Source organism: Amblyraja radiata, chromosome 5, assembly GCF_010909765.2.
Source record: "Amblyraja radiata isolate CabotCenter1 chromosome 5, sAmbRad1.1.pri, whole genome shotgun sequence".
In the NCBI taxonomy this organism is placed as follows: Eukaryota; Metazoa; Chordata; class Chondrichthyes; order Rajiformes; family Rajidae; genus Amblyraja; species Amblyraja radiata.
In genome coordinates, this window is record NC_045960.1 from 107,549,438 (window position 1) to 107,621,526 (window position 72,089).

General features: G+C 48.7%; 1 protein-coding gene across 1 annotated transcript; it reads left to right on the forward strand.

Annotated features, from left to right (window-relative positions):
- The first annotated feature begins 12,757 nt into the window (after window positions 1–12,757).
- On the forward strand, window positions 12,758–35,321 carry prdm1 (PR/SET domain 1). The gene is made up of 5 exons (XM_033021925.1): window positions 12,758–13,086; window positions 15,533–15,604; window positions 23,118–24,151; window positions 27,539–27,667; window positions 34,318–35,321. Exons 1-5 carry the CDS (start codon window positions 12,789–12,791, stop codon window positions 34,867–34,869), a joined length of 2,085 nt encoding a protein of 694 aa, XP_032877816.1. The 5' UTR covers window positions 12,758–12,788; the 3' UTR covers window positions 34,870–35,321.
- The last annotated feature ends 36,768 nt before the right edge of the window (window positions 35,322–72,089 follow it).

Sequence of the window (72,089 nt, forward strand, 5' to 3'; positions counted from 1 at the left end):
ATAGAGCTCTCGGGGCTAGTGGAATCAAGGGATATGGGGAGAAGGCAGGCACGGGTTATTGATTGGGGATGATCACAATGAATGGCGGTGCTGGCTCAAGGGGCCGAATGGCCTCCTCCTGCACCTATTTTCTATGGTTCTATTTTTCTATGAAACCGGAGCACCCGGAGGAGAGCCAAGCGAAAAAGAAAATTAAACGGCATGAAGTTTAGTTGAGTTTATTGCAGTACAGTACTATTAAAGTACAGTGAAAAGCATTTGTTGAGTGTTGTCCAGTCAGCGGAAAGACAATACATGATTACAATCGAGCCGTCCACAGTGTACAGATACATGATAAAGGGAATAAATTGTTAGTGCAAGATAAAGTCCAGTAAAGTCTGATCTGATACTCTCCATTAAGATAAATAATAGTTCAGGACCGCTCTCTGGTTGTGGTAGGATGGTTCAGTTGCCTGATAACAGCTGGGAAGAAACTGTCCCTGAATCTGGAGGTGTGCGTTTTCACACTTCTAAACCTCTTGCCTGATGGGAGAGGGAAGCAAAGGGAGTGACTGGTCCTTGATTTTGCTGCTGGCCTTGCCAAGGCAGAGCGAGGTGTTGATGGAATCAATGGAAGGGAGGTTGGTTTGTGTGATGGTCTGGGCTGCATTCACAAGTGGTACGGTGTGGAAACGTCCTTCGGCCCAACTTGCCCACACCGGGCAACATGTCCCAGCTACACTAGTCCCACCTGCCTGCGTTTGGTCCATATCCCTCCAAACCTGTCTTATCCATGTGCCTGTCTAACTGTAGAAAAGGTTGGGATAGTCCCTGCCTCAACTACCTTCTCCGGCAGCTCATTCCATACACCCACCACCCTTTGTGTGAAAAAGTTACCCCTTGGATTCCTATTAAATCTTTTCCCCTTCACCTTAAACCTATGTCCTCCGATCCTCGATTCCCCTACTCTGGGCAAGAGATTCTGTGCATCTACCCGATCTATTCCTCTCATGATTTTATACACCTCTATAAGATCACTTTTTTACTCAGAGGGTGGTGAATCTGTGGAATTCTTTGCCACAGAAGGCGGTGGAGGCCAAGTCAGTGGATATTTTTAAGGTAGAGTTATGGGCCTGCCCCACTTAGGCAATGTTTTGGGCAACTACAGGCGACTGGCATCAAATTTTCAAGATGTTGAAAATTATTCGGCAACAGTGGTGCCAATTTTTGCTGTCGTAGGTTGACGTAGGTGTTGTCGTAGGTTGTCGCCAAGTATCGTAGGTGAATTCCATTAAAACTAGTCCCTCGCAGTCGCCTAAAGAGTCGCCTAAGTGGGACAGGCTCAATAGATAGATTAGAAACATAGAAAATAGGTGCAGGAGTAGGCCATTCGACCCTTCGCGCCTGCACCTCCATTCAATATGATTATGGCTGATCATCCAACTCAGTATCCTGTACCTGCCTTCTCTCCATACCCCCTGATCCCTTTAGCCACAAGTGCCACATCTAACTCCCTCTTAAATATAGCCAATGAACTGGCCTCAACTACCTTCTGTGGCAGAGAATTTCCAGAGATTCACCACTCTCTGTGTGAAAAATGTTTTTCTCATCTCGGTCCTAAAGGATTTCCCCCTTATCCTTAAACTGTGACCCCTTGTTCTGGACTTCCCCAACATCGGGAACAATCTTCCTGCATCTAGCCTGTCCAACCCCTTAAGAATTTTGTAAGTTTCTGTAAGATCCCCCCTCAATCTTCTAAATTCTAGCGAGTACAAGCCGAGTCTATCCAGTCTTTCTTCATATGAAAGTCCTGACATCCCAGGACTCAGTCTGGTGAACCTTCTCTGTACTCCCTTCTTGATTAGTGCGGGTGTCAGGGGTTATGGGGGGGAAGGCAGGAGAATGGTGTTAGGGGGGAGAGATAGATCTGCCATGATTGAATGGCGGAGTGGACTTGATGGGCCGAATGGCCGAATTCTACTCCTACCCCTTATGAACCTACCTATGACTCCTCCTGATGTTATTTCTTACCTAGGTAGGATTTATAATTAGCGAATGGAATTGGGCTTTCGACTATGGGGATGCATTTTAGATTGTACGTTTTAACTAACGCACTTTTCTTTTCCTCCTTCATTTCCCCAGGTGATCGGAGTAACGAGCGCTGAATACATTCCCAAAGGGACGAGGTTTGGGCCACTGGTGGGCGAGGTCTTTACCGACGAAACCGTCCCCAAGAATGCAAACAGAAAGTACTTTTGGAGGGTGAGTTGTTAAAAAAATAGATACATTAGACAATAGACAATAGGTGCAGGAGTAGGCCATTCGGCCCTTCGAGCCAGCACCACCATTCAATGTGATCATGGCTGATCATCCCCAATCAGTACCCCGTTCCTGCCTTCTCCCCATATCCACTGACTCCGCTATTTTTAAGAGCCCTATCTAGCTCTCTCTTGAAAGCATCCAGAGAACCTGCCTCCACCGCCCTCTGAGGCAGAGAATTCCACGGACTCACCACTCTCTGTGAGAAAAAGTGTTTCCTCGTCTCCGTTCTAAATGGGTTGCCCCTTATTCTTAAACCAGTGGCCCCTAGTTCTGGACTCCCCCAACATCGGGGGTGGGGGAATCCAGAACTTTCTTGCTGATGCACTTGAACGTTTACCAAATAAACTGGGCGGCACAGTCACGGTGGCGCAGCGGTAGAGTTGCTGCCTTACAGCGAACGCAGCGCCGGAGACCCTGGTTCGATCCCGACTACGGGCGCTGCCTGCGCGGAGTTTGCACGTTCTCCACCGTGACCTGTGTGGCTTTTCTCCGAGATCTTCGGTTTCCTCCCACACTCCAAAGACCTACAGGTTTGTAGATTAATTGGCTTGGTGTAAATGTAAAAAATAGTTTGTTATAAAATTGTCCAACTTCCAGTATAGTCCCTGGTGGACACTTCGGAAGGGACAAGGGACAAGGGACAAAGGACAAGGCACAAGGTACAAGGTACGGTGGCATAACAGTAGAGTTGCTGCCTTAAAAAGCCCTGTCCCACGGTACGAGTTCATTCAAGAGCTCTCCCGAGTATAAAGAAAATCTAACTCGTGGTAAGCACGGAGAATGAACGTAGCGGATACGTCGGAGCTCGGGGACGTCTCTTAGCGCTTACGGCAGGTACTCGGGAAGACTCGCTAACGGCAGGTAAGCACGGGAAGACTCGTGAAGATTTTTCAACATGTTGAAAAATGTCCACGAGAGCCCCGAGTACCGACGAGCGGCCATTACCGTAAATCTCCGAGTTCGAATCAGGGCAAACTAGGGAGAGCTCTTGGAATGAACTCGCACCGTGGGACAGGGCTTTAACAGCACCAGAGACCCGGGTACAATCCTGATCACGACTACCGATACTGTCTGTACGTAGTCTGCACGTTCTCCCCCGTGACCTGCGTGGTTTTACTCCAAGTTCATCGGATCCCTCCCACACTCCAGAGGCGTACAGATTTGTAGGTTAATTGGCTTGGTGCAAATGTAAAAATTGTCCCCTAGTGCGTGGAGGATAGTGTTAATGTGCGGGGATCACTGGTCGGCGTGGACTAGATGGGCCGAAGGGCCTGTTTCCGCGCTGTATCTCTACAGTAAACACTAAACAGGCTGAAAGGGCTTGTCACTTCCTGTTTGTGATCTTGTGTGCGTGTCTGTACCAGATGGCTTCCTTTGAAGTCCCATGTATGTACAAAGTAGGGACTTACACAGAACATTAAGCTGAGTAATAAGTGTCTGGGTCTCAGGGGTTAGGAATGCCAAAGGTGACGTTTTGTTGAACATGATTTCACTTCTGCACAGGTTTTTTCGTTTAGTTTAGTTTAGTTTAGAGCTACAGCGGGGAAACAGACCCTTCGGCCCACCGAGTCCGTGCCGACCAGCGACCCCCGCACACTAGTACCATCCTACATACTAGGGACAATTTTACATTTATGCCAAGCTAATGAACCTACAAACCTGAACGTCTTTGGAGTGTGGGGAGCAAACCGGTGAAAACCCACGCAGGTCACGGGGAGAACGTGCAAACTCCGTACAGTCAGCACCCGTAGTCGGGATCGAACCCGGGTCTCTGGCGCTGTAAGGCAGCAACTCTGCCGCTGCGCCACCGTGCCATCCAGCAGTAAAGTGCCAGAGACCCGGGTTCGATCACCCACTACGGGTGCTGTCGGTACGGAGTTTCTCCCCGTGACCTGCGTGCGTTTTCTCCGGGATTTTCAGTTTCCTCTCGCACTTCAAAAGACGTGCAGGTTTGCAGGTTAATTGACTTGGTAGACATGTAAAATTGTCCCTAGTATGTGGGATAGAACCAGTGTGCGGGGATCGCTGGCCGGTGGGCCGAAGGGCCTGTTTCCGCCCAGTATTTCCAAACAAGAAAAACTAAATTCTAGCGAGAGGTTCTACTGCAGTTGTACAGGGTCTTGGTGAGACCACACCTGGAGTATTGCGTACAGTTTTGGTCTCCAAATCTGAGGAAGGACATTATTGCCATAGAGGGAGTGCAGAGAAGGTTCACCAGACTGATTCCTGGGATGTCAGGACTGTCTTATGAAGAAAGACTGGATAGACTTGGTTTATACTCTCTAGAATTTAGGAGATTGAGAGGGGATCTTATAGAAACTTACAAAATTCTTAAGGGGTTGGACAGGCTAGATGCAGGAAGATTGCTCCCGATGTTGGGGAAGTCCAGGACAAGGGGTCACAGCTTAAGGATAAGGGGGAAATCCTTTAAAACCGAGATGAGAAGAACTTTTTTCACACAGAGAGTGGTGAATCTCTGGAACTCTCTGCCACAGAGGGTAGTCGAGGCCAGTTCATTGGCTATATTTAAGAGGGAGTTAGATGTGGCCCTTGTGGCTAAGGGGATCAGAGGGTATGGAGAGAAGGCAGGTACGGGATACTGAGTTGGATGATCAACCATGATCATATTGAATGGTGGTGCAGGCTCGAAGGGCCGAATGGCCTACTCCTGCACCTATTTTCTATGTTTCTATGTTTCTATGTAAACTAAACTGATTCCACTATTGTTGGCGTCAGAACTGAAGGAAGACATTGCCTGGAAAAGGAAATGACTGAGTTCTTGTTTGCCGTGGCATGTCAGATGTGCAACCATTAATCAGAACCAGTTTGTGCAAATATCCTGGCTTACACTCTCCTTGCCTTCCCTTCCCTCCCGACTCACAACGATGATGGCTGACTCACCAATAGCTGAATGATACAGCATGGTCCTTACTCTAGACTACTTGGGAGATACAAAGCAGAAACGCAGGCCCACCGAGCCCGCGCCGACCAGCGATCACCAGTTGACACGAGTTCCACGTTATCCCATGTTTGCATCCACTCCCATTCGCGCCAGGCCCCAATTTGCAGAGGCCAATTTACCTAGAAACCCGCACGCCTTTGGGATGTGGAAGGAAACCGGAGCACCCGGAGAAAACCCACGCGGTCCTAGTGGAAAATATCTATTTTGCAAACAATTCCCCTTTCCTAATTTCTTCGTAATTCCCATAAAGGGAAAAGTCTTAAGTGGGAAAGCTAGATTAGTGTGAGTTTCTAGGACTGACCAATCAGTTTTCAACGTAAGGCCGTCATGACGTTTTAACGGTAGACAAAAATGCTGGAGAAACTCAGCGGGTGAGGCAGCATCTATGGAGCGAAGGAAATAGGCGACGTTTCCTATTTCCTTCCCTCCATAGATGCTGCCTCACCCGCTGAGTTCCTCCAGCATTTTTGTCTACCTTCGATTTTCCAGCATCTGCAGTTCCTTCTTAAACATCACGTTTTAAAGGCTAGTCTGAAACCACCCCATCACCCCATAAGTCAATGGATATTTTAAAGTCAGAGATTGATAGATTCTTGAATTTGAATTACCTTTATTGTCATTCAGACCTTTCAGTCTGAACGAAATGTCATTACCTGCAGCCATACATACATACATACAATAATAAACAACAGAACAGACAATAAACACAAATTAACATCCACCACAGTGAGTCCACCAAGCACCTCCTCACTGTGATGGAGGCAAAAGTCTTAGGGCTGCAGTCTCTTCCCTCCTCTTCTCCCTCTGCGCTGAGGCGATTCCCCACCGGGCGATGGTAAAATCAATCCCGCGGCTCACCGAACCCCGCAAACGGGCCGGCTCAAACACCGCGGCCCAGGGTGGTCGAAGCTGCCGCCCTCCAGTCCAGCGGATGCAGCTGTTGACGACGTTGTCCACTGGCCCGCGGCCAAACCCCGGACTCAGGCCGCCGCCGCCAGAACGCCGTCTCAGCCGCCGGAGCGCCGTTCCAGCCCCGAGCCGGGTCGCCATCACGGGAGCGTCTCAGCCCCTCACGGGAGCACCGTTCCAGCCCCGAGCTGGGCCGCCCTCACGGGAGCGAGCCCAAGGCGAGTCCTGTCAGCTGCCTCCGGAGCCTCGAGGTCGCCAGCTCCGCCATTAGGCCTCAGCACAGACGGAGGCAGAGAAGGGGGATACGACAAAAAAGTGGCATTCCCCCGAAGGGAGAGACAGCAAACCCTGTTTCAACCCCCCCCCCACCCACATAAACACAACCTAACAAACCAAAAACTTGATAAGTACGGTTGTCAGGGGTTATAGGGAGAAGGCAGGAGAATGGGGTTAGATAGATCAGCCATGATTGAATGGACCTGATGGGCCGAATGGCCTAATTCTGCTCCTATCACCTATGAACTTATGAATATATAAAAATAGATTGTGTGCTGACTAAGAGCTAAGTGTCATTCAGGCTGTTTACACCTTAGGTTCCATGAGTTTTAATATTCAGTCATTTGTGACTTGAGGTTTGGCCTTAATTCAAAAATAGTCCACATCCACGATTGCAAAACACATTACAGATTACCAGAAAAAAGTTCATTTCGAAGAAGTCAATGGGATTTTAACAGTTTTTTTTGCTCTCACCCTCTCGCTCCTTCCTGTCCCACCCCACGTTGTGGAAATTAGACTTGAAAAGCAGCCGGCCGCTGTCTCAAGCTGCTTTTCTGAAACCCCGTCAGAGCGAAGCAGTAACAATGGAAAGTTGCGCCGAGCTTAATCTCCCTCGAACGCAGAGTGCCCCGTCATGGAAGCAGCACAGTCACCCGTTCCTGGAAATCCGTGAGAGAGCGAGAGAGCGAGCGAGAGAGAGAGAGAGAGAGAGAGAGAGAGAGAGAGAGAGAGAGAGAGCTTCATTTGCGCTAAACAAAAAACTCTTCCAGTTTCTCATAACAAAACTAACGCCACGCCATGATGCAGGCCGCCTTGATAAACCCACGCACTGCACCGCTAATAAACACCCCTCCCCTCCACCCTTCCTCCCTCCCTCTCTCTCTTTCTCTCCTTCACTGTCCCTTTCCTTCCCTCCCTCCCTCTCCTTTCTCTCTCTCTCCCTCCCTCTCTCCTTTCTCTCTCCCTCCCTCTCTCCTTTCTCTCTCCCTCCCTCTCTCCTTTCTCTCTCCCTCCCTCTCTCCTTTCCTCCCTCCCTCTCTCCTTTCCTCCCTCCCTCTCTCCTTTCCTCCCTCCCTCTCTCCTTTCCTCCCTCCCTCTCTCCTTTCCTCCCTCCCTCTCTCCTTCCTCTCCCTCCCTCTCTCATTTCTCTTCCCCCACTCCCCCCTCCCTCTCTCCCTCCTGAAATTTTCACTGTAACAGGAAGCATTGTGTGTTTAGAATGAAGATAAATTTGAGTAAGAATAAATGAGTGAATGAATGAATGAGTGAATGAATGAATGAATGAATGAATGAATGAATGAATGAGTGAGTGAATTAATTAATTAATTAATTAATTAATGAGTGAATGAATGAATGAATGAATGAATGAGTGAGTGAGTGAATGAGTGAATGAATGAGTGAATGAGTGAATGAATGAGTGAGTGAATGAGTGAATGAATGAGTGAATTAATGAATGAGTGAATGAATGAGTGAATGAATGAGAGAATGAATGAATGAATGAATGAATGAATGAATGAATGAATGAGTGAATGAATGAATGAATGAGTGAATGAGTGAATGAATGAATGAGTGAATGAATGAATGAGTGAATGAATGAATGAATGAATGAATGAATGAATGAATGAATGAATGAATGAGTCTTCATCTTATCGAGTCCACACACAAGATTAGAAGTTGTCCTGACAGAGCTGACCACACCTCTCGGCATCTGCATACAATGGTGTCAGTCTTGTTGCTTCTTGTGCTTCTTGTGCGTGGCGGTGGAAAGATTGGTGGAAACAAGGGCCGCGATCGACGTGAACGCTCTTTCCTTGACCCCCCAATGAATGAATGAATGAATGATACGTTATTGTCACACCTGACAAGTCACATGTTTTGCCTGCCCAAGGGTATGCAAAGAGTGGCCACATAAAGGGCACCGCCAAAGTAACAAAGCCGTCTTTATCCCCCACCTCCCTCCCCTCCTCCCCTCACAGCGGTCCCACCACGCCAGATCCTCTGTTCTCCCCCACCCCCCCCCCCCCATTCCCCTCAAGAAGAGAGGCAACTCGTAGTTCAAACGAGAGGAGTGCAATCTGTAGCAAAGTGCCACATAATCACAGGTACACAAATAAGCTGGAGAAACTCAGCGGGTGCAGCAGCATCTATGGAGCGAAGGAAATAGGCGACGTTTCGGGCCAAAACCCTTCTTCAGACCTTATAATGCCACATAATCACAGTGTAGACGCACATTCTGCCGAAGTTCGGGCTTTGATCTGCTTGCGGCCAGCTGCTGGACTGGATATAATATACATTGGAGGAACAGCAACTCATATTTCACTTGGGCAGCTTCCAACCCAGTGGTAGGAATATTGACTTCTCCAATTGCTTTCCCTCTCTCTCCTTCCGTCCTTCCCCCATCCCAGTCTGACTATCCTCCTGAATAATGATTCCTCATTGTCACCTTCCCCTCAGCTAACAGTGAACGTTTCCTTATCACCATCTGCTTTGATTTGTCCTTTTCACACCTTACCCTTCCATATCTCTCGAGTAACTAGTGCTGGAGTAACTGGTGCTGGAGTAACTAGTGCCGGAGTAATTAGTGCTGGAGTAACTGGTGCTGGAGTAACTAGTGCCGGAGTAATTAGTGCTGGAGTAACTGGTGCTAGAGTAATTAGTGCCGGAGTAACTAGTGCTGGAGTAACTGGTGCTGGAGTAACTAATGCCGGAGTAACTAGTGCTGGAGTAACTGGTGCTGGAGTAACTAGTGCCGGAGTAATTAGTGCTGGAGTAACTGGTGCTGGAGTAACTAGTGCCGGAGTAATTAGTGCTGGAGTAACTGGTGCTAGAGTAATTAGTGCCGGAGTAACTAGTGCTGGAGTAACTGGTGCTGGAGTAACTAATGCCGGAGTAACTAGTGCTGGAGTAACTGGTGCTGGAGTAACTAGTGCCGGAGTAATTAGTGCTGGAGTAACTGGTGCTACAGTAATTAGTGCCGGAGTAACTGGTGCTAGAGTAATTAGTGCCGGAGTAACTAGTGCTGGAGTAACTCGGTCAGGCAGCATCTGTGGAGAACATGGATAGGTGACATTTCACAGAGTGCTGGAGTAACTCAGCGGGTCAGGCAGCATCTCTGGAGAACATGGATAGGTGACGTTTCACAGAGTGCTGGAGTAACTCAGCGGGTCAGGCAGCATCTCTGGGGAACATGGATAGGTGACGTTTCGTGTCAAGACCCTTCATCAGACTCAACCTGAAACGTCACCTATTCCTTTTTCTCCAGAGATCCTACCTGACCCGCTGACTTAATCCAGCACTTTGTGTCTATCTTTGGTGTAAACCAACATCTGCAGTTCCTTCCTATAGAGTTTTAGACTACAGGCCCTTCGGCCCACCGAGTCCGCTCCGACCTGCAATCACCCGTCCACACTAGCTCGTTACTATAGACAGTGGCACAGCGGTAGAGTTGCTGACTCACAGCGCCAGAGACCCGGGTTTGATCCTGACTGTTGGTGCTTTCTGTATGGAGTTTGTACGTTCTCCCTGTGACCCGTGTGGGTTTTCTCCACGTGCTCCAGATTCCTCCCAAACTCAAATCCAAAGACATACAGGTTTGTTGGCTAATTGGCTTCGGTAAAAATAAATTGTCCCTGGTGTGTACGGGGTGATCAGTATGGACTCGGTGGGCCGAAGGGCCTGTTTCTGCACTGTGTCTCTTTCACGCAGAGAGTGGTGAGTCTGTGGAATTCTCTGCCTCAGAGGGCGGTGGAGGCCGGTTCTCTGGATACTTTCAAGAGAGAGCTAGATAGGGTTCTTAAAAATAGCGGAGTCAGGGGATATGGGGAGAAGACAGGAACGGGGTACTGATTGGGGATGATCAGCCATGATCACATTGAATGGCGGTGCTGACTCGAAGGGCCGAATGGCCTACTCCTGCACCTATTGTCTATTGTCTATCTCTAAAGTCTAAAGATTAGGGACAATTTACAGAAGCTAATTAACCTGCAAACCCGCGCGTCTTTGGAGTGCGGGAGGAAACCGGAGCACCCGGAGAAAACACACGTGGGTCACGGGGAGAACGTACAAACTCCGTACAGACAGCACCCGTAGTCAGGATGGAACCCGGGTCCCTGGGGTACTAAGGCAGCAACTCTACCGCTGTGGCAGCACGCAGCTTTGTGCGTGGGAGTGGCGTGGAGTTTGGGCAGGGGAGGAGAGGGGTGGGCGGTGGGGAAACAGAGAGCGTAGATTCGGTTTGAGAATCCTTTGACGTCAGCCCTTGCTGGTGACTCAACGCATGGTCTGCATTTATAGGCAGACTTTCATCACATCACAGCTGCCTGCAGTCTCTCTCCCCTCAACATTGTCTCCTCAACGACAATCCCGCACGGCTTCACACGGCAAGCTTGGTGCTGGCTGTACGACTTATCCTCCGTTTTTATCAATCAATCCAAGCGAGGTCAGCACAGTAGATTCGCTCGCTGCCTTACAGCGCTTACAGGCCCCCGGGCTCGTTCCCGACTGCGGGCGCTGTCTGTACGGAGTTTGCACGTTCCCCCCGTGACCTGCGTGTGTTTTCTCCGGGTGCTCCGGTTTCCTCCCGCGCTCCAAAGACGTGCAGGTATGTAGGTTAATTGGCTTTGGTATCGATGTAAATTGTCCCTAGTGTGTGTAGGATAGTGTTCGTGTGCGGGGATCGCTGGTCGGTTCGGACTCGGTGGGCCGAAGGGACTTTTTTCGTGCCGTATCTCTAAACTAGTCTAAAAAAAAGTTTTTTTAAGGAATGTTATCAAAAGTGGGGGAATGGGGAACCAGAGGACATAGGTTTAAAGTGACAGGGGAGAGATTTAATAGCTGCCCAGAGTGAGGATGTTGCCAAGATTCGAGGTATCGCCCTGAGCTACAGGGAGCGATTGGGCAGTCGAGGTCTTTATTCCAGGAGGCAGAGGGCAATAGAACGGGTGGACCCACAGATTCTCTTGCCCAGAATCGAGAACTAGAGAACATAGGTTTAAGGTGAAGGGGGTAGCATTTAATTAGGGACCTGAGGGGTTAAGGATGTATGGAATGAGCTGCCGGAGGAGGTAGTTGAGGAAGTTGCTATTGCAACGTTCAAGGAACATTTGGACAGGTACAGGGATAGGATACGGGCAAACGCAAGCAGGTGGGACTAGTGTAGCTGGGACATGTTGGCCGGTGTGGGCACATTGGGCCGAAGGGCCTGTTTCCACGCTGTACGACTATTGTGAGCAGTTTTGGGCCCCGTATCTGAGGAAGGATGTGCTGGCTCTGGAGAGGGTCCAGAGGAGGTTTACGAGAATGATCCCAGAACTGAGTGGGTTAACATATGATGAGCGTTTGACAGCACTGGGCCTGTACTCGCTGGAGTTTAGAAGGATGAGGGGAGACCTCATTGAAACGTGCCGAATAGCGAATGGCTTGTATAGAGTGGATGTGGAGGGCATGTCTCCACTAGTGGGAGAGTCTAGGACCAGAGGGCACAGCCTCAGAATTAAAGTACGCACATTGAGAAAGGAGATGAGGGGAAATTTATTTCGTGAGAGGGTGGTGAATCTGTGGAATTCATTGCCACAGACGGCTGTGGAGACCAAGTCAGTGGAGGTTTTTAAGGCAGAGATTGACAGATGGTCTATCTTCGTTTTTTCCAGCATCTGCAGTCCCTTCTTAAAGTGATTGACAGATTCTTGATTAGTACGGGTGTCAGGGGTTATGGGGAGAAGGCAGGAGAATGGGGTTATGAGGGAGAGATAGATCAGCCATGATTGAATGGCGGAGTGGATTTGAAGGGCCGAATGGCCTAACTCTACTCCTATCTTAAGGGGTTGGACAGGCTAGATGCAGGAAGATTGTTCCCGATGTTGGGGGAGTCCAGAACTAGGGGTCACAGTTTAAGGATAAAGGGGAAATCCTTTAGGGCCGAGATGAGAAAAACATTTTTCACACAGAGAGTGGTGAATCTCTGGAACTCTCTGCCACAGAAGGTAGTTGAGGCCAGTTCATTGGCTATATTTAAGAGGGAGTTAGATGTGGCCCTTGTGGCTAAAGGGATCAGGGGGTATGGAGAGAAGGCAGGTACAGGATACTGAGCTGGATGATCAGCCATGATCATATTGAATGGCGGTGCAGGCTCGAAGGACCGAATGGCCTACTCCTGCACCTATTTTCTATGTTTCTATGTTTCTATCCCTTATGAACTTACGACTCCTCATCCTCCTGACGTTGTTTCTTACAAAGGTAGGATTTATAATTTGCTGGGTTGAGAGGGAGAGATAGATCAGCCATGATTGAATGGCGGAGTGGACTTGATGGGCCGAATGGCCTATTTCTGCTGGTGGGACGGATGAACACGGCTTTCTCTACATCTGTCTCTACGACTGTGTTTCAGGTCTACTCCAGCGGCGACCTGCACCACTTTGTCGACGGCTTTGACGAGAGCAAGAGCAACTGGATGCGGTACGTGAACCCCACCCGCTCGAAGCAAGAGCAGTGCCTGGCCGCGTGTCAGAATGGGATGGACATCTACTTCTACACGGTGAAGGCCATCCCCGCCAACCAGGAGCTCCTGGTCTGGTACTGCAGCGAGTTTGCCGAACGCCTCCACTACCCAGCCTCCGATGACCTGATGATGATCAAGCTGAGTGAGTGGACCCACAGTTAGAGTCATAGAGTGATATATTAGACAATAGACAATAGGTGCAGGAGTAGGCCATTGGACCCAGCACCGTCATTCAATGTGATCATAGCTGATCATCCCCAATCAGTACCCCGTTCCTGCCTTCTCCCCATATCCCCTGACTCCGCTATCTTTAAGAGCCCTATCTTGCTCTCTCTTGAAAGCATCCAGAGAACCGGCCTCCAGAGAATTCCACAGACTCACCACTCACTGTGAGAAAAAGTGTTTCCTCGTCTCCGTTCTAAATGGCTTACCCCTTATTCTTAAACTGTGGCCCCTGGTTCTGGAATACTCCTATCCCTTATGAACTTATGACTCCTCATTACCCTGATGTTGTTTCGTACATAGGTAGGATTTATAATATGCTGGGTTGAGAGGGAGAGATAGATCAGCCATGATTGAATGGCGGAATGGACTTGATGGGCCGAATGGCCCAACATCGGGAACATGTTTTCTGCCTCTAGCGTGTCCAAGCCCTTAACAATCTTATATGTTTCAATGAGATCTCCTCTCATCCTTCTAAACTCCAGAGTGTACAAGCCCAGCTGCTCCATTCTCTCAGCATATGACAGTCCCGCCATCCCAGGAATTAACCTTGTAAACCTACGCTGCACTCCCTCAATAGCAAGAATGTCCTTCCTCAAATTAGTGCTGAAACGGCCCAATTCGCCCACACCGGCCAACAATGTCCCAGCTACACTAGTCCCACCTGCCAGCGCTTGGTCCATAACCCTCCAAACCTGTCCTATCCATGTACCTGTCCAACTGTTTCTTAAACGATGGGATAGTCCCAGCCTCAACTACCTCCTCTGGCAGCTCGTTCCATACACCCACCACCCTCTGTGTGTGAAAGTTACCCCTCAGCTTCCTATTAAATCCTTTCCCCCTTCACCTTGAACCTATGTCCTCTGGTCCTCGATTCCCCTACTCTGGGCAAAAGACTCTGTGCATCTACCCGATCTATTCCTCTCATGATTGTGTACACCTGAATGAATGAATGTATGAATGAATGAATGGCAAGTCACAGTGAAACCCTATTGTTATGCATATCCAACCTATAGGGTCATGTTCATAAGTGATAGGAGCAGAATTAGGCCATTCGGCCCATCAAGTCAATTATCCTACCAACCTGCACGTTTATGGGAGAACGTACAAACTCCGTACAGACAGCACCCATAGTCAGGATCGAACCCGGGCCTCTGGCGCTACGAGGCAGCGATTCTACTGCTGTGCTGCCCTATGCTCCACAGTTCTACGTTCATAAGTTATAGCAGAAGAAAGCCATTCGGCCCATCAAGTCTACTCAGCCATTCAATCATGGCTGATCTATCTCTCCCTCCTAACCCCATTCTCCTGCCTTCTCCCTAGAAACGCTGACACCCGTACTAATCAAGAATCTATTGAGGCAGTGCAGCGTAGGTTCACGAGATTGATCCCTGGGATGGCGGGACTGTCATATGAGGAAAGATTGAAAATACTAGGCTTGTATTCACTGGAGTTTAGAAGGATGAGGGGAATATCTTATAGAAACATATAAAATTATAAAAGGACTGGACAAGCTAGATGCAGGAAAAATGTTCCCAATGTTGGGCGATTCCAGAACCAGGGGCCACAGTCTTAGAATAAAGGGGAGGTCATTTAAGACTGAGGTGAGAAAAAACTTTTTCACCCAGAGAGTTGTGAATTTGTGGAATTCCCTGCCACAGAGGGCAGTGGAGGCCAAGTCACTGGATGGATTTAAGAGAGAGTTAGATAGAGCTCTAGGGGCTGGTGGAGTCAAGGGATATGGGGAGAAGGCAGGCACGGGTTATTGATTGTGGACGATCAGCCATGATCACAATGAATGGCGGTGCTGGCTCGAAGGGCCGAATGGCCTCCTCCTGCACCTAGTTTCTATGTTTCGGTGTTTCTATCTGTCTCTGCCTTATGCAAAGAGTCGCCACATAATTGGCGCTGACAAAGTCTCAACGTATCCCGCCCCCCCCACTCCCCCCTTTTACGGGGGTCCACCCACGCTAATATTGAGGTTCATTTTCCAGGTGGAAGGAAAACCAACCTCCCTCCCATTTCTCTTTGCTGCCACTCTTTGATTTGTTTTCACACCTTACCCTTCCATATCTCTGGACTCCCTCTCCCCTGACCCTCAAGGCTGATGAAGGGTCTCGACCCAAAACGTCGCCCATTCCTTCTCTCCGGAGATGCTGCCTGTCCCGCTGAGTGACTCCAGCACCTTGTGTACTTTTGTCTGAGGCCGGGGAGATGAGAGTTGGAACGAGTCCGTGGCTTTGCAATTAGCCATCCACCAAATGGGGAATTTGATGGGTTGTTTGATCTTTTAGAAGTGCTGGATTATATGTAAATATTTTTGTCCCAAAGCTTAACTCGTATCCTCTTTCTTTCCCTGCCTCCAGAGTGCATCAATCTGCCGAAGATTGAGGACCTACATGGGAAATGGCAGCACAGTCCAGGAGTCCCACCCAGCGGTAAGGAAGGGTTTTCTTTAGCTTGGCTTGGAGATGCAGCGTGGAAACAGGCCCTTCGGCCCACTATCAATCGCCCATTCACACTCGTTCCATGATATCCCAATTTTGCATCCACTCCCGACACAGAGGGTAAATTAGCCCACAAGCCTGCAAGTCTTTGGGATGTGGGAGCAAGCCAGAGCACCCGGAGAAAATCCCACACGGTCACAGGGAGAACGTGCAAACTCCGAACAGACTGCACCCGAGGGCAGGATTGAACTCGGGGCTGCTATGTGCTGTTATAGTACCTGCCTCGATCGATCTGCTCCTCTGGCAGCTCATTCCATACACCCACCACACTCTGAATGGAAAGGTTGTCCCTCAGGTTCCTAGAAACTCTTTCCCCTCTCACCATCTATCTCTTGGTAACCAAGTCTGGAAGCCATTTTGATTTTTTATGGCACCTTATTTTCATTTTACCAACATTTGTCAGATTACAATCATTGACTTCTCTACCCCCCCCCCCCCCGCCCCCTAAAGTTAAAACTGGTTGTGGTCACAGACTGATTGGCGAGAGTCGTAAATTTGCCTTTTCAGCAAAAATAAATCAAAGTCAGTAAGTGAAAGGTCATGCCAGCTGTAGGTACTCGGGGATATTTTATTACACGTGGAAATTTTTCATCAGGCTGGAAAAAACGTCCCGACTTACCTCTGATGCCCCGAGTACCCATGGCTGGCATAACGAGCCGCTACGATACACCCACGGCCTCCTACAGACTCGTTACGAACATTCTGCGAGTTTGAAAACTCGGGAGAATTTGTGAATAATTCAGGAGAAATTGTGACTAACTCGGGGAAGTGGACAGGCCCTTCACCCTCTGCAAAGGAATAAGACATTGCTTGAGGGTAATAGCATGCTGTATCCTTTATAGCAGGGTTGGGAATCTGTAATCAGTGTAAAGCACTCGACGGAACCCGTGTTTAACTGCAGATAACAGGACGGGAGATGTGCTGTGAACTTGTCCTCTTATTACTGGCCCCGTACAATGGCTCTGGGGCGAGCTGCAGTTATCTGGTAAGGCAGGCATCTAGTCGGCTGTGGTTGCTGCAGCTCTGACTGCCCGCCTTTGTTACTTTCTTCAGAACTGAGTGTGAGGCCTCAACTCAGTAGCAGGAGTGATACAGCAGGACGGAGGGATATGTTGCGGTGTGGGCAGGTCTCCCGGGTTTAATCCCGACCGCGGGCGCTGTCTGTACGGAGTTTGCACGTTCTCCCCGTGATCTGCGTGGGTTTTTTCCGAGATCTTCGGTTTCGCCCCACACTCCAAAGACGTACGGGTTTGTAGGTCAATTGGCTTGATTTTTAAAAAAAAGTAAAATTGTCCAAGTTGGCGATATGCAGAGTACCTCCCTGCCGACTACAATATTCAGACGGTTCAGGTACTCCCAGACCTGCTGTTTTATCTCTTCCTGTTTATATTAGTGTGGCTGAGTTGTTTAGATATACAGTTTAGGTTAGTTTAGTTGTTTCGGTGTACTTAGGGTTGCCAACTTTCTCACTCCCAAATAAGGGGCAAAAGGCGGATAAGGCGAGGTCCGACCCGACAGTCCCCTCGACCCGAGTAGTAGCAGACAAATACGGTACAAGGGCGGTCCCGTACGGGACAAACCAATATACCGGATGTCCCGGCTAATACGGGACAGTTGGCAACCCTAGATGTTTTATTTTATTTTAATTTAGTTTAGTTTAGTTGTTTACATGTATAACGTGGAAACAGTTCCTCAGTTTAGTTTAAGAAAGAACTGCAGATGCTGGAAAAATCGAAGGTAGACAAAAATGCTGGAGAAACTCAGCGGGTGAGGCAGCATCTATGGAGCGAAGGAATAGATGACGTTTCGGGTCAAGACCCTTCTTCAGTCTGAAGAAGGGTCTTGACCTGAAACATAGAAACATAGAAACATAGAAACATAGAAACATAGAAAATAGGTGCAGGAGTAGGGATTCGGCCCTTGGAGCCTGCACCGCCATTCAATATGATCATTGCTGAAACGTCACCTATTCCTTCGCTCCATAGATGCTGCCTCACCCACCTTAGTTTAGTTTAGTTTAGTTTAGTTTGGTTTGGTTTGGAGATCCAGCGTGAACATGCAACATCTTAGATGGGACATGTTGCTCGTTGTGGGCAAGTTGGGCCAAAGGGCTTTTTTCCAAGCCTCTATGCCAATATTAGCACGCACTATCCTTTTGCCGCATAGTTTAACGATAGAGTGTGGAGACAGGCCCTACAACCCACCAAGTCCGCGCTGGCCAGCGATCGCCCGTTCACCCCAGTTTTATCCCACACACAACGAACGTGTCCAGCTTGCATGACCCTGTGACTCTGTAACTCCTGAACCTTGGCCAGGTTCCAATGTTGCTGACCTGATCCTTTAGGACAGTGATTCCCAACCTGGCAAATTTCAGGGGGGGCCACAGAAAAATGTTGGGATTAAGGGGGGGCCACAGGTTCAATGAAGGGGGCCACAGAGCTTCCACCCTGCTGCCTCCTAAATTTCAGTTCTAATAAATTTAAATCGATGTAGTTGAAATATTTTTGATGTTTGTGGAATAGAACAAAAGATGTGTCATTAATAGACAGTGATATTTTTATGGAAGGTATTATAATATTGAAGTGCTTTTTTTCCGCTAATAATGTCGGGGGGGGGGGTGGGGGGGCACAGAAAAATTAAAAGATCCCAAGGGGGCCATGAGCTAAAACATGTTGGGAACCACTGGTTTAGGACACGGGACTGACTTGGAAAAGCACGTCGCGAGCCTCCGTCGCTCCTACAAAAACAGGCGCATCATTTCTTTCACTGCCCCTCCGGCCCATCCATTAACCAGGAGTCGGTGGGAATAACACTGACAGCTCACTTCCCGGAGCGTGGACTTAAGAAAAGTTCACTGACTACTTGAACTTCCTGCCCGCCAAGCCCTATTTGAGAGATGGGTATCTCTCCGCGATAACCCTCGCTATTTATTTTTGTCTAGTGGCCAGTGAGTGTGTGTGTGTGTGTGTGTGTGTGTGCACTATCTGGGCAAACTATCAGCACCTTGCCTGCAGTGTCCACACTGGCCTGTTTATTTAGCCTTGCAGCAGCAGATAGGCACTGATCTCTGATCGTCCATCAACGCTGCTGAGACCTGGAGCACTCCCTCATCCCCGGCTTCCAGAAGCACTTTGTCTGACGGCTCCGAGCTGTCGAGTTGAAATGACAGCCCAAGTCATGTGCGTCCTTGCTCACACTAGAGACCGCCGCGGGCCTGGCTATTGATAGAAGCGGGGGTTGGGGGAAGGACTGTAAACAGTGTGCGGAAATAAACACAAGAGGAAATGGGCCACTTGTTTGATCTCGATGGTGGAATTCCTCCGCCCCCCCCCCCCCCCCCCCCTCCTCCTATCCTTCACCCCCAAGAAATTATCACCAAATGCACGGTGGCGCAGCGGTAGAGTTACTACCTTATAGAGCCGGAGACCCGGGTTCGATCCCGACTACGGGCGCTGTCTGTACGGAGTTTGTACGTTCTCCCCGTGACCTACGTGGGTTTTCTCCGAGATCTTCGGTTGCCTCCCACACTCCAAAGGCGTGCAGGTCTTTTAGGTTAATTGGCCTGATAATTGTTAAAAAATAAAATTGTCCCTGGTGGGTGTAGGATGGTGTTGATGTGCGGGGGGGGGGTCGCTGGTCGGCACGGACCCTGGTGGGCCGAAGGGCCTGTTTCTGCGCTGTATCTCTAAACTAAACTAAATCTCCTCTGCCTGCACATGATCCATATCCTTCCAATCCGTCTATCATTAAAAATACCCATTGACTTGGCCTCCTCAGCCTTCTATGTCAATGAATTCCACAGATTCACCACCCTCTGGCTAAATACATTCCTCCTCACCTCCTTTGTGAAGGCACAAGAGTAATCGATTAATACTCTGTGATCTTAGTAGCCCCAGAACTCCTTTTCCGGCTTTCTTCTCCCCCGCCCGCCTCCACCTACAATCACTGAAGAACATCACCTATCCGTGTTCTCCACAGATGGTGCCTGACCCGCTGAGTTACTCCAGCACTCTGTGAAACGTCACCTATCCATGTTCTCCACAGATGGTGCCTGACCCGCTGAGTTACTCCAGCACTCTGTGAAACGTCACCTATCCATGTTCTCCACAGATGCTGCCTGACCCGCTGAGTTACTCCAGCACTCTGTGAAACGTCACCTATCCATGTTTTCCACAGATGCTGCCTGACCCGCTGAGTTACTCCAGCACTCTGTGAAACGTCACCTATCCATGTTCTCCACAGATGCTGCCTGACCCGCTGTGTTACTCCAGCACTCTGTGAAACGTCACCTATCCATGTTCTCCACAGATGCTGCCTGACCCGCTGTGTTACTCCAGCACTCTGTGAAACGTCACCTATCCATGTTCTCCACAGATGCTGCCTGACCCGCTGTGTTACTCCAGCACTCTGTGTCCTTTTGTGTACTACCCATCATCTGCAGTTGTAGAGTCATAGAGTGGTACAGCATGAAAATTGGCCCAACTAGCCCACACTGGCCAACATGTCCCATCTACACTAGTCCCACCTGCCTGCGTTTCGCCCATATTCCTCTAAACCTGTCCTATCCATGTACCTGTCTAATTGCTTCTTAAATGTTGCGATAGTCCCAGCCTCAATTACCTCCTCTGGCAGCTCGTTCCACACACCCACCACCCTCACCTTCAACCTCTGCCCTCTGGCTCTCCATTACCCTACTCTGGGCAAGAGACTCTGTTCTTTGTTTCAACAATCTAGCTTTAGTTTAGTTTAGCAATACAGTGCAGAAACAGGTTCTTCGGCCCAGCGAGTCAGCGCTGACCAGTGGTCCCAGCATACTATCACTATCCTAAAGTCGGGATCAAGCCCGGGTCTCCGGCGCTGCATTCGCTGTAAGGCAGCAACTCTACCGCTGCGCCACCGTGACCGGCGTCATGTTCACCATGGGCATTGGTAGTGGAAGGGCTTGTTCCTGTGTTATAGATCTGCATTATGTGTGAAACACGTGGTATCACATTTTGGTAAATAACATTTAAGTTTAAATATAGAAACATGCACACGTTACCTACTGCCCACCGAGTCCACATCGAACCTCAATCACCTGTTCTCACTAATCCCATGTTATCCCACTTTCCCCACCCGCTCCCTACACACTAAGGATCCATCTACAGAAGCCGGTTGACCTACAAACCCGCACGTCTATGAGCGTGTGGGAGAAAACCGGAGCACCCGGATACTTTCAAGAGAGAGCTAGATAGGGCTCTTAAAAATAGCGGAGTCAGGGGATATGGGGAGAAGGCAGGAACGGGGTACTGATTGGGGCATGATCAGCCGTGATCACATTGAATGGCGGTGCTGGCTCGAAGGGCCGAATGGCCTGCTCCTGCACCTATTTGTCTATCGTCTATTGTCACCCGAAGGAAACCCATGCAGTTACAGGGAGAACATGCAAACGCCACACAGACAGATCCCGTGGTCAGGATCGAACCAGGGTCTCTGGCGCTGTGCTGCCCTAATAAAATAATATGTAACTTAATTCATTGAGGGAAGACCAGCGGGAGACATTTAAGGGCCTGTCGCACTTGGTGATTTTTTTCGGCGACTGCCGGCGTCACATACGTGTCGCCAAAAGATATTGAACATTTGAACAAATAAAATGTTGCAACGCTATAAAAAACACCGCGCGCCAATACGTCACCACGCCGCGTCACGCCACGAATATTTCGGTGACCTGATACGCCAGTCAATGATGCCAGCAGTCGCTGGAAAAATCGCCAAGTGGGACAGGCCCTTAATACTTTAATTTCGACAAAGGAAAGCCTCATTAACAAACATGAAAAGGATATTTGTGTTTGGGTTCCTGTTCACAGGGATATCACCGCAGGAAGTGAGCTGCAGTCTGCAGGATCTCAGTAAGCAAGTCATTGTCTGACAATGCGGTGAACCTTGTGGCTGTCGAACTCGTAACGGGACGGCCCAGATTAACGCACCAAAACTGGGCAGAGCTTTCTCTAACAATAGCCCGGGATATGTTGAAGCTAAACTCCGCTGTAGATGCTTGTGGCTAGCTCCACTCGGCATGGACAACTTAGAGTCACAGAGTGCCAACTTGCCCACACCGGCCAACATGTCCCAGCCACATTAGTCCCACCTGAGTGCGTTTGGCCTTATCCCTCCAAACCTTTGCTGTCCCTGTAAACATAGAAACATAGAAAATAGGTGCAGGAGTAGGCCATTCAGCCCTTCGAGCCTGCACCGCCATTCAAAATGATCATGGCTGATCATCCAACTCACCTGTCCAAATGTCTTAAACTGTGCCTCAACTACCTCGTCTGGCAACTCGTTCTGTACACTCACCATATAGGAGTGGTGGCCTCATAGCTCCAGAGACCTGGGTTCAATCCCGACCACGAATGCTGTCTGTACGGAGTTTGCACGTTCTCCCCATGACCTGTGCGGATTTCTTGCAAGATTTTCGATTAACCCCCGCACTCCAAAGGCGTTCAGGTTTGTAGGTTAATTGGCTTTGGTAAAATGTAAAAATTGTCCCTAGTGTGTGTAGGATAGTGTTAGTGTGCGGGGATCGCTGGTCGGCGCGGACTCGGTGGGCCGAAGGGCCTGTTTCCGCGCTGTATCTCTAAACTACACAAAAACTAAACTAAACTACACTCGTAGCACCTGCCTGCATAGTTTTCTCTCATGTCCTTGCAACAAAAGCTTTTTACTGCACCTCGGTACACGTGTCAATAAACGAAACCAAACTAAAAAAAACCCTAAACATTAGAAGTCCATTCATCCCATTGGGTCAATGCTGGCCCTCAGAGCAGGTCATAGAGTGATACAGCGTGGAAACAGGCCCTTCGGCCCAATTTGCCCAACATGTCCCAGCTACACTAGTCCCACCTGCCCGCATTTGGCCCACATCCCTCTAAACCTGTCCTATCCATGTAACTGTCTAATTGCTTCTTATACTTCTAATTGTTGATATCGTACCTGCCTCGACTACCTCCTCTGGCAGCTCGTTCCATACATCTGACTGGAGCCCGCCATCTCTCCACCATTTGCTTCCTAACGTGATAGAAACATAGAAACATAGAAAATAGGTGCAGGAGGAGGCCATTCGGCCCTTCGAGCCAGCACCGCCATTCATTGTGATCATGGCTGATCGTCCCCCATCAATAACCCGTGCCTGCCTTCTCCCCATATCCCTTGACTCCACTAGCCCCTAGAGCTCTATCTAACTCTCTCTTAAATCCATCCAGTGACTTGGCCTCCACTGGCCTCTGTGGCAGGGAATTCCACAAATTCACAACTCTCTGGGTGAAAAAGTTTTTCCTCACCTCAGTCTTAAATGGCCTCCCCTTTATTCTAAGACTGTGGCCCCTGGTTCTGGACTCGCCCCAACATTGGGAACATTTTTCCTGCATCTAGCTTGTCCAGTCCTTTTATAATTTTGCTTTTTCTGCAGAGCATCGAGGGAAGGTGTACCCGACGGAAGGGAGCGGGGCGATGAAGGACGACGCCGTGATGCGCCGAGCTCACGTTGGCGGGGAACACCCGAGCAAGGACGCCCATCCCAAGGCGGCTCCCGGGAAGGAGATGGAGCACATCAGCAAGAAGCACAGCCCCGAGCGGACATTCCTCCCTCGTGTTGTCTACCCGTTGAGACCGGAGGACTACGGCGCGGAGAGGCGGGGTTACGCCAAGCGGTCCCCGCTACAGTCGTCGCTCACCTCCAGCCCATCGTCCCGGAGCAGCCCGGATCACAGCTTCAAGAGCCTGACTCCGCACAGCAGCCCAGAGTCCCACCTCCCGCCCCTCATCCCGTCCACGGGGGAACGCAAGCAGATGTTCCCGTTCTTGACCGGGCCCTACAACCGAGAAGGCTTGGGGTCCCTCCCGCCCTTCCCTCCTCCTCCCCACCTGCCCTTCCTTCACACCTACGGGCCGGTCAGCGGGCAGTACTCCAGGTTCATGCTGCCGCACTACCCGCTGGGCTGCCACGGGCCCAACTCCTTGGCCGGCGTGGGCAACCTGGGCCTCCTGCCCCGGGTCTACCCGTTCTACGGCGGCTTCCCCCACCACGTCTTCGGCCAGTCCGCGCCGCTGGCCGCCTCCGCCGACGGGGCGCGCCGGCTCCTGCTGGCCCCCGAGCGGCCGAGGGACTTCCTGGTTCCCGCCCGCAACAGCGCCTTCACCGCCGCCGGCCACGCCGGAAAAGACGGGACCCCCGACCGCGGGGACGCTTCGCCGCGCGCCGGCATCGCAGCCGCCGCACACTCTGATCAACCGGCCGCTCAACCCGCACCTACCTCAGCCGGCCTGGGCAACGGCCACGGCCACGGCCATGAACGCTCGGAAGAGGCCATGAATCTCATGAAACCAAAGAGGAACCTCACCGGGTACAAGACTCTCCCTTACCCCCTAAAGAAGCAGAACGGCAAGATTAAGTACGAGTGTAATGTCTGCTACAAGACCTTCGGCCAGCTGTCAAACCTTAAGGTGGGTGAGCCGTGGTTTTGTTCTATGTAGAAAAATAGGAAATAGGCGTGGGTAGGCCGTTCGGCCCTTCGTGCCAGTATTGATCACGGCCGATTATCCAAAATCAGTACCCCGTTCCTGCCTTCTCCCCGTATCCCTTGATTCCATTAGCCCCAAGAGCTGCTTCTATCTCAATAAGTTCATAACTTATTGGAGCAGAACACGCATTGTGGAATTCTCTGCCTCAGCGGGCGGTGGAGGCTGGTTCTCTGGATGCTTTCAAGAGAGAGCTAGATAGGGCTCTTAAAGATAGCGGAGTCAGGGGATATGGGGAGAAGGCAGGAACGGGGTACTGATTGGGGATGATCAGCCATGATCACATTGAATGGCAGTGCTGGATTGAAGGGCTGAATGGCCTACTTCTGCACCTATTGTCTATTGTCTATTGACATTCCTTTAGGAAGGAGACGAGGATGAATTTCTTTAGCCAGAAGTTGAATGGACATGATAGAATGGCGGAGAAGACTTGGTGGGCCAAATGGCCTAGTTCTGCTCCTAGAACTTATGAATATGAATTTCAAGAGAGAGCTAGATAGGGCTCTTAAAGATAGCGGAGTCAGGGGATATGGGGAGAAGGCAGGAACGGGGTACTGATTGGGGATGATCAACCATGATCACATTGAATGGCGGTGCTGGCTCGAAGGGCTAAATGGCCTATTGTCTATTGTCTATAATTAGGCCATTAGGCCCCATCGCGTCTAGTCCGCCATTCAATCATGGCAGATCTATCTCTCCCTCTTAACCGCATTCTCCTGCCTTCTCCCCATAACCCCTGACACACGTACTGGTCAAGGGACATCATTTTGCATGGATGCAGCTATGAAGTCCATGCTGCCCAGCAATCACCTGTCCTCTAACACTATCCCACACACTAGTAACAATTTAGACAATAGACAATAGGTGCAGGAATTCGGTCCTTCGAGCCAGCACCGCCATTCAATGTGATCATGGCTGATCATCCACAATCAGTACCCCGTTCCTGCCTTCTCCCCATATCCATTAACTCCGCTATCCCTAGCTCTCTCTTGTAAGCATCCAGAGAACCAGCCTCCACCGCCCTCTGAGGCAGAGAATTCCACAGCTTACAGAAGCCAATTAACCTACAAACCTGCACCGATTTGGGATGTGGAAGGAAACCAGGACACCCAGAGTAAACCCACGTGGTCACAGGGAGAACATACAAACAGCGCACGGAGTCCGGATCAAACCCGGGTCTCTGGTGCCGTGAGGCAGCAACTCAACCGCTGTGGCACCCTATGCTCCACTGTTCTAGATTCATAAGGCACAGGAGCAGAAGCAGCCCATCTAGTCCGCTCCGCCATTCTACCTCTGATCTATCTCTCCCTCCTTGCCCCATTCTCCTGCCTTCTCCCCACAACCCCTGACACCCGTACGAATCAACAATCTATCTATCTCTGCCTTTCCTCTCATACTCTCCGGTTTCCTCCCACACTCCAAAGACGTGCAGGTTTGTACATTCATTGGCTTGGTATAAATGTAAATTGTCCATAGACTGTGTGTAGGGTAGTGTTAATGTGCGGGGGGTCGCAGGTCGTTGCGGACTCTGTGGGCTGAACCGCCTGTTTCCACGCTGTATCTCTAAAGTCTAAAGTTTAGTTTGCACGGGTGATTGTCGGTCAGCACCGTCTCGGTGGGCCGAAGGGCCTGTTTCTTAAAATTCTTAAGGGGTTGGACAGGCTAGATGCAGGAAGATTGTTCCCGATGTTGGGGAAGTCCAGAACTAGGGGTCACAGTTTAAGGATAAGGGGGAAATCTTTTAGGACCGAGAGGAGAAAATCATTTTTTACACAGAGAGTGGTGAATCTGTGGAATTCTCTGCCACAGAAGGTAGTTGAGGCCAGTTCATTGGCTATATTTAAGAGGGAGTTAGATGTGGCCCTTGTGGCTAAAGGGATCAGGGGGTATGGAGAGAAGGCAGGGATGGGATACTGAGTTGGATGATCAGCCATGATCATATTGAATGGCGGTGCAGGCTCGAAGGGCCGAATGGCCTACTCCTGCACCTAATTTCTATGTTTCTATGTTTACGTACTGTATCTCTAAAGTCTAGTCGTTGGTCAGCACGGACTAGGTGGGCCGAAGGGCCTGTTTCCGTACTGTATCTCTGAACTAGGGTTGCCAACTTTCTAACTCCCAAATAAGGGGCAAAGAGTCAAAATAAGGGACAAATTCCCAACGGCAATTCGTTGACCGACTCGGCCATGGCTGGGTGAATGACGAGTTGGCTCGGGTGCTGGACTGTAACACAAAGCCCAGCCGGCGGGCCAGCTGAGGAGTTTTGGCCCGGGGGCCGCGTGAAGTCGCTCGCAAAGTCCGGCCCCCCCGTCCAACTAATTGAACCGATGATCGGCCATGACAAGGAGGGGTGGTGGTGGTGTCGACGGCACGCGAAGGTCCGAAGGTCGGACAACTGGCCGGGCTGCCGACCGACGGGGCCACGGGCGAGGGGCTGCTGTTGCTGCTGCTGCACTCCACGGGCTGCACCACGTCGGGACGGGTGAGGCGGGGTCCGACCCCGACAGTCCCCTCGACCCGAGTAGTAGCAGTCAAATACGGGATAAGGGCGGTGCTGTATGGGACAAACCAATTTAGCCCAATATACGGGATGTCCCGGCTAATACATAGAAACATAGAAACATAGAACATAGGTGCAGGAGTAGGCCATTCGGCCCTTCGAGCCTGCACCGCCATTCAATATGATCATGGCTGATCATCCAACTCAGTATCCCATACCTGCCTTCTCTCCATACCCCCTGATCCCTTTAGCCACAAGGGCCACATCTAACTCCCTCTTAAATATAGCCAATGAACTGGCCTTAACTACCTTCTGTGGCAGAGAATTCCACAGATTCACCACTCTCTGTGTGAAAAATGTTTTTCTCATCTCGGTCCTAAAAGATTTCCCCTCTATCCTTAAGCTGTGACCCCTTGTTCTGGACTTCCCCAACATCGGGAACAATCTTCCTGCATCTAGCCTGTCCAACCCCTTAAGAATTTTGTACGTTTTGATAAGATCCCCCCTCAATCTCCTAAATTCTAGCGAGTACAAGCCGAGTCTATCCAGTCTTTCTTCATATGAAAGTCCTGACATCCCAGGAATCAGTCTGGTGAACCTTCTCTGTACTCCCTCTATGGCAAGAATGTCCTTCCTCAGATTTGGAGACCAAAACTGTATGCAATACTCCAGGTGTGGTCTCACCAAGACCCTGTACAACTGCAGTAGAACCTCCCTGCTCCTATACTCAGATCGGGACAGTTGGCAACCCTAGTCGGAACTAAACTAAAAACGAAGGGTTTGGAGCCTCAAACGTCGTTTTGTCTTACCAGGTCCATCTGCGGGTACACAGTGGAGAACGGCCCTTCAAGTGTCAGACGTGCAGTAAAGGCTTCACACAACTGGCCCACCTACAGAAGCACTATCTTGTTCACACTGGGGAGAAGCCACACGAATGCCAGGTAGACAACGACTTTCATTGCTGTATTTTTTAAAACAAAACGAGTTTAAGAAAGAACTGCAGATGCTGGAAAAATCGAAGGCGGACAGAAATGCTGGAGAAACTCAGCGGGTGAGGCAGCGTCTATGGGGCGAAGGAATAGGTGACGTTTCGGGTCACAGACCCGAAACGTCACCTATTCCTTCGCCCCATAGACGCTGCCTCACTCGCTGAGTTCCTCCAGCATTTTTGCCTGCTCCTTTAGAGTCATAGTGTTCAAAAGGGAACTGCAGATGCTGGAAATCGAAGGTACACAAAATTGCTGGGGAAACTCAGCGGGTGCAGCAGCATCTATGGAGCGAAGGAAATAATGATCATGGCTGATCATCCAACTCAGTATCCCGTACCTAGTCCAGGTGCGACAAAGGTTCACCTGTATCTCCTCCAACCTCATCTACTGCATCCGCTGCTCTAGATGTCAGCTGATTTACATCGGTGAGACCAAGCGTAGGTTGGGCGATCGTTTCGCCGAACACCTCCGCTCAGTCCGCAATAACCTACCTGACCTCCCGGTGGCTCAGCACTTCAACTCCCCCTCCCATTCCCAATCCGACCTCTCTGTCCTGGGTCTCCTCCATTGCCAGAGTGAGCAACAGCGGAAATTGGAGGAACAGCACCTCATATTCCGTCTGGGGACCTTGCGTCCTTATGGCATTAACATTGAATTCTCCCAATTTGGCTAGCCCTTGCTGTCTCCTCCCCCTCCTTAACCCTCTAGCTGTCTCCTCCCACCCTCCCATCCGCCCGCCCTCGGGCTCCTCCTCCTCTTCCTCTTTTCCTTCTTTTTTCCCACCCCCCATCAGTCTGAAGAAGGGTTTCGGCCCGAAACGTCGCCTATTTCCTTCGCTCCATAGATGCTGCTGCACCCGCTGAGTTTCCCCAGCAATTTTGTGTACCTTTAGAGTCATAGTTCAGTCCAGTTTAGTTTATTGTCACGTGTACCGAGGTACAGTGAAAAGCTTTTGTTGCGTGCTAACCAGTCTGCGGGAAGACAATACTCGATTACAATCGAGCCGTCCACAGTGTACAGATACATGATGAGGGAATAACGTTTAGTGCCAGGTAAAGCCAGCAAAGTCCGATCAAGGATAGTCCAAGGGGCACCGATGAGGTAGATAGTAGTTCAGGACCGCTCTCTGGTTGTCGTAGGATGGTTCAGTTGCCTGATAACAGCTGGGAAGAAACTGTCTCTGAATCTGGAGGTGTGCGTTTTCACACTTCTGTACCTCTTGCCCGATGGGAGAGGGGAGAAGAGGGTGCGACTGGTCCTTGATGATGCTGCTGGCCTTGCTGAGGCAGCGTGAGGTGTAGATGGAGTCAATGGAAGGGAGGTTGGTTTGTGTGACGGTCTGGGCTGCGTCCACAATTGAGTCTTGGATGGAGCTGTTCCCAAACCGTGTTGCGACGCATCGCGGAAACCATGTCGTGCAGCGTGGAAACTTGCCCACACACCGACCAACGTGCTCCATCTACACTAGTGTCCCACCTGCCTGCGTTTGGCCCACATCCCTCTAATCGATCATAATCCACGTAGGTGGCGAAACAGCCTGATTGAAAACAGTATCAGTCATCGACCAAAGCAATATTAAATAAATCTGAACGGTGGCGCAGCGGGAGAGACAGCGCCAGAGACCCAGGCTGGATCCTGACTTGGCGTGCTGTCTGTACGGATTTTGCACGTGCTCCCCGTGACCGCGTGGGTTTGCTCCAGGTGATCCGGTTTCCTCCCACTCCAAAGATGTACAGTGTTTGCAGGTTCATTGGCTTCGGTGAAAATTGGCCCTGGTGTGTAGGATAGTGCTAGGGTGCAGGTCGTTCGCTGGTCGGCACAGCAGGGCCTGTTTCTGCGCTGGATCTAAAGTCTAAAGTTTAGTGTGTACGGGGGTGATCGTTGGTCGGCACGGACTCAGTGGGCCGAAGGGCCTGTTACCGTACTGTGTCTCAAAAGCGTAAAGTCTACAGTCTGGTATGACTGGTGTGATCATTGGTCGGCACAGGCTAGATGGGCTGAAGGGACTGTTTCCACGCTGTATCTCAAAACGAAACTAATCCAGAATTACAGTAAGGGCCCTGTCCCACTGTACGAGCTTATTCAAGAGCTTAAAAAAAAATCAAACTCGTGGTAAGCACGGAGAATGAACGTAGCGAATACGTTGGAGGTCGGGGACGTCTCTTAGCGGCTCGTGAAACGCGGTAAGCTCGGGAAACGCGGTAAGCTCGGGAAGACTCGTGAAGATTTTTCAACAGGTCCACGAGAGCACCGAGTACCTACGAGCGGCTATTACCGTAAATCTCCGAGTTCAAATCAGGGGAAACTCGGGAGATCTCTTGAATTAGCTCATACAGTGGGACAGCCCCATAAGGCTGTCGATCTTCCAGAATCCTGCAGCCTAGGGGGGAAAGTTGTCATTTATGTGACTGTGAAAGATATGTGGTCTTAAGCAAACATTACTTGTGGGCTGGTGTTGCACAAGAACAAATGGCCTGTGGCTGTTTGTAATAATGTGAAGTGGTGATAGAGAGCGTCTGCAGACTGTTCAGTGAAAGGCAAGGAAAGTTATTCCTTTGTAGAGAGTGTTAGCAACTTAGATCTGCCATACTGCCCTGCTGCCTGCCTCCTAACATGTTACACCAGTGCAGGGCAGGGGCAGAGGGACCAGAGCATATAGATTTAACGTGATGGGGAAAGATTAAATAGGAATCTGAGGGGTAACCTTGGGTGGTGGGTGTAGGGAACGAGCTGCCAGAGGAGGTAGTTGAGACGGGGACTATCCCAACATTTAAGAATCATTTGGACAAGCTCATGGATAGAACAGGTTTAGAGGAATATGGACCAAACGCGGGCAGGTGGGACTAGTGTAGATGAGGCGTGTTGGTCAGTTGGGATGAAGTTGGGATGAAGGGCCTGTTTCCACACTTTATGACTCTTATGACTCCACAACATGGATAAGTGACGTTTCAGGTGGGGGTCAGTTTCAAGAAGGGTCCCAACCAGAAATGTCACCTCTCCAGAGATGCTGCCTGACCCGCTGAGTTACTGCAGCACTTTGTGTCTCATTTTTAAGTTGAGAGGGATAAGGATCTGAAAGAGGTGTATAAAACCATATGGGTACAAAATAGGGTGATGCACAAAGTTCTTTACCCCTGGTACGGGCATCAAGAACCAGGGGACATGGGTTCAAGGTGAGAGGGGAAAAGTACAGTGAAACAGTCCACTCGGCCCAACTTGTCCACACTGATCAACATGTCTTAGAATAAAGGGGAGGCCATTTAAGACTGAGGCGAGAAAAAGACAGAGGGCAGTGGAGGCCAAATCACTGGATGGATTTAAGAGAGAGTTAGATAGAGCTCTAGGGGCTGGTGGAATCAAGGGATATGGGCGGCGCATGTGAACGGCAGCGGCTCGCCTGCAGTCCGTTTGTTTTTACTTTTTTGTGTTGTTTTTTTTCGTTTTGTCTAGTTAAGTTTTTGGTTTTTAGGTTGTGTTTATGTGTGTGGGGGGTTGAAACGGGGCTTGCTGTCTCTCCCTTTGGGGGAATGCCACTTTTTTGTCGTATCCCCCTTCTCTGCCTCCGTCTGCGCTGTGGCCTAATGGCGGAGCTGGCGACCTCGAGACTCCGGAGGCAGCCAGTCAGGACTCGCCCTGGGCTCGCTTTGGCCCATAATCCCTCTAAACCTGTCCTATCCATGTACCTGTCTAAAATGTTCCTTAAACATTGCGATAGTCCCTGCCTCAATGACCTCCTCCGGCAGCTTGTTCCATACACCCACCACCCTTTGTGTAAAAAGATTACCTCTCAGGTTTGTAGGTTAGCTGGCTTTGCATAAATGTAAATTGTCCCAATAACCATATAACAATTACAGCACGGAAACAGGCCATCTCGACCCTTCTAGTCCGTGTCGAACACGTATTCTCCCCTAGTCCCATCTACCTGCGCTCAGACCATAACCCTCCATTCCTTTCCCGTCCATATACCTATCTAATTTATTTTTAAATGATAAAATCGAACCTGCCTCCACCACCTTCACTGGAAGCTCATTCCACACAGCTACCACTCTCTGAGTAAAGAAGTTCCCCCTCATGTTACCCCTAAACTTCTGTCCCTTAATTCTCAAATCATGTCCTATTGTTTGAATCTTCCCTACTCTCAGTGGGAAAAGCTTTTCCACGTCAACTCTGTCTATCCCTCTCATCATTTTAAAGACCTCTATCAAGTCCCCCCTTAACCTTCTGCGCTCCAAAGAATAAAGCCCTAACTTGTTCAACCTTTCTCTGTAACTTAGTTGCTGAAACCCAGGCAACATTCTAGTAAATCTCCTCTGTGCTCTCTCTATTTTGTTGACATCTTTCCTATAATTTGGCGACCAAAATTGTACACCATACTCCAGAATTGGCCTCACCAATGCCTTGTACAATTTTAACATTACATCCCAACTTTTATACTTAATGCTCTGATTTATAAAGGCCGGCACACCAAAAGCTTTCTTTACCACCTATCTACATGAGATTCCACCTTCAGGGAACTATGCAGTTATTCCTAGATCCCTCTGTTCAACTGCATTCCTCAATTCGCTACCATTTACCATGTACATCCTATTTTGATTTGTCCTGCCAAGATGTAGCACCTCACACTTATCAGCATTAAACTCCATCTGCCATCTTTCAGCCCACTCTTCCAAATAGCCTAAATCTCTCTGCAGACTTTGAAAATCTACTTCATTATCCACAACACCACCTATCTTAGTATCATCTGCATACTTACTAATCCAATTTACCACACCATCATCCAGATCATTGATGTATATGACAAACAACAGTGGACCCAACACAGATCCCTGAGGCACCCCACTAGTCACCGACCTCCAACCTGACAAACAGCCATCCACCATTACTCTCTGGCATCTCCCATTCAGTCACTGTTGAATCCATCTTGTTACTCCACTATTAATACCCAACAATTGAACCTTCTTAACCAACCTTCCGTGAGGAACCTTGTTAAAGGCCTTACTGAAGTCCATATATACAACATCCACTGCTTTACCCTCATCAATTTCCCGAGTAACCTCTTCAAAAAATTCAAGAAGATTAGTCAAACATGACCTTCCAGGCACAAATCCATGTTGACTGTTCCTAATCAGACACTGTTTATCCAGATGCTTACGTATATTATCTCGTAATATCCTTTCCATTAATTTGCCCACCACTGACGTCAAACTAACAGGTCTATAATTGCTAGGTTTACTCTTAGACCCCTTTTTAAACAATGGAACAACCTAGTAACATAGAAACATAGAAAATAGGTGCAGGAGTAGGCCATTCGGCCCTTCGAACCTGCACTGCCATTCAATATGATCATGGCTGATCATCCAACTCAGTATCCTGTACCTGCCCTCTCTCCATACCCCCTGATCCCTTTAGCCACAAGGGCCACATCTAACTCCCTCTTAAATATAGCAGTACGCGAATCCTCCAGCACCATTCCCGTTTCTAATAACATTTGAAATGTTTCTGTCATAGCCCCTGCTATTTCTACACTAACTTCCCTCAATGTCCTAGGGAATATCCTGTCAGGACCTGGAGACTTATCCACTTTTATATTTTTCAAACGTGTCAGTACTTCCTCTTCTTTGAATCTCATAGTTTCCATAGCTACTCTACTTGTTTCCCTTACCTCACATAATTAAATATCCTTCTCCTTGGTGAATACCAAAGAAAAGGAATTGTTCAATATCTCCCCAATAGACAATAGACAATAGGTGCAGGAGTAGGCCATTTGGCCCTTCGAGCCAGCACCGCCATTCAATGTGATCATGGCTGATCATCCACAATCAGTGCCCCATTCCTGCCTTCTCCCCATATCCCCTGACTCCACTATCTTCAAGAGCCCTGAGTAGTGTGTGTAGGATTGTGTCAGTGTGTGGGGAAGGCCGATGGGCATGGACTCGGTGGGCCGAAGGGCCTTGTTTCTGCGCTGTGTCTCGAAACTAATCTGAACTGAGCTTAAATATTGAACATGCAATCAAGCCACCAAGTGGCTCAGCCACCAAGCACGACACCTGGAGGCTGCAGCGAATCGTCCGATCAGCAGAGAAGGTTATTGGCTGCAACCTTCCCTCCATTGATGAACTGTACACTGCAAGGGCCAGGAAGCGAGCGGGCAAGATCATCTCTGACCCCTCTCACCCTGGCCACAAACTCTTTGAATCACTGCCCTCTGGAAGGCGACTCCGGACTGTCAAAGCTGCCACAGCCAGACATAAAAACAGTTTTTATCCACGAGTAGTTGCTCTACTCAACAGATATTAATGATAAAACACCATTGATCAAGCATGTGAACCAACAAAATACCAGATCTGTAGCCTCCTTTTGATCTGGTATTTTGTTGGTTCACATGCTTGATCAATGGTGTTTTATCATTAATGTTTTATTATTATTAATGTTTAGTGTTTTCAAAGTCATTCGTGACTGTCACTGTATGTCATGTTGTTACTTGTGGGCGGAGCACCAAGGCAAATTCCTTGTATGTGAATACTTGGCCAATAAACGCACTTACTTACTTACTTACTTAATTACAATGATTGCTGATCTGTCTGTCCCTCTCTCTCATACAGGTGTGTCGCAAGAGGTTTAGCAGTACCAGCAACCTGAAGACTCACCTGCGCCTACACTCGGGGGAGAAGCCGTACCAGTGCAAGCTGTGCCCGGCCAAGTTCACCCAGTTTGTCCACCTGAAGCTGCACAAGCGCCTTCACACCAGGGAGCGCCCGCACAAGTGCCTCCAGTGCCACAAGACCTACATCCACCACTGCAGCCTGAAGGCCCACCTGAGGGGCAACTGCCCCATGGCCCCCGCACCGGGCCGCTCGCTGGAGGACCTCCACCGCTTCAACGAGGAGATCAACAGTTTCGACATCAGCGACGGGGCCGACAAGCTGGACGAGATGGGCCAGGGGGACGAGGTGGGCTCCACGGTGGAGAGGCAGATCTTCTCCATGCTGAGGAGGGAGGTGGACGAGGCCACGTACCAGAGGGGGCTCATGGCCCCCGGGTGCAACCTGTACGAGAGGCTCGACTCTTCGGTCATGAAAATGGCGCACGGCAGCCCGCGGCCCCTGGTGCCCATCAAGGTCAAGCAGGAAAGCATGGAAGCCACGGCCTCTTGAGATCCAAGCCAACCTCATCTCAGGCACAAAGCGTTTATGACTCAGGAGAACCAAGCCTGCTTGGAACTTTCAAATGTACATAGATCTCCACACCGGAAAAAAAAACTGCAGGGTGGACTGACTGATCTTGTGTTGGGGTTGTCCTCAGTCCCCAGTAGAAGGGGCCTCAAGGCATTCATCTCAGGGTATCCTCACTGAAGTATTTGACACCGACAAGCCTTACACCAAAGGGGGAAGAAAAAATGCTCGAGGACAATCATTTTCAGCAGAATTATTTTTCCAAGAATAGTCCGTAATTTATTATGCAATTGACTCTGTTATGCAATACCCGAAGAATCTTGCTTACAGTGACTTGAAATTAGTCATTGTAATCGCATGTGGAAATGTTGTATGTTTGGATTCTCTCTGTTGCCATTCTCTTTATAGTTTCTTTACACTGGGCTTGGATTTTTTTTTAATTTAAAATGAACGGGATCCCAGTGGGAAGGCGATCTGAAAAATTAAATTGGAATTATTTGAAAATAGATTTGTAAAAATTCTGTCGCAATATGGTGTATTGCCAAAGCAGGAAGTCTTTAGAGAATCGGGGAGTCTTCAGAATCTTTCTGTTGTTTTCCATATTCCCTGTTTTTATTCCCTTCCCCCAATTGTTTGTTCTTTATCTACCCCCCCCGCTCCCCTCCCCCTCCCCCTCCCCCTCCCCCTCCCCCTCCCCCTCCCCCTCCCCCTCCCCCACTCTGGCATTTACCTTCCCTTCCCTCTAATTACCCCATCTCCCACCCCCTCTCACCCCCCACCCCCCCCCTTTCTCACCCCCAACCCCCTCCCTCTCGCACCCCCACCACCCCCTCCCTCTCCCACCCTCACCCCCTCCCTCTCTCACCCCCACCCCCTCCTTGTCACTCCACCCCCTCCCTGTCACCCCACACCCCCTCTCCCTCTGTCACCCCCTCTCCCTCCTCCGATATTCACGCCCACCACCCCCTCGACTGTATTTACTACCCCTCCCCTCTCCAATATTTACCCCCACTCTCCCCCCAGTTTACATAGAAACATAGACATAGAAACATAGACAATAGGTGCAGGAGGAGGCCATTTGGCCGATTCGAGCCAGCACCGCCATTCAATGTGATCATGGCTGATCATCCACAATCAGTACCCCGTTCCTGCCTTCTCCCCATATCCCCTTGATTCCTTTGGCCCTGAGAGCTAAATCTAACTCTTTCTTGAAAACATCCAGTGAATCGGCCTCCACTGCCTTCTTTGGTAGAGAATTCCACAGATTCACAACTCTCTGGGTGGCAAAAGTTTTTCCTCATCTCAGTCCGAAATGGCCTACCCCTTATTGCTTGAAACTGTGCCCCTTTCTGGACCCTTGGTTACCCTCCCCCTCCTCTTCCACTCACCCCCACTCCCCCCACTATCCCCCCTGCTCATCCACACCACACACTCCTCTCTGCACTACCCCCCTCCCTTCCCTACCCCCCCCCTCTCTGCGACTACCCCCACATCCCCTCCCCTCCTCACTGGTGAAGGAATGGACACTTTATGAATGAATACTTTATTCATAAGGCACAGTGACATTCTTTGCTTGCCTACCAGAGGTATGCAAATAGTGGCCACATAAAGGGCACCGATGAAGTTACAGAGTACTTCCCCCACACAGGGTTCTCCTTCATTGCTTCCCCCCCCACTCTCCCCTCCCTCTAGTTTATTGACCCCCACTCCTCCCCCTCCCTCCCCTGTGGCCCCCAACCCTTCCTCATCCTCCCCTGAAACCCCCACTCCCCCCCTCCCCTGTAACCCCCACTCCCCCCATCCCCTGTAACTCCCTCCCCCTCCCTCTCCCTCCCCTGTAACTCCTACTGCCCCATCCCCCTCCCCCTATAAATCCCACCCCTGCCCCTCCCTCCCCTATAACCCCCACCCCTCACCCTCCCCCCAGTAACTCCCACTCCCCCCTCTCCCTCCCCCTCCCCCTGTAGTCCCCTTCCCCTCCCTCCCCTGTAACCCCACTCCCCTTCTCCCTCCCGACCCTATAGCCCCCCCTCTATGCTGCTATTCACATCCTTCTCCTACCCTCTCTCTTCACTATCATTTACACCCCCCCCCCCTCCTCCGCACTGCCACCACCCACCCCCTCCCTCCTCTGTTGCTTGTCCCTCTCTCCCTCCCCCTCTCCTCTACCCTCCCGCCCCTCCCCTCCCCTCCCCTCTGTGTCTCCACCGAATGGCGGAAAGGGTTTGCAAAGCTGAACAAAGGCTACCTCATAGTGTGTGTCCAGTGGTGCAGTGAAGCAGCAGGGAAGAATGCTGGACGGCAGTTGTTATTTCTTGCTTACTGGTAAAAATGTAGCAGACAATATTTGTGTGTTTTTTTTTTTTTTAAATGAAAGAATAGTTTTAAAAAAAATCCTCTTTAAGTTATGAACCGTGAGTGAGAATCAAGAGGCCCGTTGCGGAGCGGGAGCTTTGGACCAGAGAGAGAAAGACCCAGTACCATTCTGGGTGCCGTTTAAAGAAACTGGACCTTTAACTGTTCGAGAAGGAACTGCGGAAGCTGGAAAAATCGAAGGTGGACAAAAATGCTGGAGTAACTCAGCAGGTGAGGCAGCATCTGTGGAGCGAAGGAATAGGTGACGTTTCGGGTCGAGACCCTTCTTCAGACTCAATAGGTGACGTTTCGGGTCGAGACCCTTCTTCAGACTCAATAGGTGACGTTTCGGCTCGAGACCCTTCCTCAGATTCAAAGAAGTCCCCTATTCCTTCACTCCATAGATGCTGCCTCACCCGCTGAGTTTCTCCAGCATTTTTATCTACCTTGGACTTTTAACGGAGTTATTTTTGTCGACTGGTTTTTATGTCATCACTACTACTCTTATCACTGGATACACTTTATTCCTGTTTAACTGTAATGCTTCTGTGTTTGGATTTGTTTAATTTTAACCTGAAGGACCGTGTGAACCAACTGCATAGACCCTCGGGTCAACTAGGGACAAGACTATGAACTCCATTCCAGTGAATGTATTCATAAGCCTGTCTGGAAATAATTGCTGACTGTCGGAGTTATTTTGGTTTGTTTTTAAAAAAAAATATTAATTTAAATTTCCTCCTTGACCAAAGTGACCAGGTATTCTGGGGCCCTTTGGGCTGATTCTTATTTCTAGTTTACATTCAGGTTTACAATGTTATTTATGTGAGATATGTCAAAAGTGTAAATTAAAGTATAAAATGCCCACTTTAACTCGTGACTTTGCTTTCCGAAAAGAAGATTCGACCGGGGGGGGGAGGGGCAAAGGTTTCGGTTTTCTTTTGGTTATAGTTTTAGACATGGAAGCAGACCTAAAGAGGGGCATGTATAGGACGGAACTGCAGGCGCGGGTTCCTATCGAAGGTAGAACGGCACGGACTTGTAGGGCCGAGATGGCCTGTTTCCGTGCTGTAATTGTTATATGGTAGACAAAAAGTGCTGGAGTAACTCGACGAGTCAGGCAGCATCTCTGGAAAAAAAGGACGACCTTTGGACACGCTAGAGGCAGGAAACATGTTCCCGATGTTGGGGGGAGTCCAGAACCAGGGGCCTCGCAGTTTAAGAATCAGGAGTAAGCCATTTAGAATGGAGACGAGGGAACACTTATTCACACACAGAGTTGTGAGTCTGTGGAATTCTCTGCCTCAGAGGGCGGTGGAGGCCGGTTCTCTGGATACTTTAAAGAGAGAGCTAGATAGGGCTCTTAAAGATAGCGGAGTCAGGGGGATATGGGGAGAAGGCAGGAACGGGATACTGATTGTGGATGATCAGCCATGATCATATTGAATGGCGGTGCTGGCTCGAAGGGCCGAATGGCCTACTCCTGCACCTATTGTCTATTGTCTATCGTGATGTTTCAGGTCAAACCCTCCTCCATCGAAAAATATGGGTAACATTTTGGGTTGGGACTGTTCTTCAGACAAGTCCAAAGAAGGGTCCCGACCCAAAATATCACTCATCCATGACCTCCAGAGATGCTGCCTGACCCTCTTGAGTTACTCCAGGGCTTTGTGTCCATTTTTGGTGTAAGCCAGCACCTGCAGTTCCTTTCTACACAATGGTAACGGACCCTTCGGCCAACTGAGTCCACACAGGCCATCGATCACCCGTCCACACTAGGGCAGCATTGGAAACGAACTGCAGATGCTGGTTTACACAAAAGGAGACAAAGTGCTGGAGGAACTTGACACGTCAGGCAGTATCTCTGGAGAACATGGATAGGTAATTTTTCAGGATGGGAGTGAAGAAGTTGCTGACCAGAAACGTCACCTATCCTAGTTCTCCAGAGATGCTGCCTGACCCGCTGAGTTACTCCAGCACTCTGTGAAACGTCACCTATCCATGTTCTCCACAGATGCTGCCTGACCAGTTGAGTTACTCCAGCACTCTGTGAAACGTCACCTATCCATGTTCTCCAGAGATGCTGCCTGACCCGCTGAGTTACTCCAGCACTCTGTGTCCCTATGTTCTATGTTCTATGTTTTCCTCACACACCCGGGGCAATTTACAGAAGCCTAGAAATCCTGCACATCTTTGGAATGTGGGAGGAGCCCACACAGTCACAGGGAAACCATGCAAACCCCACACAAACAGCACCCGAGGTCAGGATCGAACCCGGGTCTCTGGCACTGTGAGGCAGCAGCTCTACCCACTGCACCACTGCGCCACCCTAGATCCTAAAGTTTGCCCCTTGTATTTGTTATGGCTTTTGCCACCTACCTCCCGGCCAACCCCAAGTGCAGTTGCCAAGGCATTGAATTCGACCTGAAGATAGGCCTTGCTGGAGTAGCTCGTCGGGTCAGATTAGCATCTCTGGAGACAAGGAATGGGTGACGTTTTGGGTCGAGGACCCTTGAATTCGACCCACTTGGTCGTGTGTTGAAAGATCACTGAAAGCGAGAAGGAGGTCACTTCACAGCCACCTCCCCACTGTATTCATGGAATTGCCTATGCGAGCCATTGAAATGGCGCGATCCTTGTTCCTAACTCTAATGAAGTGGACTCGCATTACTGACCGGTGCAAGAGAATGGGGTTCAGAGGGGAAAATAGATCAGCCGTGATTGAATGGTGGAGTGGGCTCCTGTGTCTTATGGTCTTATGCTGCTAATGACAAGTCCCTTAATAGCACTAGGGTACACCAAAATGCTGGAGAAACTCAGCGGGTGCAGCAGCATCTATGGAGCGAAGGAAATAGGCGACGTGTCGGGCCGAAACCCTTCTTCAGACTGATGGGGGGTGGGGGACGGGGAGAAGAAAGGAAAAAGGAGGAGGAGGAGCCCGAGGGCGGGGGGATGGGAGGAGACAGCTCGAGGGCTAAGGAAGGGGAGGAGACAGCAAGGGCTAACAAAATTGGGAGAATTCAATGTTCATGCCCGCAGGATGCAGACTCCCCAAGCGGAATATGAGGTGCTCTTCCTCCAATTTCCGGTGTTGCTCACTCTGGCAATGGAGGAGGCCCAGGACAGAGAGGTCGGATGCGGAATGGGAGGGGGAGTTGAAGTGCTGAGCCCACGGGAGGTCAGGTAGGTTCTTGCGGACCGAGCGGAGGTGTTCGGCGAAACGATTGCCAAGCCTCCGCTTGGTCTCACTGATGTAGATCAGCTGACATCTAGAGCAGCGGATGCAATAGACGAGGTTGGAGGAGATGCAGGTGAACCTCTGTCGCACCTGGAACCACTGCTTGGGTCCTTGAATGGAGTCACAGTCACCCTGATGTGCAGAGGGATTCTGGGGTCCAAGTCCATATCTCCGTTAAAGTGGCAACACTAGTAGAACGAGTAGTCATGAAGGCAAATGGTAGTTTTGGGATGCAGTCCGAAAGCTGGCCCTTCGGCCCACGAGCTCGCCCCTCAGCCCACCAGTGATCCCCTAGCTATGTTTCTATAAGATCACCTCTCATCCTTCTAAATTCCAGTGAACATACTGTAAGCCTAGTCGACCCATTCTTTCATCATATGTCGGTCCTGCCCCGAGCACTGGCACTATCCTACACTCACTAGGGACAGCGTTAAACTTGTACCAAGCCAATTCATCTTTGGAGTGTGGGAGGAAACCGAAGAGCTTGGAGAAAATCCACGCGGGTCACAGGGAGAATGTACAAACTCCGTAGAGACAGGACCCGTAGGCAGGATCGAACCCGGGTCTCTGCCGCTGCAAGTGGGGTAAGAGAGCAACTCTACCGCTGCGCCACCGTGCCGCTTTCATTGGTCAGGGCATTGAGTATAAGAGTCAGGAAGTGATGATGCAGCATTATAGGGGCTTTGGTTAGGCCACATTTGGAATATTGCACGCAGTTCAAGTCCAAAAGTTATAGGAGCAGAATTGGGCCATTTAGCCCATCGAGTTTACTCTGCCATTCAATCATGGCTGATCTATCCCTCCCTCTCAAACCCATTGTCCTGCCCCATCCCCATAACCCCGTACTAATCAAGAATCTGTCAATATCCGCCTTAAAAATGTTCCCAATGTTGGGCGAGTCCAGAACCAGGGACCACACAGTCCTAGAATAAAGGGGAGGCCATTTAAGGCTGAGGTGAGAAAAAACGTTTTCACCCAGAGATTTGTGAATTTGTGGAATTCCCTGCCACAGAGGGCAGTGGAGGCCAAGTCACTGGATGGATTTAAGAGAGAGTTAGATAGAGCTCTAGGGGCTAGTGGAATCAAGGGATATGGGGAGAAGGCAGGCACGGGTTATTGATTGGGGATGATCAGCCATGATCACAATGAATGGTGGTGCTGGCTCGAAGGGCTGAATGGCCTCCTCCAGCACCTATTTCCTATGTTTTTAAAATATCCATTGACTTGGCCTCCACAGCCGCCTGTGGCAATGAATTCCACAGGTTCAAGGTTTCAAGGTCAGTTTATTGTCACATGTACCAGTTAAATTTGTGTTACCATACAGTCATACTGAGCGAAAAGCAACAAGACACACAACAACATAAAAGTTAACATCAACATCCACCACAGTGGATTCCCCACATTCCTCACTGTGATGGAAGGCAATAAAGTTCAATCTTCTTCCTCTTGTTCTCCCACGGTCGGGGCAGTCGAACCATCCTCAGTCGGGGCGATCAAAGTCCCGGCAGCCGCTGATCGAAGCCCCCGTCGGGGTGATCGAAACTCTCGCGTCGGGGGCGGTTGAAACTCTCTCCACGGCTTGGAGCTCCCGAGTCGGTCTCTTCTAACCGGAGACCGCGGGCTTCACGATGTTAAAGCCCACAGGCCCCCCGTGGTTGGAGCTTCCAGCAAAGAGATCGCAAGCTCAGCGATGTTCTTCTTATCGAGTCCGCACACGCCAGAGCTGAACAAACGTCTCGGCGACTGCGCGCAACGGTGTCCGTCTTGTCGCTTCTTGTGCGCGGCGGGGGAAAGACCGGTGGAATCAGGGCCGTGACGTGAACGCTCTTTCCTTGACCCTATCCGCGATGTTGACGTACCGCAGACTCCCGCGGCTTGGAGCTCCAGGAAAGGCCGCCGGTCGGTCTACGGGAAAGGCCGCCAACTCCACGATGTTCGGCCGCAGCGGGGGACGGAGACGCGATACGGAAACAAATCTCATCTCCGTCGAGGTAAGAGATTGAAAATAAGTATCCCCCAACGCCCCCCCTCCCCCCCCCCCCCCCCCCCCCCCCCACACACACACACACATAAAACAAACTAAAGAACACTTGGGGTGCATGTAGCAACAACTGTTAACATGGGTGACTTTAATCTACATATAGATTGGGCCAACCAAATTGGTTACAATTGGGATGGTTTTCTAAGCCAAAATGTAGAGGAACCAACTAGAGGACAGGTCATCCTAGACTGGGTATTGTGGAATGAAGAAGGATCAGTTAGCGATCTTGTTGTGCAAGGCCCCTTGAACAACTGTGACCATAATATGGTGGACAAAAATGCTGGAGAAACTCAGCGGGTGAGGCAGCAACTATGGAGCGAAGGAACAGGTGACGTTTCGGGTCGAGACCCTTCTTCAGACTGATGTGGAGGTGAGGGGGGGCGGGAAGAAGAAAAGGAAGAGGCGGAGACAGTGGGCTGTGGGAGAGCTGGGAAGGGGAGGGGAAGGAGGGAGGAAGCAGGGACTACCTGAAATTGGAGAAGTCAATGTTCATACCGCTGGGGTGTAAACTGCTCAAGCGAAATATGAGGTGCAGCTCCTCCAATTTGCGGTGGGACTCACTCTGGCCATGGAGGAGGCCCAGGACAGAGAGGTCGGATGCGAAATGGGAGGGGGAGTTGAAGTGCTGAGCCACCGGGAGGTCAGGTAGGTTCTTGCGGACCGAGCGGAGGTGTTGGGCGAAACGATCGCCAAGCCTCCGCTTGGTCTCACCGATGTAGATCAGCTGACATCTAGAGCAGCGGATGCAATAGATGAGGTTGGAGGAGATGCAGGTGAACCTCTGTGGCACCTGGAACCACTGCTTGGGTCCTTGAATGGAGTCACAGTCACCCTGATGTGCAGAGGGATTCTGGGGTCCAAGTCCATATCTCCGTTAAAGTGGCAACACAAATAGAACGAGTAGTAATGAAGGCAAATGGTAGTTTTGGGATGCAGTCCAGAAGCTGGCCCTTCGGCCCACGAGCTCGCCCCTCAGCCCACCAGTGATCCCCTAGCTATGTTTCTATAAGATCACCTCTGATCCTTCTAAATTCCAGTGAACATACTGTAAGCCCAGTCGACCCATTCTTTCATCATATGTCGGTCCCGCCCCGAGCACTGGCACTATCCTACACTCACTAGGGACAGCGTTAAACTTGTACCAAGCCAATTCATCTTTGGAGTGTGGGAGGAAACCGAAGAGCTTGGAGAAAATCCACGCGGGTCACAGGGAGAATGTACAAACTCCGTAGAGACAAGACCCGTAGGCAGGATCGAACCCGGGTCTCTGCCGCTGCAAGTGGGGCAAGAGAGCAACTCTACCTCTGCGCCACCGTGCCGCCTTCATTGGTCAGGGCATTGAGTATAAGAGTCAGGAAGTGATGATGCAGCATTATAGCGGCTTTGGTTGGGCCACATTTGGAATATTGCACGCAGTTCAAGTCCAAACGTTATAGGAGCAGAATTGGGCCATTTAGCCCATCGAGTCTACTCTGCCATTCAATCATGGCTGATCTATCCCTCCCTCTCAACCCCATTGTCCTGCCTTCTCCCCATAACCCCGTACTAATCAAGAATCTGTCAATATCCGCCTTAAAAATGTTCCCAATGTTGGGCGAGACCAGAACCAGGGACCACACAGTCTTAGAATAAAGGGGAGGCCATTTAAGGCTGAGGTGAGAAAAAACGTTTTAACCCAGAGAGTTGTGAATTAGTGGAATTCCCTGCCGCAGAGGGCAGTGGAGGCCAAGTCACTGGATGGATTTAAGAGAGAGTTAGATAGAGCTCTAGGGGCTAGTGGAGTCAAGGGATATGGGGAGAAGGCAGGCACGGGTTATTGATTGGGGACGATCAGCCATGATCACAATGAATGGCGGTGCTGGCTCGAAGGGCCGAACGGCCTCCTCCAGCACCTATTTCCTATGTTTTTAAAATATCCATTGACTTGGCCTCCACAGCCGCCTGTGGCAATGAATTCCACAGGTTCAAGGTTTCAAGGTCAGTTTATTGTCACATGTACCAGTTAAATTTGAGTTACCATACAGTCATACTGAGCGAAAAGCAACAAGACACACAACAACATAAAAGTTAACATCAACATCCACCACAGTGGATTCCCCACATTCCTCACTGTGTTGGAAGGCAATAAAGTTCAATCTTCTTCCTCTTGTTCTCCCACGGTCGGGGCAGTCGAACCAGCCTCAGTCGGGGCGATCAAAGCCCCGGCAGCCACTGATCGAAGCCCCCGTCGGGGTGATCGAAACACTCGCGTCGGGGCTGTTGAAACTCTCTCCACGGCATGGAGCTCCCGAGTCGGTCTCTTCTAACCGGAGACCGCGGGCTTCACGATGTTAAAGCCCACAGGCCCCCCGTGGTTGGAGCTTCGGCAAAGAGATCGCAAGCTCAGCGATGTTCTTCTTATCGAGTCCGCACACGCCAGAGCTGAACAAACTTCTCGGCGACTATGCGCGCAACGGTGTCCGTTTTGTCGCTTCTTGTGCGCGGCGGGGGAAAGACCGGTGGAATCAGGGCCGCGACGTGAACGCTCTTTCCTTGACCCTATCCGCGATGTTGACGTACCGCAGACTCCCGCGGCTTGGAGCTCCAGGAAAGGCCGCCGGACGGTTTACGGGAAAGGCCGCCAACTCCACGATGTTCGGCCGCAGCGGGGGACGGAGACGCGATACGGAAACAAATCTCATCTCCGTCGAGGTAAGAGATTGAAAAAAAGTTTCCCCCAACGCCCCCCTTCCCCCCCCCCCCCCCTCCCCCCCCCCCCCCCCCCCCACACACACATAAAACAAGCTGAAGAACACTTCATGTAGCAACAACTGTTAACATGGGTGACTTTAATCTACATATAGATTGGGCCAACCAAATTGGTAACATTTGGGATGGTTTTCTAAGCCAAAATGTAGAGGAACCAACTAGAGGACAGGTCATCCTAGACTGGGTATTGTGGAATGAAGAAGGATCAGTTAGCGATCTTGTTGTGCAAGGCCCCTTGAACAACTGTGACCATAATATGGTGGACAGAAATGCTGGAGAAACTCAGCGGGTGAGGCAGCATCTATGGAGCGAAGGAATAGGTGACGTTTCGGGTCGAGACCCTTCTTCAGACTGATGTGGGGGTGAGGGGGGACGGGAAGAAGAAAAGGAAGAGGCGGAGATAGTGGGCTGTGGGAGAGCTGGGAAGGGGAGGGGAAGGAAGGAGAAAGCAGGGACTACCTGAAATTGGAGAAGTCAATGTTCATACCGCTGGGGTGTAAACTACCCAAGCGAAATATGAGGTGCAGCTCCTCCAATTTGCGGTGGGACTCAGTCTGGCCATGGAGGAGGCCCAGGACAGAAAGGTCGGATTCGGAACGGGAGGGGGAGTTGAAGTGCTGAGCCACCGGGAGATCAGGTTGGTTAATGCGGACTGAGCGGAGGTGTTGTGCGAAGCGATCGCCAAGCCTACGCTTGGTCTCACCGATGTAGAGCAGCTGACACGTAGAGCAGCGGATTCTCTATTGTCTCGAATACGGTGGAATTCTGCATTAAAATGGAGAGTGACACAGTTAATTCAGAGACAAGGGTCCCAAACTTAAAGAAAGGTCTTAGATGTTATGAGACGAGAATTTGCTAGGATAGACTGGCAAATGATACTTACAGGGTTATATAACCATACAGCACGGAAACAGGCCATCTCGGCCCTTCTAGTCCGTGCCGAACACGTATTCTCCCCTAGTCCCATCTACCTGCACTCAGACCATAACCCTCCATTCCTTTCCCATCCATATACCTATCCAATTTATTTTTAAATGATAAAATCGAACCTGCCTCCACCACTTCCAATGGAAGCTCATTCCACACAGCTACCACTCTCTGAGTAAAGAAGTTCCCCCTCATGTTACCCCTAAACGGTCCCTTAATTCTCAAGTCATGTCCCCTTGTTTGAATCTTCCCTACTCTCAATGGGAAAAGCTTATCCACGTCAACTCTGTCTATCCCTCTCATCATTTTAAAGACCTCTATCAAGTCCCCCCTTAATCTTCTGCGCTCCAAAGAATAAAGACCTAACTTGTTCAACCTTTCTCTGTAACTTAGTTGCTGAAACCCAGGCAACATTCTAGTAAATCTCCTCTGTACTCTCTCTATTTTGTTGACATCCTTCCTATAATTAGGCGACCAAAATTGTACACCATACTCCAGAATTGGCCTCACCAATGCCTTGTACAATTTTAACATTACATCCCAACTTCTATACTCCTAACTTCTATACCATTGACGGTGGAGTTGCAATGGTAAAGATTTAAAGAGCGCATGGATGAATTACAACAATTGTTCATCCCTGTCTGGCGTAAAAATAAAATGGGGAAGGCGGCTCAACCTTGGCCCACGAGGGAAATTAGGGATAGGGTTAAATCCAAGGAAGAGGCTTATACATTGGCCAGAGGAAGCAGCAAACCAGAGGACTGGGAGAAATTCACAATTCAACAGAGGAGGTCAAAGGGGGTGATTAAGAGGGGGGAAAATAGAGCATGAAAGAAAACTTGCAGCGAATATAAAAACTGACTTCAAAAGCTTCTATATATATGTGAAGAGGAAAGGATTAGTGAAGACAAATGTAGGTCCCTTACAGTCAGAGACAGGTGAATTTATAATGGGGAAACAAGGAAATGGCAGAACAGTTAAACGAGTACTTTGGTTCTGCCTTCACTAAGGAAGACACAAACAATCTCCCAGAAATACTAGGACCGAGGATCTAGTGGGATGGAGGAACTGAAGGAATCCACATTAGTCAGGAAATGGTGTTAGGTATACTGTTGGGACTGAAGGCAGATAAATCCCCAGGGCCTGAGGGTCTGCATCCAAGAGTACTCAAGGATAGTGGCCCTAGAAATCGTGGATGCATTGGTGATCATTTTCCAATGTTCTCTCGACTCTGGATCAGTTCCTGTGGACTGGAGGGTTGCCAATGTAATCCCACTTTTTAAGAAAGGAGAGAGAGAGAAAACGGGGAATGATAGACCAGTTAGCCTGACATCGGCAGTGGGGAAGTTGCTTGAGTCGATTATTAAAGATGTTATAGCAGCGCATTTGGAAAGCAGTGACAGGATCGGTAAAAGTCATCATAGATGTATAAGATGCTTGACTAATCTTCTGGAATTTTTTGAGGATGTTACAGATAGAATAGATAAGGGAGAACCAGTGGATATGGTGTATCTGGACTTTCAAAAGGCCTTTGACAAGATCCCAGGGGAGGTGCAATGAGACTTGGATGTGCTTGTACATCAGTCATTGAAAGTAAGCATGCAGGTACAGCAGGCAGTGAAGAAAGCGAATGGCATGTTGGCCTTATTACAAGAGGCGTCCAGTATAGGAGCAAAGAGGTCCTTCTGCAGTTGTACAGAGCCCTAGTGAGACCACACCTGGAGTATTGTGTGCAATTTTGGTCCCCTAATTTGAGGAAGGACATTCTTGCTATTGAGGGCGTGCAGAGTAGGTTAATTCCCGGGATGGCGGGACCGACAAATGATGAAAGAATGCGTAGACTGGGCTTACAGTATGTTCACTGGAATTTGAAGGATGAGAGGTGATCTTATAGGAACATTCAGATTCAGATTCAGATTCAGATTGAGATTCAACTTTAATTGTCATTGTCAGTGTACAGTACAGAGACAACGAAATGCAGTTAGCATCTCCCTGGAAGAGCGACATAACATATGATTTCAATAAATAAATCTATTTACATGCATACAGTCATAGTGTTTTTCCTGTGGGAGGAGTGTCCGGGGGGGGGGGGGGGTGATTGGCAGTCACCGAGGTACGTTGTTGAGCAGTGTGACAGCCGCCGGGAAGAAGCTGTTCCTGGACCTGCTGGTTCGGCAACGGAGAGACCTGTAGCGCCTCCCGGATGGTAGGAGGGTAAACAGTCCATGGTTGGGGTGAGAGCAGTCCTTGGCGATGCTGAGCGCCCTCCGCAGACAACGCTTGCTTTGGACAGACTCAATGGAGGGGAGCGAGGAACCGGTGATGCGTTGGACAATTTTCACCACCCTCTGCAGTCCCTTCCGGTCGGAGACAGAGCAGTTGCCATACCATACTGTGATGCAGTTGGTAAGGATGCTCTCGATGGTGCAGCGGTAGAAGTTCACCAGAATCTGAGGAGACAGATGGACCCTCTTCAGTCTCCTCAGGAAGAAGAGACGCTGGTGAGCCTTCTTGACCAGAGTTGAGGTATTGTGGGTCCAAGAGAGGTCATCGCAGATGTTGACCCCCAGGAACCTGAAGCTGGAAACACGTTCCACCTCCGTCCCGTTGATGTGGATGGGGGTGTGCGTGCCGCCCCTGGACTTCCTGAAGTCTACAATGAGCTCCTTGGTCTTCTTGGAGTTAAGGGCCAGGTTGTTGTCAGCGCACCATGCTGCTAGGAGCTGGACCTCCTCCCTATAGGAGGTCCTGCTAAAATAACATAAAGTTCCTAAGGGATTGGACAGGTTAGATGCAGGAAACATGTTCCCGATGTTCCCGATGTTGTGGGAGTCCAGAACCAGGGGTCATGGTTTAAGAATAAGGGGTAGGTCATTTCAGACTTTTTAACCCAGAGAGTTGTAAATCTGTGGAATTCACTGCCGCAGAAGGCAGTGGAGGCCAAATCACTGGATTTTCCTCTTTTTGTATCCATCCTATTACAAATGTTGACCTCGCTGTCATCGTCCGTCCTGAAAAGGACGCAAGCTTCCAGCGACATTCAGTGGGAGCCATCACTTGTCACAATAGACGATGGTGGTAGCAGAATTAGCTCGGGATACTTCCAGTTTCCAAGCCCCGCGATGTGGACACTTCTGCTATGGGGCCAATTCACTGGATGTTTTCAAGAGAGAGTTAGACAATAGACAATAGACAATAGACAATAGGTGCAGGAGTAGGCCATTCGGCCCTTCGAGCCAGCACCGCCACTCAATGTGATCATGGCTGATCATCCCCAATCAGTAGCCCGTTCCTGCCTTCTCCCCATATCCCCTGACTCCGCTATCTTTAAGAGCCCTATCTAGCTCTCTCTTGAAAGCATCCAGAGACCCGGCCTCCACCGCCCTCTGAGGCAGAGAATTCCACAGACTCACCACTCTCTGTGAGAAAAAGTGTTTCCTCGCCTCCGTTCTAAATGGCTCTCCCCTTATTCTTAAACTGTGGCCCCTGGTTCTGGACTCCCCCAACATCGGGAACATGTTTCCTGCCTCTAACCTATCCAAACCCTTAACCATCTTATATGTTTGAATAAGATGCCCTCTCATCCTTCTAAACTCCAGAGTGTACAAGCCCAGCCGCTCCATTCTCTCAGCATATGACAGTCCCGCCATCCCGGGAATTAACCTTGTAAACCTACGCTGCACTCCCTCAGATATAGCTCTTAGTGCTAGTGGAATCAAGGGATATGGGAAGAAGGCAGGGACGGGGTACTGATTGTGGATGATCAGCCATGATCACATTGAATGGCGGTGCTGGCTCGAAGGACCTAATGGCCTACTCCTGCATCTATTGTCTATGTTTCTATAATAATGAGATAAGAAGGGGATGTGCTTTAATGGGGGTGTGCAGGTCAAGTTTTCCACACAGGGAGTGGTGGGGCCTGGGATATGGAATAGTGAAAGGCCTGGATAGAGTGGATGTGGAGAGGATATTTCCACTCATGGGAGAGTCCAGGACTAGAGGTCACAGCCTCAGAATTAAGGACGTTCTTTTAGGAAGGAGCTAAGGAGGGATTTATTTTGTCAGAGGGTGGTGAATCTGTGGAATTCATTGCCACCTACGGCTGTGGAGGCCAAGTCAATGGATATCTTTAAGGCAGAAAGGTAGACTCTTGATTAGGTTGAGAGGGAGAGAGAGATCAGGCGTGATTGAACAGCAGAGTAGATTCAATTGGCCGAATAGCCTAATTCAATGCCTGATAGTCTTCTGATCTCAGGGAGAGAAAATAAAACATTAGAAATGGTCAGACATGGAACTCCCACACACAATGCTTTACGTTCATTAGACACTAACCTTGATTAGTAAGTATGTCATAGAGTGATTCAGAGTGGAAACAGGCCCTTCGGTCCAACTTGCCCATGCCGACCAACAAAGTCCCATCTACACTAGTTCCACCTGCCCGCGTTTGTTCAAGTTCAAGTTCAAGTGAGTTTATTGTCATGTGTCCCTGTATAGGACAATGAAATTCTTGCTTTGCTTAAGCACACAGAAAATAGTAGGCATTTACTACAAAACAGATCAATGTGTCCATATACCATGATATAAATATATACACACATGAATAAATAAACTGGTAGCGCAAATAGCAGAAAGTGGTTGCTAGTAATCAGAGTTTTGTCCGAGCCAGGTTTAATAGCCTGATGGCTGAGGGGAAGTAACTATTCCTGAACCTGGTTGTTGCAGCCTTCAGGCTCCTGTACCTTCTAACTGAAGGTAGCAGGGAGATGAGTGTGTGGCCAGGATGGTGTGGGTCTTTGATGATACTGCCAGCCTTTTTGAGGCAGCGACTGCGATAAATCCCTTCGATGGAAGGAAGGTCAGAGCCGATGATGGACTGGGCAGTGTTTACTACTTTTTGTAGTCTCTTCCTCTCCAGGGCGCTCAAATTGCCGAACCAAGCCACGATGCAACTGGTCAGCATGCTCTCGACTGTGCACCTGTAGAAGTTAGAGAGAGTCTTCCTTGACAATCCGACTCTCCGTAATCTTCTCAGGAAGTAGAGGCGCTGATGAGCTTTTTTGATAATTGCGTCCATTTGGCCCATATTCTTCAATCCATGCACCTGTCCAAATTTGTTTTACTGGTGTCAAAGGTTATGGGGAGAAGGCAGGTGAATGGGGTTGAGAGAGAAAGATAGATCAGCCGTGATTGAATGGCGGAGTAGAGGCGATGGGCTGAATAGCCTAATTCTGCTCCTATGTCCTGCCTTATGAATTATGCACGCAGAGGTTGAAGAGACAACAATATATATATAGAATTCAGAATGGAGTGTGGCTCAGAGGGAAACCTACAGATGTTGGTGCTCTTAGTTCAGTTCAGAGACACAACATGGAAACAGGCCCTTCAGTCCACCGAGTCGGCACCGGTCAGTGATCACTGCACACTAACACAATCCTACACTAGTGACAATTGAAATTTACACCAAGCCAATTAACCTGCAAACCCGTACGTCTTTGGAATGTGGGAGGAAATCTTGGAGAAAACCCACTCTGTCACGGGATGAACGTGCAAGCTCCGTACAGTCAGGGCTCTTGCCCTTGTCTCTGCTGGTGTGGTTGACAACATCAAATCATAATGGATGGGAGGAAACTATCAGCGGTTAATTTTAAGACTCTTCCATCTCCTCTGCATCAATCGCCCCATGGCAACCTGACCACATGAATCCTTTAAGCATGGAATTGTCTTGTGCACGTCGGCAGGCTGTGCAACCGGACAGGTTTAGCCATCGTGTGCGAGTCCGCATTCAAGTGGAGACCCGGCGACTAGTGGGAGAGTCTAGGACTAGAGGGCACAGCCTCAGAATAAAAGGACGTACCTTTAGAAAGGAGATGAGGAGGAATTTGTGGAATCATTGCCACAGAACGCTGTGGAGGTCACCAATGGATTTGTAAACATAGAAACATAGAAACATATGGTATGTTTAAGCGAATGGTATGTTAGCTTTCATAGCAAAAGGATTTGAGTATAGGAGCAGGGAGGTTCTACTGCAGTTGTACAGGGTCTTGGTGAGACCACACCTGGAGTATTGCGTACAGTTTTGGTCTCCAAATCTAAGGAAGGACATTATTGCCATAGAGGGAGTGCAGAGAAGGTTCACCAGACTGATTCCTGGGATATCAGGACTGTCTTATGAAGAAAGACTGGATAGACTTGGTTTATACTCTCTAGAATTTAGGAGATTGAGAGGGGATCTTATAGAAACTTACAAAATTCTTAAGGGGTTGGACAGGCTAGATGCAGGAAGATTGCTCCCGATGTTGGGGAAGTCCAGGACAAGGGGTCACAGCTTAAGGATAAGGGGGAAATCCTTTAAAACCGAGATGAGAAGAACTTTTTTCACACAGAGAGTGGTGAATCTCTGGAACTCTCTGCCACAGAGGGTAGTCGAGGCCAGTTCATTGGCTATATTTAAGAGGGAGTTAGATGTGGCCCTTGTGGCTAAGGGGATCAGAGGGTATGGAGAGAAGGCAGGTACGGGATACTGAGTTGGATGATCAGCCATGATCATATTGAATGGCGGTGCAGGCTCGAAGGGCCGAATGGCCTACTCCTGCACCTAATTTCTACGTTTCTATGATTTGTAAAAAGGCTGAGATGATAGGTTCTTGATTAGTTCAGGTGTCAGGGGTTGTGGGGAGAAGGCAGGAGAATTTGAGCTGAGAGGGAGAGATAGATCAGCCATGATTGAATGGCAGAGTTGACCTGATGGGCCGAATGGCCTAATTCTGCTCCTAGAACTTATGAACTTATGAACTATGAACACTTGAGCTCGGTCTGCCAATGGCCGACAGGATCTCCCGGTCGCTAACCATTTTAAATCCCCGTCCCATTACCAAACTGCCCTGGGCTCTCCTCCATCACCAGAGTGAGGCCCAGGGCAAATTGGAGGAACAGCATCTCATATTCCATTTTGTAGACAAAAATGCTGGAGAAACACAGCGGGTGAGGCAGCATCTATGGAGCGAAGGAAATAGGTGACGTTTCGGGTCGAGACCCTTCTTCAGACTGATGTGAGGGTGGGGTGGGGGGGGGGCGGGAAGAATAAAGGAAGAGGCGGAGACTGTGGACAGCTCTCCCACAGCCCATTGTATCCGCTTCTTCCTTTCTTCTTCCCACAATATATTGGACACACTGATCTGTTTTGTAGTCAATGCCTACTATGTTCTGTGTGCTGAAGCAAAGCATGAATTTCATTGTCCTATCAGGGACACATGACAATAAACTCACTTGAACTTGAATGTGTATATCTTGACGCCACCATATATTGTATGTGTATATATTATATATACATACATATATATATGTGTTTGTGTGTGTGTGTGTGTGTGTGTGTGTGTGTGTGTGTGTGTGTGTGTGTGTGTGTGTGTGTGTGTGTGTGTGTGTGTGTGTGTGTGTGTGTGTGTGTGTGTGTGTGTGTGCATGTGTATATATATATTGTTATTGCAATTGAGGGTGTGCAGCGTAGGTTCACCAGGTTAATTCCCGGGATGGCGGAACTGACATATGATGAAAGAATGGGTCGACTGGGCTTGTATTCGCTGGAATTTAAAAGGATGAGGGGGATCTTATAGAAACATATAATATTCTTAAAGGATTGGACAGGCTAGATGCAGGAAAAATGTTCCAGATGTTGGGGGAGTCCAGAACCCGGGGTCACAGTTTAAGAATAAGGGGTTCTCTATTTAGGAATGAGATGAGGAAAAACCTTTTCACCCAGAGAGTTGTGAATCTGTGGAATTGTCTGCCACAATAGGCAGTGGAGGCCAATTCACTGGATGTTTTAAGGAGCGAATTAGATTTAGCTCTTAGGGCTAATGGAATCAAGGGATATGGGGAAAAAGCAGGAACGGGGTACTGATTTTGGATGATCAGCCATGATCATATTGAATGGTGGTGCTGGCTCGAAGGGTCGAATGGCCTACTCTTGCACCTATTTTCTATGTTTCTATATACACGTGTGTTTGTGTATACATACATATAAGTAGCTATCTATATATGTATATAAATAGATATATATGTGTGTCAGCATGCAATAATGGAAATGATCAGAGTTTACATAATTTGTTCATATTTTGTGATATATGTTATAAAATTATAGATATGTGTTACAAAATTATATATGATTTTGTAACACAGGTACACAGGAGCGCAGGTATATGGGACTAGGGGAGAATACGTGTTCGGCACGGACTAGAAGGGTCGAGATGGCCTGTTTCCGTGCTGTAATTGTTATATGGTTATATGGTTATATAGTTTTACAAAACTAATTAACAAATAAGCAACCAGTAATAGTGTACAGTCAAAAATATTGTCCCACCCTCAACGTCTTATACGTTGGGATAGTCCCAGCCTCAAGTAACTCCTCTGGCAGCTTGTTCCATACACCCACCAGTCATTGTGTGAAAAAGTTACCCCTCAGATTCCGATTAAATCATTTCCCCTTCACCTTGAACCTATGTCATCTGGTCCTCAATTCCCCTACGCTGGGCATCATCCTCCTGCGCTCCAGGGAATAGAGTCCCAGCCTACTCAGCCTCTCCCTACAGCTCACACCCTCGGGTCCTGGCAACATCCTCCTAAACCTTCCATGCACCCTTTCCAGCTTGGCAACATGTTTGAATGCTCTTCCAAAAATTCTGCATTCTGCCTTTACGGAAACCGACAACGGATATGGCTGCAGCTTTCTTGCCTATTTCTCCTTCTCACCCTGTCTAGACAGATCAGGCGACTTAGGTCAGAGCAGGACAGAAGATAAAGTCATAGAATACAGGGCGGCAGGGTGGTTACAGCGCCAAAGATCCTGGATGCGGGTGCTGTCTGTGCGGAGTTTGCACGTTCTCCCCGTGACCTGCGTGGGTTTTCTCCGAGATCTACGGTTTCCTGCCACATTCCAAAGACGTACAGGTTTGTAGGTTAATTGGCTTGGTATAAATGTAAAAATTGCCCCTAGTGTGTGTAGCATAGCGACATTGTGCGGGGATCGCCGGTCGGTGAGGACTCGGTGGGCCGAAGGGCCTGTTTCTCCAAACTAAACTAATGTTTAAAAAAAAACCCTAGAGGGTGACCATTTTGTCTGTGGTGACTCGTTGAAACAACTGTTCAATTAAATGAATAATTCCCCTGGTCCTAATGCTTCTGTGACACACAGGGCGATGCCTGCGATCGCCAAGCTATTGTGAGACCACGTACGTTCTTTATTTAGCAATAATTAGTTAATTAAATCATAATGAATGGGTGGAAGATATCTGTGGCTGATAGCTCGCAGCTGCAGTATCTATTGCATGAGGTAAATTCCACTGTAATGGAGGCTTGATCTGAGCTGAACTATTAGTACGAACTGACTGCTACAATTAGAATCTAGGAATGCAGGTACATGGTTAATTGAAACCCACATTGTTACAGGGAAATGTGACAAGGTGAGATGTGACATACTCTTGATTTCCCTACTCTGGGGGAGAGACTCTGTGCATTCAATAAACATAAACAATAGACAATAGGTGCAGGAGTAGGCCATTCGGCCCTTCGAGCCAGCACCGCCGTTCAATGTGATCGTGGCTGATCATCCCCAATCAGTAACCCGTTCCTGCCTTCTCCCCATATCCCCTGACTCCGCTATCTTCAAGAGCCCTATCTAGTTCTCTCTTGAAAGTATCCAGAGAACCGGCATCCACCGCCTTCTGAGGCAGAGAATTCCACAGACTCACAACCAAAGACACTAGAGGAGCAAGATAGACCACTCGATGAAAAAGCTGTAGTACAGTCATGGGCTCATGGGTTTTGTTGCGCGCCATTTTGGGAATCAAATATATGAGGGTTTTTTTTAATGTGCTTCTGTCATGGCGCCCACATCTACACGCGTAGCGAGCCGTTCTGCTATAGTGCTCGAATCGCCAATGTAAGCGATTCAAGCACATTATAGCAGTCTTTCTTCAGGTTCCCCACTAAAGACGAAAGGTAAGAACAAAATTAGAACTCTCTGTCTTGAGGCCGATCTCTTCCTATAGCTCAGACCGCGAAGCCGGGGGTCACCGGAAGAATTGCTCTGATCGCTGGCCCTGCGGACTATAACACTCTGAAGCCGCGGTGTGTGGAGCTTCTAGTCGCGGGGGCAGCGTGCACTTTCCCTCGCGGAGTCTGGGATTCCTCGCCGGAGAAAAGCGCCGGCCCGCGGCCTATAACATCACGAAGCCCCGGTCTCCGGTAGGTGAGCGGCCGATTCAGGACCTCCAAGCAGCGGAGATCCCGAATCGGCTTGTGTTTAAGCCGGTTTGAAATAGTGTTTAAAATACAGGATAAATGTGTTAAATATACACAATGTACTCTTGGCATGTGTATCAAAAATATCTTGGCATGTGTCCATAGCACAGAAACTGTTCTCCTCAAAGTCCTCAACGACCTCCTCACCTCTGCTGACACTGGTTCCCTCAACATCCTCATCCTCCTCGACCTGAGCGCAGCCTTCGATACAGTGAACCATAACATCCTGCTCACCAGACTCAAAGATCTCGGCATTGAAGGCTCTGCACTCAGCTGGCTCCGTTCCTACCTTTCCAACAGATCCCACTTCATCTCTCTCCACAACCACACCTCTGCTACAGCCACAGTCACTCAAGGCGTTCCCCAAGGCTCCGTACTCGGCCCTCTCCTCTTCATCATCTACATCCTCCCCCTTGGTCAGATACTCCGCCACTTCAATCTGGACTTCCACTGTTACACTGATGACACCCAGATCTACCTTGGCACCAAATCCCCCCTCTCCCATAGCAACTCCTGTTTGTCAGCTATAAAAACCTGGATGCAACATAATTTCCTCAAACTCAACAGCGATAAGACAGAATTCCTCCTCATAGGCTTCAAAGCCACACTCAGCAAAATCAATAACCCCACTCTCACCATCGACGGCACCACTGTCTCCCCATCTCCCCAGGCCCGCAACCTTGGCGTGATCTTTGATTCCACCCTCTCCCTTGAGCCTCACATCCGCCATGTCATTAAAACCTCCTTCTTCCATCTCCGCAACATCGCCAAACTCAGACCCTCTCTCACACCACCCGCTGCTGAAAGACTCATCCATGCCTTCATCTCCTCCCGACTGGACTATTGCAACTCACTTCTCCTTGGCATCAGCTCCACCTACATCAACCGACTCCAACTGGTCCAGAACGCAGCCGCCCGACTCATCACCCACACCAAATCCTGGCATCACATCACTCCAGTCCTCAAACAACTTCACTGGCTTCCCATCTCCCACCGGATCACCTACAAAATCCTGATCCTCACCTACAAAGCCCTCCACCATCTGGCCCCCCCCATATCTCACTGACCTCCTCTCCCCCTACCAACCCTCAGGTCCCTCAGATCCACATCAGCCGGTCTCCTCTCCATCCACAAGTCCAACCTCCGCAGTTTTGGGGACAGAGCCTTCTCCAGGGCAGCTCCCAGGCTCTGGAACTCCCTCCCCCAACTGATCTGCAATTCCGTGTCCCTCACAATCTTCCAGTCCCACCTCAAGACCCATCTCTTCACCTCTGCCTATCCTTAGCCCCACGTCCCCCTCCCTTTTCATTTGTGCATTAATTGCCTCATACTGTGTTTTGTATTGAATTCTGTCTTTACTTTGTGTACTAGTCATGTCTCTACTATTTATTTCATTCCCCTTACATGTTTTTCCTCTACCTGCTAAATTTTTGTAAGGTGTCCTTGAGACTCTTGAAAGGCGCCCATAAATAAAATGTACTATTATTATTATTATTATTATTATTATTATTTATATTTTATTCACAATATTAGGATTTCAGAGAGAGGTTGAATGAAAGAAAAAAAAGTTCAACAAAATTAGATCACAAGAAAGAAACTAAAGAAACATACATATGTGTATGTTATATATTTATATACATATATATATCACACATATATAGGCATCGTATCTATACACGTGTTTATATATATATATCTAAGAAACGAGGCATTTGTATGTGTGTTATATAATTATATACATCAATATCACATTTATATGTGTGTGTGTATCATATATAATATAAATATAGGCAAATATATTGGCTTATGGCTTATGTTCCTTATATCTTATAGCAAAATATAAAGGCACATATAATTGCCTTTATGGCTCATGTACATCATGAGTTGCTTTAAATCAAAGTTGCTTCTGATCCATGGGGAACTTTGAAATCTATTATCTCTATCTTGCCACTCACACACAGAAACACACACATACCGTTCCCCCACAACACGGATTAAACCAAAGATCATAGAATTCATACGGTCCAGAGACCTTTCATTGCGCATTTTATACGCAGTTTCCATTTTTTTTTTTTTTAAAGGAGCACCTTATTTATTATAAACAAAGATAATAATAGTCTAACATGGAAGGCTAAGAGACCAAGATAAGCTGCAAAATCCAATGGACTGACGTGGATTAAACTGCGAGAGGCATAACGGAGATCGGGGTCTAATTCCTAAAATGGCGGAAGTGACGTTCCCGTTGCGTTCCGATCCGTACTACACGTCAGTCCATTGGATTTCACAGGAGTGGTCTATCTTGCTCCTCTATAATCTTTGCTCACAACTCTCTGTGTGAAAAAGTGTTCCCTCATCTCCGTTCTAAATGGCCTACCCCTTATTCTTAAACTGTGGCCCCTGGTTCTGGGCTCCCCCAACATCAGGAACATGTTTCCTGCCTGTAGCGTCTCCAAACCCTTAATAATCTTATGTGTTTCAATAAGATATCCTCTCATCCTTCTAAACTCCAGAGTGTACAAGCCCAGCCGCTCCATTCTCACAGCATGTGACAGTCCCGCCATCCCGGGAATTAACCTTGTAAACCTACGCTGCACTCTCTCAATAGCAAGAATGTCTTTCGTAACGTCCTCGTAAATCTTGTCTGCATTCTTTCCACCTAAACATCGTCCTCCTGCAGTACGGTGACCAAAACTGAACGCAATTCACCAAGTGCGGCCTCACCAGTGCCTTGTACAACCATAACATGACATTACAATTTACAGTAGCACGGTGGCACGGTGGCGCAGCGGCAGAGTTTCTGCCTTACAGTTTATTGTCACGTGTACCGAGGTACAGTGAGAGCTTTTGTTGCGTGCTGTAAAGTCAGCGGAAAGACAACACATGATTACAATCGAGCCCTTTACAGTGTACAGATACATGATAAGGGAATTAAGAAATGTTGCGTTACGAGGTGTATAGACACAGGAGAAAGACAACAACGCTTAGTGCAAAATAAAGACAAGTCTAGTCCGATTAAAGATTGTTCTTAGAGACTCCAATGAGTTTGATGGGAGTTCAGGCCTACTCTCTGGTAGTGGTAGGATGGTTCAGTTGCCTGATAACAGCCGGGAAGAAACTGTCCCTGAATCTGGAGGTGTGCGTTTTCACATTTCTGTACCTCTTTCATGATGGGAGAGGGGAGAAGAGGGAGTGACCGGGGGTACGACTTGTCCTTGATTATGCTGCTGGCCTTGCCGAGGCAGCGTGAGGTGTAAATGGAGTCAATGGAAGGGAGGTTGGTTTGTGTGACGGTCTGGGCTGCGTCCACGACTCTCAGCAATTTCTTGCGGTCTTGGATGGAGCTGTTCCCAAGCCACGCTGTGATGCGTCCCGATAAGATGCTTGCCACGGCGCATCTGTAGAAGTCCGCAAACGCCACCCGTCCCTTCTCCCCAGAGACGCTGCCTGTCCCGCCGGGTTACTCCAGCATTTTGTGTCTACGTCCTGAATCACCATGGATTCAGTTGGCACGGAGATGCAATGTGTAGCTGAAACGTGCTGGCTAACAGTTCTGAATGAGTCTCTTCCTGTTTACTTTTCCCAGTCGGAAGCATCTGACCATCACTAGATGACGTTAAATATCAGGATGTGAGCCCTTGTCCCATTTCCCTGGTCGGCTCACATTGTGTCAACAGGGAACCATAAACCACTCACTACAGTTGAATCACAGTCTAGTTCAAAATGTGTCTAAACCTGCTAGGTTTAGTTTAGTTGAGTTGAGGTCAGTTTAGTTTAGTTTAATTAGTTGGGGACATGCCGAACTTCCTAATCCTTCTGAGGAAGGGCCTGTTTTTTGAGTATAGGAGCAGGGAGGTTCTACTGCAGTTGTACAGGGTCTTGGTGAGACCACACCTGGAGTATTGCGTACAGTTTTGGTCTCCTAATCTGAGGAAAGACATTCTTGCCATAGAGGGAGTACAGAGAAGGTTCACCAGACTGATTCCTGGGATGGCAGGACTTTCATATGAAGAAAGACTGGATAGACTCGGCTTGTACTCGCTAGAATTTAGAAGACTGAGGGGGGATCTTATAGAAACTTACAAAATTCTTAAGGGGTTGGACAGGCTAGATGCAGGAAGATTGTTCCCGATGTTGGGGAAGTCCAGGACAAGGGGTCACAGTTTAAGGATGAGGGGGCAATCTTTTAGGACCGAGATGAGAAAAACATTTTTCACACAGAGAGAGTGGTGAATCTGTGGAATTCTCTGCCACAGAAGGTAGTTGAGGCCAGTTCATTGGCTATATTTAAGAGGGAGTTAGATGTGGCCCTTGTGGCTAAAGGGATCAGGGGGTATGGAGAGAAGGCAGGTACAGGATACTGAGTTTGATGATCAGCCATGATCATAATGAATGGTGGTGCAGGCTCGAAGGGCCGAATGGCCTACTCCTGCACCTGATTTCTATGTTTCTAAGTTTCTATGTTTCCGCGCAGTATCTCTAAAAATCAAAAAAAAAGTGAGACAGATGAATTAGATGAAAGAAAGGTCTGAATGGGATTTGAACATGAGTTGGAAACATTGGAGTGAAGTCGAGAAAGGTGTACCATTGTTGGGGGACTCATAAATTCATAAGGTCATAAGTGATAGGAGCAGAATTAGGCCATTCGGCCCATCACATCTACTCTGCCATTCAATCATGGCTGATCTATCTCTCCCTCCTAACTCCATTCTCCTGCCTTACCCCCATGATCCCTGACACCCGAACTAATCACGTTAGTTCATAGATCAAGAATCTATCTATCTCTGCCCTAAAAATATCCACTGACTTGGCCTCCACAGCCTTCTTGTTATGTTTTTTGTTTGTCTTTTGTTTTGTTTTGATTCTTTTCTTATGGATTGAATGTGTTGTGATGTGTTAACCTGGTTTACCAGAGGGACTACAGATGGAAATTAGCCTCTAGCTATAATCTTTCGTATTACATGCAAATGTTTATAAATATGCACTGTCCTTAATAAAAACATCTTGAAAAAAAAAAAAAAATTTTTTTTAATAAAAAAAATGAATTCCACAGATTCACTAAATAAATTCCTCCTAATCTCCTTTCTAAAGGAACGTCCTTTAATTCTGAGTCTATGCCCTCTGGTCCTAGACTCTCCCACTAGTGTAAACATCCTCTCCACATCCACTCTATCCAGGCCTTTCACAATTTGGTAAGTTTCAATGAAGCTCCCACTCATCCTTCTAAACTCCAGCGAGTACAGGCCCAGCTACAATTGTGTTACTTCTACCAGGGCCTTTGTTCGAAGTGAATTGATTATGATTGAAGACACAGGAATGAAACAATTATGTTGACTATAGCTAAAATCACAGGAGATCAAAGCAAAGTTCTCCTGATTAAAATGTGTGCTTTGCATTTTGCATTTAATATAATGCCTTCAGAAGCGTTAATGGAGTCAATGGAAGGGTGATTATAATTGGATATAATAACTTCACAAACATTTGACCCGGCTGCCGAAGGTGACGTGTCAAAGCTGTGGAGCAATTCTTAATGCTTTTTCCTTCAGGCAATGCCAAGTTGCAAGAAGAAAGAGGTTGGATTCTAGTTCAGCATAATTTTTAAAAATTGCATCTTTTATCTTGTCACGAAACATTTCAGATGTTATGATTTGGATTACATTATGCTGGGAAGTTCTTCGGATCTGTTACTCTGCCATACATTCTCATAGCATTTGTCAAAATAAGAACTCAATTCAGTTCAGTTTAGTTTATTGTCGTGTGTACCGAGGTACAGTGAAAACCTTTTTGTTGCGTGCTAACCAGTCAGCAGAAAGACATTACATGATTACAATCGAGCTATTTTACAGTGTGCACTTAATCATGTATCTGCACACTGTAAAATGGCTCGATTGTAATCAATGAACCCCCAGTACCCAGCAGAGAGGAGTGTCTGCGTGAAGGTGTCTGAGTCCCGTGTGATGAACACGGAATCTCGTAAAGGTACTGGGCTCGGTGGCCGGAGTACAGATTGGCCGAAATACTCCACGTCCATTCGAGAATTTAACTGGGCAATTTTTGTCTGATTTGAGTGAGGAGGGATTCCCATTAAAACCAGGAGTTCGAGAACGAGTCTATATTTGCAGAGTCACATTTCCAAATACAGAATTTCACATTTAAGTTCTGCCCGTAAAATGGAATTTGAATTCCTGTACAGAGAACTTCGGAGTTGGTGCATGTCCGTGATCAATTCCGAACAGTGAATAGTAACCCTCTGATCGATTGTTGATTAGTACCTGATAGCGAAGAGTAACTGAGAGACGGGAACCTGGTTTAATTGGGGAAAAGTAATCCGAATAGCGAAGGGTACCCCCAACTCTGTCGAACTTAGAGAGGAGGGATAGAGGTCCCCCTATAGAAGTCCAGTCTTGGTACGATAGTAACATTCGGGAGGAAAAGTAGTCATTTAAGGAATAGTACCCCTCGGCAAAGGGCAACCTAGGAAGGGGAAAATCTTCGGTATCAGAGGTAGATGTTCACTGATTGATAACAGCGTGACGCGGCTGACGTTGAGATTGAGTGTTTGTAAACTGTGCGCTAGTGCTTTAAATCCTTTTGTAAATTGTAAAAATCTATCTTTCTGTATTGTTATCGGATCTGAACTGTATAAATACTCTGTGTATGTAAATAAATTTAGAAAGTTAAGATTTACAAGTTAAGATTTAGAGTGTGTTAAGTTTGCGGACTGTTATTTGTATCGCTGCTTGTGTGAGTGTTTAATCTCCTTCTTCCTGAGGAGACTAGAGAAGGTCCATCTGTCTCCTCAGATTATGGTGAACTTCTACCGCTGCACCATCGAGAGCATCCTTGCCAACTGTATCACAGTATGGTATGGCAACTGCTCTGTCTCCGACCGGAAAGCACTGCAGAGGGTGGTGAAAATTGCCCAACGCATCACCGGTTCCTCGCTCCCCTCCATTGAGTCTGTCCAAAGCAAGCGTTGTCTGCGGAGGGCGCTCAGCATCGCCAAGGACTGCTCTCACCCCAACCATGGACTGTTTACCCTCCTACCATCCGTGAGGCGCTACAGGTCTCTCCGTTGCCGAACCAGCAGGTCCAGGAACAGCTTCTTCCCGGCGGCTGTTACACTACTTAACTCTGCACCTTGGTGACTGCCAGTCACCCTCCCTTCCCCCCCTCCCCCCCCCTTCCCCCCCCCCCCACTCCTTCCCCCAGAAAAATTACACTCCTGCTACTGTATGTACATATATATATATTTTACTGTTCCATTATTCAATGTTCTCTCTTCCAGGGAGATGCTAACTGCATTTCGTTGTCTCTGTACTGTACACTGACAATGACAATAAAGTTTGAATCTGAATCTGAATCTGAATCTGAATACAGAGGTTCACCTGTATCTCCTCCAACCTCATCTACTACATCCGCTGCTCTAGATGTCAGCTGATCGGGGAGACTAAGCGGAGGTTGGGCGATCGTTTCGCCGAACACCTCCGCTCGGTCCGCAAGAACCTACCTGACCTCCCGGTGGCTCAGCACTTCAACTCCCCCTCCCATTCCCAATCCGACCTCTCTGTCCTGGGCCTCCTCCATTGCCAGAGGGAGCAACACTGGAAATTGGAGGAACAGCACCTCATATTCCGCTTGGGGAGTCTGCATCCTGCGGGCGTGAACATTGAATTCTCCCAATTTTGTTAGCCCTTGCTGTCTCCTCCCCTTCCTCAGCCCTGGGGCTCCTCCTACTCCTTTTTCCTTCCTTCTCCCCGCCACCCCCTATCTGTCTGAAGAAGGGTTTCGGCCCGAAAAACGTTGCCCATTTCCTTCGCTCCATAGATGCTGCTGCACCCGCTGAGTTTCTCCAGCATTTTTGTCTACCTTCGATTTTCCAGCATCTGCAGTTCCTTCTTGAACACTGATTCTGAATCTTATGGATTTAGATACTTGAAGTAAAAGTGCGTTTGAATTAGATATTTGTCTTTGTTTCGATCGTAGTATTGTGAGAATCTGAGTCGTGGTTCGATCAGGGACTGTACTCTTTCGATGGCTGTGTCGGGGGAGGAGTCATTCCGCTGACCGATTGCGCCACGAGGGAGATTTATTAGAGTATAATTTACCGTCGTAACAAACAAATGTTTGTGGTTTATGTAGGAGTGTGGTTGTGCCTGATAGTAATAGATAGCGTGTTATCCTGTTTGTTTACAGTGTTACTTGCGTGTCTGAAGATTATTTTCGGGTGTTTTCGATTGAGGATTAAAGGAGTGCGAGAATGTGTTTGATTGTGTTTGCATGTGTTTGATGGTTCCCTGGAGTACTCTGATCCTGAATGACCGGGGATTGAGAAAAGGGTACGGTAGATAGGGCGTGGACGTGTGGGAGATAGGGGAATAATTTGAATGGTAGAGTAGGATTGGTGGAGGAAAGGGGTAAAGAGTAAAGTAAGTAAGTAAGTAAGTTTATTGGCCAAGTATTCACATACAAGGAATTTGCCTTGGTGCTCCGCCCACAAGTAACAACATGACATACGAATGACTCAGAAAACACTAAACATTAATATTAATAAGACATTAATGATAAAACACCATTCCGGAAGTGGCGGCGCTGGGAACGGCTGCGGCTCGCCTGCAGTCCGTTTGTTTTTACTTTTTCGTGTTGTTTTTTTTCGTTTTGTCTAGTTGTGTTTTTGGTTTTTAGGTTGTGTTTATGTGGGGGGGGGGGGGTGGGGAGTTGAAACGGGGTTTGCTGTCTCTCCCTTGGGGGGAATACGACTTTTTCGACGTATCCCCCCTCTCTGCCTCCGTCTGCGCTGAGGCCTAATGGCGGAGCTGGCGACCTCGGGACTCCGGAGGCAGCCTGTCAGGACTGGCCCTGGGTTCGCTCCCGTGAGGGCGGCCCAGCTCGGGGCTGGAACTGCGCTCCCGTGAGGACGGCCTGGCGAGGGGCCGAGACTCTCCCGTGAGGGGCTGTGGCACTCCCGTCGGAGTGGCCCAGCCCGAGGGAGGAACGGCACTCCCGTCGGAGTGGCCCAGCCCGAGGGAGGAACGGCACTCCCGTCGGAGTGGCCCAGCCCGAGGGAGAACGGCACTCCCGTCGGAGTGGCCCAGCCCGAGGGAGGAACGGCACTCACGTGAGGGCGATCCGGCTCGGGGCTGGAACGGTGCTCCGGTGGCTGGGACGGCGTTCTGGCGGCGGTGACCTGAGTCCTGGGTTCAGCTGCGGGCCAGTGGCTGCATGTGCTGGACTGGAGGGCGGCAGCTTCGACCACGCCGGGCCGCGGTGTTTGAGCCGGCCCGTTGCGGGGTTCGGTGAGCCGCGGGACTGATTTACCATCGCCCAGTGGGGAATCGCCTCAGCGCAGAGGGAGAAGAGGAGGGAAGAGACTGCAGCCCTAAGATTTTTGCCTCCACAACAGTGAGGTGCTTGGAGGACTCGCTGTGGTGGATGTTAATTTGTGTTTATTGTTGTTACTATTGTATGATTGTATGTATGACTGCAGGCACGAAATTTCGTTCAGACCGTAAGGTCTGAATGACAATAAAGGCATTCAATTCAATTCAATTCAATCAAGCATGTGAACCAACAAAATACCAGATCAAAGGCTGCGAACACTTTGCGCCATTAGCCGTTGTTTGGGAGCGAGCTTGATACATTTAGGGATCAAAAGGAAGGATTTAGGAATTCTGTTTCGGGTGATCGGAAGCATGGGGAATAATGTAGATCCAGATGTAACAGAAGAGGAACAGAGCCCATTGCAACTAATGTGCAATGAGTTCCCTCACAAGGCAGAGAAATGAAGACATTTATCAGGATCGTTAAATAAGAGATTAGGAAACAAGATATGGCCGCGAGAGGGAATTAGAACAGTTAAAGGGATAAAATACATAGAACGGATTATTTGGCACCATAGTAATAACGAATGTGCAAAAGAATTAATAGGGTTATGGAGAAAATATTTTGAGGATCGGAAGGCGGATAAGGAAGTTAAGAGAATGGCTAGTTGAGAAAAAGTGATCGCTAAACTTAGAATCAAACTAAAAGGTGAAGTAGATTGACCTCCAGGCATAGAAACATAGAAAATAGGTGCAGGAGTAGGCCATTCGGCCCTTCGAGCCTGCACCGCCATTCAATATGATCATGGCTGATCATCCAACTCAGTATCCCATACCTGCCTTCTCTCCATACCCCCTGATCCCTTTAGCCACAAGGGCCACATCTAACTCCCTCTTAAATATAGCCAATGAACTGGCCTCAACTACCTTCTGCGGCAGAGAATTCCACAGATTCACCACTCTCTGTGTGAAAAATGATTTTCTCATCTCGGTCCTAAAAGACTTCCCCCTTATCCTTAAACTGTGACCCCTTGTTCTGAACTTCCCCAACATCGGGAACAATCTTCCTGCATCTAGCCTGTCCAACCCCTTAAGAATTTTGTAAGTTTCTATCAGATCCCCCCTCAATCTTCTAAATTCTAGCGAGTACAAGCCGAGTCTATCCAGTCTTTCTTCATATGAAAGTCCTGACATCCCAGGAATCAGTCTGGTGAACCTTCTCCGTACTCCCTCTATGGCAATTAGTTAAAACTAATTGTAGTGCGTTAGTGTGCCGGGGATCGCTGGTCGGCGCGGACTCGGTGGGTCAAAGGACCTGATTCCGCGCTGTATTTCTAAACAAAACTAAACTAAACTAAGAGGCTGCATTATCTTTCATGAAGAAAGATAAATGACACCAAATGAATCAAATGAAAGATAATGAACGTATAACGCATGTGAATGCTGAGACTGCCTGTACCTCATTACATTGGAGGGGCAGATATTACAGTAAAACAACTAATAATAATATCATTTGAGATTTCACTGTTATATTTTTAAACCAAGAAATTGGTACATGTCAAGGCGATCTGCACAAAAGTAACAAAGATGCTCTGGGCATTTTGGAATCTTTAATTAAGTTATAATATAAAATAGTAATAGACTTACAGAATGAAGTCACTGATGTCACTAAAAATAGCTACGTCTCCAATAAATAATGTAGTTCCCTACTTATATTACTTCAAGCTCGTTAAATTAGTAGCTTGTTTCACCTCTAATTTATATCCGTAAGTAGCAGTGTTAAATGCGTGCACGTTTCATTCTATCAATCGGAATTAGTGAGAGGGACGGCACTGAGGTCAAGTCCAGACAGTGTAATAGTGTTGGAGTGGGCAGAGTCATCGACGCATAGAGGTCATTCTGGGCGGTCACGGTGGCGCAGCGGTAGAGTTGCTGCTTTACAGTGAATGCAGCGCCGGAGACCCGGGTTCGATCCCGACTACGGGTGCTGTCTGTACGGAGTTTGTACGTTCTCCCCGTGACCCGCGTGGATTTTCTCCAAGAACTTCGGTTTCCTCCCACACTCCAAAGACGTACAGGTTTGTAGGTTAATTGGCTTGGTAAATGTAAACATTGTCCCTAGTGGGTGTAGGGTAGTGTTAGTGTGCGGGGGTCGCTGGGCGGCGCGGACTCGGTGGGCCGATGTGGCCTGTTTCCGCGCTGTATCTCTCTAAACTATAGGGCACGTACACAGGCCCTTCAGCCCAACTCGTCCATACAATCAAGATATCCATCTGAGCTACAGTGTAGTTTAGTTTAGTTTAGTTAAGTTTAGAGATACAGCGCGGAAACAGGCCCCTCAACCCACCAAGTCGCACCGGCCAGCGATCCCCGCAAACTAACACTATCCTACACGCATTAGCGTCAATTTTTAAAATATTGATACCAAAGCCATTTAACCTTCAAACCTGCACGTCTTTGGAGTGTGGGAGGAAACCGAAGATCTCAGAGAAAACCCACGCAGGTCACGGGGAGAACGTACAAATTCCGTACAAGCACCGGTAGTCAGGATCGAACTCAGGTCACTAACGCTGTAAGCGCCGTTAGGCACCAGCTGCGCCATCATGCTGCCCCTTTTCGCTAGTTTAGTTTAGTTTTAAGTTTAGAGATACAGTGTAGGAACAGGCTCTTCGAGTCACATTGTCTTAGAGCGTGGTAAAAGGTCCTTCGGCACAACTTGCCCACGCCGACCATTTAAACCACACCCACCTGCCTGCTTTTGGCCCATATTCCTCTAAACCTACCCTCTACCCATGTACCTGTCTAATTGTTTCTTAAACGTTGTGATAGTACCAGCCTCAACTACCTCCTCCGGCAACCCTTTCCAGTAGACAATAGACAATAGACAATAGGTGCAGGAGTAGGCCATTTGGCCCTTCGAGCCAGCACCGCCATTCAAAGTGATCATGGCTGATCATCCCCAATCAGTACCCCGTTCCTGCCTTCTCCCCATATCCCCTGACTCCGCTACCTTTAAGAGCCCTATCTAGCTCACTCTTGAAAGTATCCAGAGAACCTGCCTCTGAGGCAGAGAATTCCACAGACTCACCACTCTCTGTGAGAAAAAGTGTTTCCTCGTCTCCGTTCTAAATGGCTTACTCCTTATTCTTGAATAAGGTTCCATACACCCACCACCCTTTGTGTATAAAGTCACCCCTCAGGTGCACATTAAATCTTCCCCTCTTCACCTTAAATGTTTCCTCCTCAGCTTAAAATGGGTGCCTATGTCAACAAACGATCACCCATGCACTAGGCCTCCTCCATTGACTTCTTCTTCTTGCATATGGCGGTGCACAGCCTAAACTTGTTCTATTTGATCTTATTTGATCGTGCACGCCAGGTTAAGTGTGTTCGTCGAAACAGGGCGGACCACGTGAAGGTTGCAATCTCCCACCTTCTATCCGGCAAACAAAAAGGTTCTGACTGTCTACCTTATCTACCCATTTCATACTTTAAGATTCTTCCATCAAATCTTCCCACAATCTCAACTGTGCCAAGTCAGTCAGGCGGCACGGTGGCGCAGCGGTAGAGTTGCTGCCTCACGGCGCCAGAGATCCGAGTTCGATCCAGACTAGGGGTGCTGTCTGTGCGGAGTTTGTACGTTCTCCCCGTGACCTGCGTGGGTTATTTTTCCCGGGTGCTTCGGTTTCCTCCCACACTCCAAAGACGTACAGGTTTGTAGGTTAATTGGGTCGATAAAGATTGTGAATGTCGACGCAGTCTCGGCGGGCTGAGGGGCCCGTGTCAACTCTGTATCTCTAAACTAAACTAAACTAAAATACATCCACCAACAAATAATCCATACCCCTCTGTTCCAAGCATACCCATGAGATCTAACTGAAAGCCTCTTAAACACTGCAATCAGTCTGAAGAAGGGTCCCAAAACATCACCTATCCATGTTCTCCACAGATGCTGCCTGACCCGCTGAGTTACTCCAACACTGTGTGAAACTTCAGTGTTCCATGTTCTCCACAGATGCTGCCTGACCCGCTGAGTTACTCCAGCACTCTGTGTCGTTTTTTCTAAACCAGCATCTTCCACCCTGTGTGTCCACTGGCTCCACACATCTCCATTAAGCATCCCCCCTCTCATCTTAAAGCTCTGCTCGCTGGGTCTTTGACATTTCCCTGCTGGCAATAAAAGGTTCTGACTGTCTACCTGATCTTCCCGTCTCATAATTTAAGATGCTTCCATCAGACCATCTCGACATCAGTTGCTGCCTCACAGCGCCAGAGATCCGGGTTCGATCCTGACTAGGGAGGCTGTCTGTACGGAGTTTGTACATTCTCCCCGTGACCTGCGTGGTCCCTCAACACCACACGGATGCGTCATCCCAAAATTGCTGTGCTGAAAACTGTCTGGAGTGGAATTTAAATCTGCAACCTCTGACTCAAAGTGCATCAAGCCATATTGGGCATTCCACACTGGATTAAGCCTGGGGGAAACTGAAGAGGTGAAAATGCTGCACCGTCTTTCCTCATTCTTTGCAATTTTCCCACTAACATGTCGTACAGATTATGATTCAATAAGTGGTGATGGTTATCTCACAAGTGGGTGACTATCCACCTCCACCCAATGTATTTTTTCTATCAAAGTTGGACACAAAATGCTAGAGTAACTCAGCGGGACAGGCAGCATCTCTGGAGAGAAGGAATGGGTTACGTTTCGGGTCGAGACCCTTATTCGGACGGCATTTTGTGTCTATCTTCGGTGTAAGCCTGCATCTGCAGTTCCTTCCCACACATTCTTCTATCAACGACTCCATCTACAAGCAATTGGACCTACCCCTCTCCACACCGCTCATTGAGTCATAGCCTTAGGCAGCATTTTATCAGGATGCATCACTGCACGGTTTGGAAATATCTCCATCCACGACCGCAAAAAATTGCAGAGAATTGTGGACGCAGGGTGACGTTGCAGGTCGAGGCCCAATTTCAGGGACCGTTTCTTCCCAGCTGTTATCAGGCAACTGAACCATTCTAACATTCCTAGGATGGCAGGACTTTCACATGAGGAAAGACTGGATAGACTCGGCTTGTACTCGCTAGAATTTAGAAGATTGAGGGGGGATCTTATAGAAACTTACAAAATTCTTAAGGGGTTGGACAGGCTAGATGCAGGAAGATTGTTCCCGATGTTGGGGAAGTCCGGAACTAGGGGTCACAGTTTAAGGATAAGAGGGAAGTCTTTTAGGACCGAGATGAGAAAATCATTTTTTACATAGAGTGGTGAATCTGTGGAATTCTCACCACAGAAGGTAGTTGAGGCCAGTTCATTAGCTATATTTAAGAGGGAGTTAGATGTGGCCCTTGTGGCTAAAGGGATCAGGGGGTATGGAGAGAAGGCAGGGATGGGATACTGAGTTGGATGATCAGCCATGATCATATCGAATGGCGGTGCAGGCTCGAAGGGCCGAATGGCCTACTCCTGCACCTATTTTCTATGTTTCTATGTTTCTAACATTGAAACATATAAGATTGTTAAGGGCTTGGACACGCTAGAGGCAGGGAACATGTTCCCGATGTTGGGGGAGTCCAGAACCAGGGGCCACAGTTTAGGAATAAGGAGTAAGCCATTTAGAACGGAGACGAGGAAACACTTTTTCTCACGGAGAGTGGTGAGTCTGTGGAATTCTCTGCCCCAGAGGGCGGTGAAGGCAGGTTCTCTGGATGCTTTCAAGAGAGAGCTAGATAGGGCTCTTAAAGATAGCGGAGTCAGGGGATATGGGGAGAAGGCAGGAACAGGGTACTGATTGGGGATGATCAGCCATGATCACATTGAATGGCGGTGCTGGCTCGAAGGGCCGAATGGCCTACTCCTGCACCTGTTGTCTATTGTCTATAACACCAACTAGAGAGCGGTCTTTAATCAGAATGTATTAGTCTTCACCTTGTATTAAATGTTATTGCCTTTATCCTGTATCTGTCCACGGTGGACGGCTTGATTGTAATCATGTCTTGTCTTTCTGCTGACTAGATAGCACGCAACACAACATATTTTCACTGTACCTCAGTACAAGTGACAATAAACAGAACTAAACTACATTAATTTCTACCACTAGACTTGCTTCTATCTTGGAATTAGAACATAGAAACATAGAAACATAGAAAATAGCTGCAGGAGTAGGCCATTCGGCCCTTCGAGCCTGCACCGCCATTCAATGTGATCATGGCTTATCATCCAACTCAGTATCCCATCCCTGCCTTCTCTCCATAACCCCTGATCCCTTTAGCCACAAGGGCC

What these genes read in the sequence shown, in the direction of transcription:
- prdm1 (XM_033021925.1), top strand. Translation starts at nt 12,789, where the DNA reads ATGAACACGGCTTTCTCTACATCTGTCTCTACGACTGTGTTTCAGGTC. An exon ending in CCTGATGATGATCAAGCTGA is followed by an intron (nt 13,087 to 15,532) that starts GTGAGTGGACCC and finishes CCCTGCCTCCAG; the next exon opens with AGTGCATCAATCTGCCGAAG. An exon ending in GCCAGCTGTCAAACCTTAAG is followed by an intron (nt 24,152 to 27,538) that starts GTGGGTGAGCCG and finishes TTGTCTTACCAG; the next exon opens with GTCCATCTGCGGGTACACAG.